Source organism: Solanum stenotomum, chromosome 5 (assembly GCF_019186545.1).
Source record: "Solanum stenotomum isolate F172 chromosome 5, ASM1918654v1, whole genome shotgun sequence".
Taxonomy (NCBI): domain Eukaryota; kingdom Viridiplantae; phylum Streptophyta; class Magnoliopsida; order Solanales; family Solanaceae; genus Solanum; species Solanum stenotomum.
Genome location: NC_064286.1, coordinates 16,586,700 through 16,658,788, shown reverse-complemented (window position 1 = coordinate 16,658,788; position 72,089 = coordinate 16,586,700). Strand labels below are relative to the sequence as shown.

The 72,089-nt window shown below is 34.3% G+C and overlaps 2 protein-coding genes and 1 pseudogene across 2 annotated transcripts; 1 reads left to right on the top strand and 2 right to left on the bottom strand.

Moving 5' to 3' along the window:
* Positions 1-21,707: 21,707 nt before the first annotated feature.
* On the bottom strand, positions 21,708-35,563 carry LOC125864919 (coatomer subunit delta-like). The gene is made up of 12 exons (XM_049545040.1): positions 35,498-35,563; positions 35,108-35,153; positions 34,891-34,930; positions 32,488-32,711; positions 26,377-26,619; positions 26,102-26,270; positions 25,247-25,551; positions 23,642-23,834; positions 23,383-23,536; positions 22,492-22,554; positions 22,305-22,401; positions 21,708-22,043 (listed from the first exon to the last, which is right to left on the bottom strand). The coding sequence occupies exons 2-12, from the start codon at positions 35,108-35,110 to the stop codon at positions 21,954-21,956; spliced, it is 1,581 nt and encodes a 526-aa protein (XP_049400997.1). The 5' UTR covers positions 35,111-35,153; positions 35,498-35,563; the 3' UTR covers positions 21,708-21,953.
* Positions 35,564-41,114: 5,551 nt separating this feature from the next.
* Positions 41,115-43,292, top strand: LOC125863722 (uncharacterized). The gene is made up of 3 exons (XM_049543745.1): positions 41,115-41,541; positions 41,887-42,956; positions 43,068-43,292. Exons 1-3 carry the CDS (start codon positions 41,115-41,117, stop codon positions 43,290-43,292), a joined length of 1,722 nt encoding a protein of 573 aa, XP_049399702.1.
* A 2,680-nt stretch (positions 43,293-45,972) lies between these two features.
* LOC125863720 (uncharacterized) lies at positions 45,973-47,345 on the bottom strand (annotated as a pseudogene).
* Positions 47,346-72,089: the final 24,744 nt, after the last annotated feature.

The window sequence follows — 72,089 nt, the reverse complement described above, 5'->3', positions numbered from 1 at the left end:
TTTATGTTTGAATTCAATTACGAAGTAGTGAATGTGGTTTAATTAGTTGTAGGAATAGAAATTATTGGAATTACTTAAATAAGTCAAAAGGGTGACAAAAATGTCAAATGGGGAAATTGATATCAGTTAGCAATCACGGCAACAACAAATAACAGGGGCGATTGATGAGTCCACGATTTGGACTCATTTAGGGCCTTATTTTAACAAAATTAGTGCCCTCAAATGCTTGTTTTGTGCCAATGAATGATGTAAATCCCTTAATTTTAGGTATTTGAATTTAGGAACGATGCATGGACACTATTGATCAAGAAGGGAACAAAGCAAGCTAAAAGAAAGAAGAAATGAAGACATGATAATCGCCAATGTCATTCGGCGAATCACCAAATTGCCAAGATACCGCCTAAATTTACAGAATGTTGGAGCTAAAATAGGGGTGATTTCGGCGAATAGCAACTCTATTCGGTGTGTCGCCGATCTATTCGGCGAAGGATAACATGGTCACCAAAAGTGCTGAAGAAGATTCAAGCAACTGCTGATGGGCGAGATAGAAAGAAAGAGGGTGAATCACGGAGTTACTCGGCGATCCCGACCTCGACCGCCTAAAGTTACAGTGGCCAGACCAAGAAGAAGTGGAAAATGAAGGCAAGATGAAGAACAATTGGTGAGTCGCCGACCTGTCGGCGATGCCCGACTTACTTCGCCGAGTGGTCTTAAAGCAGTGACACTTCAGACTTGTTTAAATTCATTTTGGCTAGAGAGAGGAAGACATTCAGAAATGAGAGGAAGAAATTACTTAGAGAGAAACCACTACCAAAGGCTTTCCCTAGTGATTTTAGCAAGATTTTCTTAGAGGGTTTGTAATAGAGAAGATTTTTAGTTGATTTCCTTATATAATTCTTATTGTGTACTTAACTATGGGAGTAAGGATGTATATTGATTTTTCTATTTTCGATATGAGTGGCTAAAATCCTTCTCTTGGGGTTTTGACCATGAAGCAAATTGTTGAGTTTTGCTAAGTGGGTATTGTTGAATTGCAAATAATGGGGTTAACTTGAAGTGGGTTTGAGTTGCTGCTGCGTTTTGAAGTTGTTCTGCATATTCAGTATAACAAGTTTAGTGTTGTGGGCTTGCTCGAGAGAGAGGCACGGAACCAAGGTAGCAAACTTAGCATCCTTAGTAGTGGGTTACCTAGATTTCAGCTCGAGAGAGTGAAACATGGAACATATCCTTTGTATCCAGCTCGAGAGAGTGGATTTGATGAGGACAAAGGGCTGGGCATCTTCCGATTAGTGTTGAAGTTCGAGAGAATTCTGCCTAGAAAAGGTAATTGTTCTAAAGAAAGTTATCTTATATATGGCCTGACCTACCCAAAACAAATTACCCTATTGTGAGCATCAACATTCACTCGCTAAAGTAAAATTCGACAATTGGCTAGTCAATTCCCCAAGTTCTACTTTTCTGTTTGTTTATTTCGTGTTGATTCGTGAAATTTGACATTTGAAACTTAAACTATAAAGGTGTAACAAGTGTTTCATTAAAGAGATTGTTGTCACAACTTCATCTTCGAATTTAAAGGAAAAACTACTCCCTTGGGACTCGACCCCAACTCACTTAGTTGGGTTATATTACTATTGAACGATCGCTGACACTTAGTATTGGATGAAGTGTCTTTGATAGCATTTATCAAAATGGCGACGTTGTTGGGGAGTAGCGTTACTTAGAATTCTTTGATTGAAGATTTTAGTAGGCATAGGCCGACTGAACTTAAAAGATAAAGCAAGCATAAATAATAGGCAAGTATGGTATAAGAAGAGATATTGCAAAATTAAAGTGAATAGAGACAAAGGAAAGAATAAAATAAGCAAGAAGTAGAGACGAGGGAACATACCTGGAGGTGCTATCCAAACAACCTATCCGCTACAAGGGTCCATTATTGAAGCCAACCAACTGAAGATACAACATTTGTAACCACCACTACACCTCACAATGACCAAGAGGCTAATCCAACCCGGCCAAAACTAGAAGGAACAATATAGAGGCAAGTCCAAACCATTTATATAGCTATCTATCAAATCGAAACAAGATACATAATTATATAATCAAACAATAACCTAATCGAACCACACAAGCCTGAAAGGTACACAACAACAAACATAACCCTGCCAATCCCCATTAAGATCGGTTGGTGCAAACAACAATAAATTATACTCGTGATAGGAAATGCATATGAATGTAAGTTATGTAATAGAAACCAATTGTTCCATACAACCAAATATGGATGTGATTTAAAAAAATTGATTGTTGATTGGGATGTCCATTATGGAAATGACATTCAGAAGATGTTTTGGAAGAACCCTCGAGTACTCTTTATTTTTTGTGCATAGGTACGTCTTAAAAAGTCCAATTCATTTTTATCCATCAAATGTGGCACTTTAGATAGAAAATAACGTTGATCTTTAAGGGAAGAATTTTGGGTCAAACTTCGCCCATTTCTATTCTCTTCTTTCTACTATGCCAGTATAGTCTTTATGGTATTTCTCTACTGTTTGATGTCTTCAGAATGTAAATATGTTGATAGTGAAAATATTAAAGGAGTGTTCAGCACTTAAAATGAAGGATGATATGGATCATCAGAGTATTAGTGAATATCTACAGTGATAGAAAGTTCCACCCACATTGATTAGTAGTTTTCATGATAAATACTCCTAAGCGTTAACTTGAATATGTTTTAAATTCATTAACCTTCATATCTATTACCTTTTTTGCTTTCTAAATATGGATTCTTTGTTATCTGTAGAAGATACTAATATTATTAAATATGATTTGAGTACAAGGAAGGTACTGCATCATTATAAATGAAAAATGAAAAAAATTAATGTGTTATGGTATCTAATTACTTGTTTCAGTAACGTAATGAAATCCTTGGAGTGATTAGTAAAGTTTTTGCCACGTGACAAGGAGGTTGGGGGTTTGAGTAGTGGAAACAACCTCTTACCGAATTGTAGGGTAAGACTGCATAAGACAATTTGTATGTCTTTCCTAAGCCATTCTAAAATTTCCTTCTACCTAACAACATGCCTCACACTTCACTTCTAATTTCATCCTTGAGTCTCATTCCTTACTAACAAACATTTCATAATTGTACCCAATGGGTGGTGTCATCAATCGAGCCTAGCAATTCTTGCTCATCACTTACTCATTCCACACATATGGACTTCAATAGGAATTGAAACTTATTGCTTTAAGCTCAGTTGCACGATTAAGAGTAGAATGAATAAGTAACTTCTTAAATGTATGTGTGGCCTATCAATGATATACATGGTCGTCAACAAACCCTAGTGTGTTTTCCTTATATAAGAAGTATGAATTCAGTAGAAGTGATATATCATTAAGGGGCTAGATTAAGTGAAAATCTTTACAATTTACTCAAAATATTGTTCTTTCCCTTCATAAATAGTGTGGTTCTAAGTTCCGGATTAGATAGTCAAACAATATATCAGCTATAGTGATCTATGATATATATATATCAATGTCCCACAACTATATTAGCTATAATAATTTTATTTACAATGACAGGAAAAAAAACGGGTATTGTACCACTGCTTTTACTGTCATTTACCTCCCTAAAGTGCTTCTTAAGGAGGAGTACTGAAGGTGTTCTATCTGGATGAGATATAACCAAAGAATATTCTAGGAAAATAATTTGTTTGGATAATACTTGGAATGCATTTGCTGCAAAATGGGGATTTATTACTAATATAAGCATGTGAGCTAAATGAGGATGAAAATATGATTTTGCTGATTTTGATTTACCTTTGTTTAACTTTTGACATTGTGTTTCCTCATTCTCCAATCTAATCATATGGTAATCTCGATTCTATGTGACAAAAGAAGATAAGTGAAGCACTTTGATAGCATCTAGATCCTTGTTCATCTCAAAAACCAGAAGACGATATGAGTTTTACTTAAGTTGGATCAACAGTTGGTGAGCTTTTGAATTTCTGCTCTTATGAACTTGCAAAAAGAATTATGAAATTTGCGGTGATATAGGTTTCCAAGAAGCAAATATTACCTGTTATCAATGTAAAAATGTTGACGTGTGGAGTAGTTCTCTATGTCCCTATTGTTTTTTTTGCATGAAAGGACAGTCAAGCGAGCTGAAAGCCACGATTCTCTGATTCGTACTTGCTTCATCACCTTGTGTCATATTTATATGTTCTTTGTAAACCTCAAACATTGCTCCAATCCCAAACCCTTTCATTTTCCGTTTACTTGTCAGTTCTAAGGGAGAAGTCGATCTTTACACACAAGAGGTTTCTCATCTTGAAGCAAATTGTTAGTTAGATTATCAACTTTTCTTCCCTTTTTTGGAATTTTAACTAGGGTGGAATAGTGGAATAAAACTAAAAGCGTAAATGGAAATGATATTACCCTTTAGGGAGAATAAGGATCTCTTCGAGTTGTCTAATATTTATGGCATTCTTCACTACGGAATCCTAATGGTATTGGATATTGGGCTCTAACTAAAGATACATTAATTCTTCCATTAGCATGTTATTTCATTTAATTGTATTAATTACTGCATGTATCTTTTATGCATACATGGTCCCTCTTCCTGTTTTAAAAAATCTGCTTTTAATTTATTTTTTTTAGATATTACGTGTTGGACTATTGTGAAGATGCACCAGTGGATTGGTATTGTGAAAAATGTGAAATTGGTAAGAGCGTAATTTCTTCATCACATGGACTAGAAAATGAGCATCCTGAGGGATCTAAGTTACATGCCACTGCAGATATTAGTTAGTGTATTTTGCAACCAAGGGAACATGGTAAGTTTCCAGGTGGGCATTGTCTTAATTGGGAAAAGGAGGTACAAACTGGTAAAACGAGATATCCACATGTTGAAGAAGCACTTGGTCTGTCATCAGGCATCAAGAAATATGGATATCCACTAATAAATATTGTCGCCCCAATTGTTGTGTCAACCAAATCCATGGAAATTGTGACTCAGTGGATTTTCTCAGGTCTAGAGCTCAAATTTCAAATTATTTTCCTGAGAAGAGCACATTGCAATAGTCTTTAGGATCGTAGGATACACCTAGTGCACCCATCTGGTCTAGCCATGGTGGCATTTATTGCAATGTTTCATATATCTTGTTGATTCTAAAGAATATTGTATTGTACTTTTCTGAGGAAAAGAATTTAAAATTTGAGTTCTAGGCTTGCTTAGATTTCCTTGAGTCATAGTCGCCATGAATTTGGTTGACACAACTCTTGAAGTGACAGTCTTTTTCAGTGGACATCCATATATCTTGCCGCCTGATAGAATGAGTGTTTTTTTCAACATGTAGGCCTCTTGTTTTTATGATTTGTACCTCTTTTTCCTAGTTAATACAATGCACACCTGAAAACTTCATACATTTCTTTGGTGGCATAATACTCTGACAAATCTTTGCAGATGCATGTAACTTAGATCCCTAAGAGTACTCATTTTCCAGTCAACTGATGAAGAAATTACCCTCTTGTCAATATCACATTTTTTTTAAATAACTATCTTTTTTGTGTATCTACATACCCCAGCACATAATGCCTGAAAGGAAGAGAAAAACATAATTTTTTTAAAATAGGAAAACGACTATGTGTGCATAAAAAATATAGCATGTAATAGTTTATTTCAGCTTTCCTAACTGTTTGTACATCCTTTCATGTTAAAAGAGAGAGATAGAGAACTTACTAATGCACGTCAATACTTTTACAGTGATAGCATACAATAGTTTATCCTAAAAAATCTGTAACATCACAAATTTCACAAAAAATAATCTGCAAATACGTATAGAAAGCACAAGAAATTTAGAAGTTAACGAACTCTTGATCCATGTTAAGTGAAAATCATATTGCCCTATGATTTTGGCAATGAACAAGGATCTATATGTTATCAAAGTGGTCATTCAACTTCTTTTGTTGCACTGAATTAAGATTATCATATGAACAAAATGAAGAATGAGGGGGCAAAATATCATTAGGTACACAACGCTAAATCATAATCAACAAAATTAGGTTCTCATCTTCTTGTAGCTAAAATTTTTATCTTTCATAATACCATACCTTAGTACTATGAAAGCCAGTGATACAATACCAACTTTCGACAAGCAATTCATTTTGCTTCTCTTTTTGTTAATTAGAAGACGGTTCATCTATATACCTAATCTATTTAAGTTTTTTGTTTTGTTCTTTAATCGTATACCATTAGACACAATTTATTGTGTCTTCTTTTGGACATGAAAAAATATTTTTTAGAACAAAAAAGACAACATGTTGTAACTAGAGCATATCCTTGATGGACGAAATAAATCTCTCGAGTTTATTTGTCCTTTTAAAGTTGCAAGATATAATATAATCTTTATCCTTGCATCAAAAAATAAAAACCCAACTATAGTGCAATATGAATTGGTGTTTAACTATTTTTCAACGTAAAATTTTAACGAATCAGTAAGTTGAATTTGGAGTAAAATGTTCTAATAAGAACTAAGTAAATTTTAATTCTTATCCGTTAATAGCATAATACATACACTGAGGTATTACTAGTAGAACAAGATATAAGAAAACATCCTTAGTAGCGAAATAGCAACACAATATCGCAATATGGGGAAAACATAGGGATAAAAATATTTTAGGACTTGGGAGAATGAAACTGCACTCGAAGTAATTAGAAAAAGGCACCCAATAAACAAAAATATATTCATTATTATTGCCTAATGGAGATAAAATTGAATTAGTTAATAATTGTGTGATAAATATAATTGATACATTGTTTGACGATCAAATCCGGAACTTTAGTACAATACTATTGATGAAGGGAAGAGATAATATTTTGAGTAACTTGTCAAGATTTCTCTTAATCTAGTCACTCAATGATATAGAAGATTTTATTTACTCTTCTGGTTGCATTCTTCCCGTTAGCAAATTGAAACATGTTCAAAGAATCTATTTTGAACACTCCTTTATTTATGTTAAAGTGTCGAAACCTCAAACACTCCTTTATTTAATTCATAATCATGATATGTGAACGAGCTTGGGTAACTCTATTCATTTTTAAGAAATATATTCAATAGATATCTCTTTAAGCATCTTATTTAGCAAAACAAACAAAAACTCTATCGATTTGAACAATAATTATTGATAAATTCAGGTAATGTCTATCTTTTTGTTGCTCATTTTATTATATTATGTGCTTAATAATATATTTATTGTATTAAAATATTACATAGCTTTTAATGTGTGTGTGTATATATATTATGTTGATTTTATTTTTTTTGAAGGAAACATTTTTTTATGATTATTTTATCTTGATCAAACATCAAATACTTCAAATAATTTTATGTGTTTGCACTTTATACTTTTTATGTCGTTTGAATAATAAAAACTATGGTAATAATTTATTAATTCTAACATTCCATATGAAATATTTGATATCATAAGATTAAATAACATGTTGATACATTCTATATATGTTTTATTCAAAATATTATTTGTATTAATTTTGTGTAAAAATATAATTAAAAAATTGACATAAATGTAAAAATAATCATAATTAATACAACCGCCATATTAGATTTACTCAATGTATGTATTGGATACATTAACTTTTAATTTTAATTGTTTCAGAAAACATACAAATGAAAATGAGGTTGTTGATTTGAACTTTATTCGCTAAAATATATTGTATATAATTATAGTTATATCGCAAATTTCAACTTAATTTAATGTTGTTATGTAATAATGTGAATAGTCTTAAATTTGCTAAATGACTTATAATTGTGATATTGTTTAAAGTAATATTATGATAAACATAATGTATTGCCTTCTATGTTTATGATAGTGATAGGTTTATCATTTTATAATTTTTGTTATGACAATTTTTTATTTTTCTTGTGCTAAGGTTGAAAATTTGTAAAATAATAATAATAAGAGATATGAATTAGTATAGTGAACAAAATTGTTAAAATCTCACCTTTCGAATTCGACAATATAAACACGAAAAAATATAAAGATTAGCACTTGAATTCAGGAAACTTAAGCGCAACAATTATATATATAAATTGTGCATCCGTGTTTCTAGGATAGTGAAGACATGAGGATAAACTTAAAAGGGAAGTGCTAAACTGTATTTTCAAGTAAATTAAACAAATTGTTTTGTTAGTGTATTTTCTTAAATGAATAATTTTAATTTAAAAGTTTACAAAAATTTAAAATTTTAATCTAAGTTAAAAGAAATTTATTTTTGTTGTTATTATTATTATTATTATTATTATTATTGTTGTTGTTGTTATTAGTTCATGTATTTTTATTAGTTAAGATAGAACATATAGATTATAGGTTGTATTTTATTAAAATATAATAATTATTTAAAATACAAATAATAAAAACAATCTGATAAAAAATAAAGAAAATAAAAATCTAAATAATAAGTTCTAACACTACCATTATCTATAATTCTCAAATAAAGATAGATGCGGAAAAATTTAATTCAGTTGTATACCTCACCTTTAACCATCAATTAAACACAATCGTATAAGTAGTTAAATATTTGTTTTACCAGTTGATCTTTTAAACTAAATCAAAAAATATAAATCACTTTTATATTTATAGACAGATGTTTTTCGACTTGTAATCAAATAATCTACATATTCGGCGCATAAAAAGATGATGATACGAAGAATGAAAACAATTCAACAAACAACATTACACATTTGAAGAACCATAGATTCATAATTCAATAATCAAACATGTAAATATAAATGATTGAATAAAAAAATAACAGAAAATAATAAAATTAAATAGCATTAGATTAACTTCACTAAAATTAAATTAAAAGAATAACATACAATCGCAAATAAAATTAAACATATTTTTTTTTATCATTCACTAATATTTTATCACCATCAAGTCTATTATTAAAAAGCTATAAGAAAGTGGGGTAACATGCTTAAACTACGATAATAAATTATATTACATATTTATCAATACTATTATATTAATTATTCCATAAAAATTACGATTTATAAATGCGTATATTTAACACTCTAATAAATGTGCAGATATGACTAATTAATAATTCAATATTAAAAAACATGTTAGTACAAGTGATTGAATTTTTTTAAAAAATAGAAAATGATAACATAAAAAGGTATTAGAATAACTTCACTAAATAAAAAATAACACAATCGTAAAAAAATATTAATCACACTAAAAATCATCAAAAATTACTAATTACTAATGTAAATTAAAAAAACATTGAAAACTCATTCGACCTAAAGAATTTAAGTACAGAACATGACAGAAACAAATCAAATTGAATGATATGAACTAAAAAAATCACAATAAAACATTATAATCTAACAATATTAACCGTTGAAGAGGATTTTCACTTTGATAAATATTATTATTCTTCTTCTTCTTGAATTTTAACTTTTTTATTTGTAAATATATTCAATTTTCTTCTGCTAGCCATCAAATAATCTACATATTCACTCCATAATAAGATGAAGATAAGAAGAATGTAAATAATTCAACAAACAACATTACACATTTGAAGAAAAGTAGATCAATTAATTTTTAATTGACTTTAGTTATGCATATATAGATAATAGAGATAATGGATAGAATAGTTTTAGGTAACCACTTTAAATTCAAATTCAAAAAGTAACTACTTTATCATTTTTTCTAAAATAGTACTATTACGTGGTTGGTTACTTAATTTGAAAAAAAAAAACACATTTAAAATCATTTTTATTTTTGAAAAACTAAAGTAAATCTTCATTTAACAGACGTGTTTTAATGTGTGGGTAGTTTTCCTATTTATTTATTTTAAAAAATGATTGTGCACAACTGTTTTTATTTCACTTTTTCTTTTCTACTATTTTAAGTTATAGAGAAATAATATTATTTTCTTAAAAATAATAATAATAATTATCCAAATTATTACTATATTTTTATATATTAGATTATTATTATTATTATTATTATTATTATTATTATTATTATTAAAAAATTGCCTTATATATTTAAATCTTATCTAAAAATAAAAAAATTTAAAATTTAAAATAAATAAACGGTTTTCGTGAAAATTGATTAGCAATTTAAATTCATTCTTATCCACATTATTATCATTATTATTATTATATTATAAATTATATTATTATTACTTTTATTATTATTATTATTATTTAAAAATTTACCTTTCATTTTTAAATTGTATTTTAAAATAGTTGGTTACACTTTTTTTTATTTCTTTTTGTTTATACATATTTAAAAGATTTTTAAATTTATTTTTTGAATTTTAAAAGTGTTGAATTTTGTAGTGCTGAGAAAGCACTCTACATAAGTACTACAATTGAAAATATTCAAATATGAAAAATCACGTTATGCAATTGAATCATTCAACTGTAAAAGAAACATAAAGTTAGTTGTTAATATAAAAAATAAGCTTCACAAAACACCTTCAATAATTAAATAAAGATATCCAACAAAGAAATGATCAACAAACTATTTTCTGATATGTTTCATGTCTATCTATTCATTCTTGATCTTGATTTGGCTCTCGGTAACTTCTCAATGTCGGCAACAAGTTCTTTTGAAATTATTGATCCACCAAAATCGAAGCTTTGTCGATCGCTCAACCCAAGGCTATTCTCTTCGACTAATCTCGAACTCTTTGGGGAGTAGATAGTTTTTTTTTAAAAAAATTAATATAATTTCAATTTGAAACAAAAAAAAAAACAAATAAAACTCCAAAATGAAATTGAAGAAAACTCAGGAACACAGTAAAAAAACTGTAAACAATGGATAAAAAGAAGAGAACTCTGGAAAAATATAACTAAAAATATAAACGCACACAATTAAGCTTTAAAATCTATCTATATCTAAAAGGAGAAGAAAAAACGCCTACGTGTCAGCACCACAAAAAAAACAGAATTTAAGAATTATTAAATTAATTTAAAATCTAAAAATAAAAAATAAAAATTGCAAACACTACAAAAATAATGAAAAATTCAACAAGCAGTTTTTACAGCTTTTTTTAAAAATTCAATAATTTAAAGTTACCTTAACTTTTTACTGTTTTTGAAATATTTTTTATTCTTTTGATTTTGAATAAAAAAAGTAGGAGATATAAAATAATATTATAATAATTAGTATCATCTTTCATAAAATATCAAGTCCGAAAATTATTTTAAAACAAAGCACTTCATTTATTTATTTTATTTGTTAACTTACAATTTTATTATGCAAACTTAGTTACTATTTTTAAATTTTAAACTGAATGTCAAACAAATTAAATAACAAATCTGACGTTAAAACAAATAAAAATAACTTTTTCAAAATAAATATTAAAACTCCTTTTAAGTATTTAAAATTAGAATTACTACCAAAATTATCAACAAAAAAGTTAGAATTACTACCAATTAAAAATCTATTTTTAAAATTAAAAATTTAAATTACGAAACACAAAAAGATAATATAAATAACTAATTAACAAAAAAAGTAGAAAATAAAAACTGTCTTTTGACAAAAAATATCTCCTATTTTTTAATTTCAAAACATAACTAACTAACCTTATCCCTATAAAATACACAATTTCATAACCCCACGACTTCCAAAAATAAACTACTACCCACAACTTTATCAACCCAGTTTTTCATAAAAATCTATTATTTTTAGAACTTATGTCATCATCCACTTCTATAGTTTAACATGTATTGTGCATGATCCTGTCCGTCTTTGTATTTCTTGCATTGTTTAGCCATCTCCTTGACCAAATCGTGATAAGGTGATGTGCACCAACATCGATGTTTTTAACTGGCAGGATGATAATTAATAGAGATGGATTATCATAATGACTCCTCAACTTTTTTTTCCTAACTTGAATAATGATGCCTCAACTTGAAATGTTGTCACGACCCAAAAATGGACGTGATGACACTCGTCTTAACCCACCAAGACAAGTCAGCCTAAAACTCAACCATTACAATAAAATGCGGAATTTTTTTATAATAAACTCAAATATATCCCCAAAATCTGGTTATCACGTGTACAAGCCTCTAAAGTATTACAATTGAATCAAAAGAAAAATGCAAGTCTCATATGACATTGTTTCTAGAGTAGAACAAGATCATAAACAGGAGTAAGAAGGATCGCTGAGAAGACAACAACTACCTCACAAATCTCCCAGAAGCCTTGGAAAAGAAGAGAATGACAAGTACCACAAAAATCCAGGCTCGTAACCTACAAAAATTTGTAGAAGCAAGGGGGTGAGTACCAAACCACACGGTACTCAGCAAGTAAACCTCTAAACACGAGCTAAGGGGATAGAATACAAGTACTCCTTACACCCCAACCGAACCTTCACAACTACAATCTATATAAAACCAGCCCAACCTAACATTTCACAATTTATAAAGTACATAGCTCAACACAACACTCTAACAATTTCATATCCTCAACAACAACAATAGTTTCATATCCTCAACAACAACACTCTAACAATTGCATATCTTCAACAATAAGCCCAATATTCATCAGTCACAAGTTTCATAGAAAGGCATTCGCAAGATCAGCAACACACAAGATCAAGTTCACCAATAATAAAGAAGTGCAATGCAATGAAATGCAATGTCAAGTATAGTGATGCATGTCTGACCTAATGATACACACCCGCTGTCTCTCAGTCCGGGACCCATGGGGGACATATCTGTCCATGCATCCATCGCGGCGCGCGATACGACCCTCGATAATAGTAACCATCGCGGCGCGCGATACGTCCCTCGAAATATAGTATCCGTCGCGGCGCGCGACACGTCCCTCGAAATATAGTATCCATCGCGGCGCGCGATACGTCCCTCGAAATGGTACATCCTCTTTATTTTCTTATTCTTTCTCAATGCACATAACACTTGTCACAACCATGTCTCAGAACAATGCAAATGACATGTTCACACAAATAATGAAGAGATGACCATTTTCATAACATTGCACAATTTACAACAACAGAATCAGGATACAACATCAACAATGATTCAACAAGCCTTTCAAACAATTCTCAACACATCACACAAACAATTGATCACATTGCCTTTTATTATCCCTTTCTCGTCATTAGAATTAATCAATGTGGACAAGTCAACCCATCACCAAGCCTCATTACCCTAAACACATATTACAAGGAAATACATGAATTCCATACACTTAACAAGGGTTTAGAAATCCACTTGCCTCAATCAATCGAGAATTCACTCCGGAACTTGAGCCTTCCCCTTTCGGTTGACTCCCAAATCAAAGCAATCTATTCAAATTTATAATCACAATAAGATTTCAAAACTAACAACACTCACATTACTGTAGGTCTAGCCTAGACTCAAAACTCACCCGAATTTATAATAAAGTTTCTAAATCTTGATTCCAACTAATATGTCAACTCTTTCAAGTTTATTTTTTCCAAATTTCCAAGCCTAGGGTTTAGTCTCAATATCTCCAATCTCATAAAAATAATAATAATATTCATGTAATAATATTCACCTAATGTTTAATTATCAATCCCAATATATATCCAAACTTAAATTATAATATGATAACCATAAGAAAATTTCCAGCCCAAATAAATTAAGCTAGCAGTAACCTTCGGTGATGAGTCAAAAGCCATAAACTCGCTAATATTGGATCAAAAAAGTTATCAAAGTCCAAAGCTTCAAATGATTTATTCATCATTGGATCATTAACATTATTAAGTAGTCATCATTACACAATTATTGAATTTAATATGTTTGTCACTACTGTTGATCAAATCTTTTCAAAATAAAATGACTAAATAACTTCCTCTCAAGAATATTATTATACTAATATGTATATCACGTATCTTAGAAATTTAGTATACATAACGAGAATGGATTTTAAGGTTTACCTGAAGCACAAATCATTTTCTTGCTACGCCGATGGTGTCTCTTTCGTACTATCTTTCTTTTCGTCTTTTAAATTGTGGACTAAAATGTTTAAACCCTACTAATTTATTTCCTTGTTTTAATATATTTGAGCCAAGTAATATATTAAATAAATTATGGATTAAGCTCATTAGTCCCCAAATAAAATTAATTATTTAAAATCACTCTTCTACTAAATCATCATAATTAACAAATAGCTCAAAAAATTTCAAATCAACTTCACAAATTGATCAAAAGTGACTCGGGGCAACTACCGAGATGGGTAAACGGTAATTTTGAATAAATTTCCAAAAATGACCTTTCGGGTCATTACAAATGTATTACATGATCATGTTGAAACGATGACTAAATCATTATATTATCTAATTCAGGTATATGAAAAAAGTTATATGTACTGAGATGCAACTATTCATGAGTTATTTCAATATTAGATTTTGTTATTAGTTGATGTGTTGATGGTATTACAAAATATGAATAATTTTTTATTTTATCTAATCTATTTAGTTAATAAAATTTGAATAAATTATAATCTATAGAGTATTGTTATTCAGTTATTCATTTAATAATAATAATTATACATATAGTTTTGCCCTCTTGGTGTGTTATTGCTTAAAATATCTTTGATCTATTGTCAATAAAGTCTTTTCTTTATTTTCTTGACTTAACCATATCCATTGCTTCAAAAGTTGATGGACTCATTCTGACTTTTGTTGTCTGTTCAGTGCGGAAGTGCAATATCTAATGAAGGTGGCAACTGCTTATATCTAGATGATTAATGGATGGAGAGCGGGTGTTTGCACAGCGGCAAAAGACAATTCTACCTATGTGTAGCACTTCATAGTTCGTACAATGTCTTTTTAAGATAGTTCTTTTATTTCAATTGTGTGACTAAATATTGCACTTCATAGTTCGTACAATGTCTCTTTAAGATAGTTCTTCCATTTCAATTTGTGTGAGAAAAATTAGGAAACAGGGATAATGAGATAACGTGGGGTAGTTAATGCAATTGCGATTCGAGTGGAGAGTTAATTTCCAGATTAAGAATTTTTCATATTATTTCATTTTTTTATATTTCGTCTTCTATTTTTGATTTTTTTTTAAAAAATCAACACAATAATAATAATATTTATAATTTCCATGTTATTTAAAAACACATCTTACATCAAATTCTAACCCTCAAATATTTAGGATGTCGATAAAGAAAAAATTTAGAAGATATTTACTTCTGAATTATCAAGAATAAAGTTGAGAAGTTATAACTACTTTGAAACTATTTGTAAATAATAATTTTTACTTGGAATATTTTTATATATAATTCATCAATTTTAAAAACTTCTTTAATTTATAGCCTATTTGGTATAAAATGTATTAAAATTAAATTAAAAATTTAATTTGAATTGCACTTGAAAGATAAAATATTTAAATTTTGATTAGTTATTTTTTTCTTTTAGAAAAGAAAGAGAACAAAAGATGAAGAAAAATAAGAAAAGAATTCAAAAGAAAATATGAAATTTGTTTTCAATGGTATGTTTTACATAGAAAACTACATCATTGAAAACACCGATTTCTTAAAAGTATGTGAATACTTTATAATTTATGGATATGTTAGTGTGAACATAAAAAGTAAATTATTTTATTGGATGCTAAACTGTCATTTTAATATTTAATTTTTACTCAATATGTCATATTGGTAGTTTACTGAAAGGAAAAGCGTATTAAAAAATGAAAAGCAAAGTAATGAGGATGATAAAAAGGATGAAGATATTGTACGTGTGCGCGAATTATTTCTAAAATCATTTATTTTTTAAAAAACTTTTTTTTTTAAATTTATTTTGTTGTGCATCCTTATTTTATGAAATTATATTTGATTAAAATATTTGTGCAATGCCCGAATACATATACTAGAATGTTCTGCATGTCCCCCGTTGTATTTTTAATAGATTTTTTATATAATTGAAGTAGAATTTTTTTTATTTGATTCTTATAGGAAATAAGATTTATTATCATTGTTATACAAGGCTCTAAGATGAAGTAACGTAAAAAAATGTACATTATATTCTATATATTACTATTTCATTGCTTATATTGTTTCTAACAAGGATTTAATGCCTTTTTTTTAGGTAGAAGGAAGAGGTAATGAAGTAACATTTAATTGTATATATTTATGCGCTCTATCTAAACTATCTATATATAAAAGGAGAAGAAAAAATGACACATGTCAACACCACAAATTTTCAGTATTTTAAATAATTAATAATCAATAATAAATCTATCTATATATAAAAGGAGATAAAAATGGCACATGTCAACACCACCAAATTTTCAGTATTTTAAATAATTAATAATCAATAATAATTAATTAAATAAATAAATATAGACATATGTCAATAATTAGAATTAGAACGACACATGTCATCACCACATAAAGTAGGATTTTTAAATAATTAAAATTTATTAATTACATGTAATAGGATTAAATAATAAAATCCAAATTTTTGTAATTATCTTAAATTCGAAATTAAAATATTAAATTTATTTATTAAAAGATTACTTAAAATTAACGTGATATAATCATTTTATAATTTTCAAAATTTATATAAGATAATAACTAAAAAATTTAACTATCTAAATCTGAAAAACAAAAAATAAACATTGCAGAACATGAGTGTGATTATTAATTTTCAAATTTAAAAAAAAAATAAAAATTGCTCCACGTTAGTCAGTGGATAATTTTAAGGAATAATTTCAAATTTTAAATTATTATAAAATAAAAATTACAAACTTAACTAATAATAATATTAATATTAATATTTTTTCAAAAATGTTCCAAATGATAGTCACACATAAAATTCTTTTTCCGGTATCAATTTTCAAAATAAAATTCCCCCAGAAAAATTCGAAAATATCAAAAATATACAAAAGCTATATTTTTTTTATTTTTTGATTTTTAATTTGAATTGATCATAATCCTTATCTGATTGATGATTTTTGAATTTCAAATTGATGACAACTTCTTATCAACGATTTATTAACTTCTCATAATGAATGACTTCTTACTGCATTACAATTATCCTATAAATAAACTACCCCACTTCTTCTAAACCAACCCCACCCACTTCTTCTCCTTTTGTTCTATTTTTTTCCCCCATTTATCAACAGGGAAAGAAATACTTTGGGATGCATACACTTACTTTGTTTTCGTTGTCTTCTTGAATTTATTTTTCATATTGAAAAAATCTATGATAGTTCAAATTATGAGTTTTTTGATATAATATAGTATCATGATTATCTATATGATTAGTTTTCTCTTATATATATATCAAAGTAAGACACATCCAAGGAGGGATCAATCCTCCATTAGTGAAGGAAATTTTCTATATATGTCAATATTCAATCAAAGAGTACAATTCTATATATGTCAATATCCAATCCAAGAATACAATAGTGGTACAATTATTGGTCTGATGAAACTAACAGTAATTTATGCTTCTTTGAAAGAATTCTTTTCGCGAAAAACTTACTTTTTATATTACAAATATTTTGAAATTCTAAAATGTTATGTTTCAGATGAGGTGTTATTAGCAATGAAGAAGATAAAACAAGAATATTGATGTCGGGGCCATAAATTCTATGTCAGGAAAGGAAAAAATTAAATATATACTAGGAGAAATATTTATATAAAATATTTTAGTAAGGAAATACTTAAATTAAAATCAGAAAAGGAACAAAAAAAATATTATTAACTAAGTAATAAATAAAATTAATTTAAAATCTGGAATTAAAAATTTAAAACAATTTAAATCTTAAAATCTGTTTAAAGGAGAAGAATACTTATGCACGATGGAGTTTTTTAAAACATAATTCATATTCAATTAACAAAGTTAATTTATAATCTGTAATTTAAAATATTTTAAATCTGAAAATCTTTTTAAATCTGAAAATATTTTCATTTTAAATAACAGAAAAAGAAGAAGATAACTTTACCCTTTTTTTAAAAAAAAAACAAATCTTCCCACGTTTTAAAAAATAAGACGAATCTCTTCTTCTTATACTCTTATATATTTTTGTATCTATTGTTTTTAATTTTTATCGACTTTTAATAATTATATTATACCATCAGATTTTTGCTCGATGTTGAGATAAAGAAAAAATAGAAGTAAGTGGCACATGAAAGTGAAAAACATCCTTTAAGTTTATGTATCATGGTGAAAAATTTAGAGAATTAGAAAAATAAATGTAAGTTTTGATTCATTTGATATTTGGTATATTAGAAAGATAAATTATAATGAATATTTTATTTAAGTTGAATATCCGAATAAAATAAGTATAATGCCTCTGATTATGATCCGTTAGCATCTCTGAAATAGTTGAAGTTGTTACATAAAATAATAGTATTGCATCGATTTGGCCAAGAATGACGTTCAAATTATTATTATTATTTTTAGTTTTCTGAGTGAAAGTTGGGAGGTTTAAATAAAAAGATTTTTCAATTAAATTTGTGTTTTTTAAGAGTATTATACTAATTATCATTAAAATAAAAAAATAAATATTAAATATTAATTAAAAATCTACATGCATATGCATCACAAAAAACCACGTGTCATTTTTAGGATAAAATTATTTGTTATTGTAATTTTAAGTTATTGGTATTATTAAGTGCATAATATGTTTTATTAGTTATTTTTAAGTATAAAATTATCACATTTTAAATTATCCGCGCAACGCACGGGCACGTATACTAGTGAGGAAAACAGTAGAGATATGGAGATATGTATGGGTCTTTTGGAGAAAAATATGGAAAAAATTTTAAAAATTCCTTTCCTTTTTTGGAAGGCATGTATCATCTTCAAATTCTTAAAAAAATAATAAAAAGATTTGAGGATTTCTTTCCTTTTTTTACTATAGCATATCTTAATTAGAAAAATAAATAATTTACTATAAAATTATCCTAATCTTTTGGAATTTGTAATTAAATTATTATATTAAAAAATACTTACTAAAATATGTACTTGTGACTTGTAGGGTCTTATATAAATGTGGCGTGATTTTTTCATTTTATAACCTCAATCACTATGTTATGTAGGTTGCTATTGTTAGTATTCTCTTTTGATGAAACACTGTACCTCCCATCATCAAGACCTAGTATATGTCAGTGCGCGTTTCGCCGATGTTTTATAATGTAATAAATACTTCAAATTTTAAATAACTAATAAAATTTATTATGAAGTTAAAATGATAATATGATCACTAAATTATTTAATTGAACACATTAGATTAATATTTTATGATTTTTCTTCTTTGCAACTGAAACAAATAAATTTGGTTTGGATCTACATTTTATTTTTATTTTTTTTAGTATAGATTTTGAAACTAATTAATCTATCTCAATTTGAAATTGTAAAATCAAATTCAAAAATCAAAATTATATACTACGGAAGCATCAAAGTACCAAATGTGAACTGTAGGACATATCTATTTTATTGTTTGAGATATATTTTGTTGATCTTTTTCACTTCTAGATAAAAATAGGTGTATTTAGTATGATATTTGTAGCAAACAAAAGTAGAATGTTCATAAATTTTATTCCTGGATTTATCATAATAATCATTTTTTAAAACATATGATAAATCGACGAAGAATGTCTTCTAATAGGAGAACTATAAATCTTATATTCTGGGATGAAATATATACCGAACTCTCATTACCACCAAACCATAAAAAAAACGTTGAACAACCTAAAAAAATGACAAATGTAACCATAACCAAAGAAATTTTGGAACCAAGACAAACATGAGTAACATTTACACCAACCGATGCTTCCATATTTGAAAAAAAAAATTAAAATAATAATAATAATAATAATAATAATAATAATAATAATAATAATAACAACAACAACAACAACAACAACAACAATAACAACAACAACATTAATAAAATAATTTAAATTAATCTTTCAGATTTAATTGTAGTATGAATTTTTTTTCTCTTAATATCGGACTAAAGCTAAATATTTGTTACAAATTCAAATACAGTCATCACAAAAACTTAACGTCAACACTAATAAAAAGAAAGATAGTGAAAAATACCCACAAAAACACTACCATTTTTTACATAAGTATTTCCTGCAATAAAATTATTTTTTTCCTTCTCACATTTTCAAATCTCTATTTCGTGCACCTTTGAGAGTATTTCTTTGCCAACTAAGAAAATTCTTCAACAGATCTACCAAATAAAAGAAGAATAGAAATACAAACAACATACACTATAAAGTATAAATAGATTGAATAAATAAATCAATCAATCAAGAAGAACTCTAAAATCTTAAGCATTTCTTAGATGATTAGTGGACTTGATCGCAATCTGAAATAGATGTTATTTTATTTTGGAAAAATGTTATTTTAAATTGATATATATATAACATAGAAAAATTAGGACTCTTTAAGTTGTAACCCACTATCTTTCCTTTTCTGTAAAAAAAATACACAATATTATTTTTTTATATTACCGTTTCACTTTTTTTTAAATATTTCTACATTTTCTAAAAGTAATACTTTGTAAAAGAAATACACAACATTATTTTTTACATTACAGTTTCATTTTTTTAAAAAAAAAAATTATTTTTTAGAAAAAGTAATACTTTAATTTATCTTACCGAGTTATATTCAATTTAATGTTTGTTAATTTAAGGTTAATAATTTTTTTAAAATATTTAAAATTTGTATATCACTTAAATACTAAACACATTATTTTAAAGCACTGCTTTAAAATAATAATAATAGAATTAATTAATTATATTTTATTAATTTATATAATGTTAATAGGTGAGAGAAAGAGAAAATTATGAGAGAATAAGTTCATAATTATCAATTACAATTTTCGGAAATTTCTTTTACCTTATCACATGCCACACTCCACCCCCACGTTTTCTTTCCATCCATACTGATTTTTCTTTCTCTTCTAACTTCTCCATTCTTCTTCTTCTCCATTGCTCTTCTTCTCCATTTAAACAAAAATTACCACATATATTGACAAGCCTGAAGCTGATCCTCTCAAAGTTGAATTTATCAATGATTTAGTTCAACAAGACCCAAGATCAAAGTGTATAGAAATTGAATCAATTAGTAAGTTTAATTTAGTATGTATAAACATTTTATTGTATGAAATATGTATGAAGTTTGATATCCCAACAAATTTATGGACTATTATACTTTTTATTGATGTTTAGAAAGTGTATAAAAATTGGTATCAATTGTAAAGTTTAGTTTAATATGTATATATATCTTGCGATATGAAATAGGTATGGAATTTGATATTTCAATAAATTTGTGAATCATTACATATTTTATTAGTGTTTAAAAAGTGTATAAAATTTGGTATAAATTATTATAGTATGTATAAATATTTTACCTATGAAATTTTACCTATAGTACTTTTTCAGTTTTTATGGTGTTTGCAATTTTTATTTTTATTTTAGAATTTAAATTAATTTTAATAATTCAAAATTCTATTTTTTGTGATGTTGACACGTATACATTTTTACCTCACCTATTATATATAGATAGATTAAAAACACAAAATTTTGTTGTATGCATTTTCACCTCGCCTATTATGTTATATATAGATAGATTAGAAACACAAGATTTTGTTAAACGCAGATCTAGATTAGACTTGATTGTATAATTTATACCTTTATGATTTGGAGGGCAGAGTAAATAGTCGTAATATCTTTGGTCCACCTTTATTATCTTTAAACTATGAAATGCACAAGAATTTAACGTCCTTACTATATCTCTCAGCCTGACCATGACCCAGAACTTTCCCAAGGACAAAAATAAGGGCATTACAAACCAAAATTCAAAGTATGCCCTTCCCCCACTAGAACACCAAAAAGGGAAAAGGGGCTCCTACAAACAATATGCTGCTAGAAACAAACATAATTTATCCATGCCACCATTACGGTTACACGACTTGGTAGTTCTCGGTAGCCAGCAACGTTCTTTGAGAGAACTTGGGTGGAGACCCACCTTTCAAAGGCAGAATGTTGGCAACCTGAAAATTACAATGAATCAACATTTCAATCAACTCTAGTCTCCAATTACTCTGACTAACATCAAACTAAACCACAGTAAACTCCCACAACATTGTTACTGAGTTCCACCCGCTACTACAACATCTCTTTGAGAAAATGAACAAGAATTATCACAGAACAGACATACGAAGGATCAGATGCAAACAAATCAAAATAGTTGAGGAGATGAAATCAGGATCATCAGATTATCTCCAGACACAAGTATGTAAAAACAGGCAAACCTTCAGGTCACTGAATGTTCTTGAGGCAGTAAAACAGGCAGAAATTGGGAAGAAGACATCAGGATCTGCTGCCGGAACAATAAATTCCAGAGATCCACTGCAATGTTTCCGTTTCCACATTAGAATGAGAAACAAGTACTTAAGATCGCATGTTTCAGAACAAAAGCAAGTTTCAACATAAGCTAACCTGCGATTAGAATTGTCAATGAGGACTATAGACCACTCCAGAACAGAATTTCTGGAATCATACCTGCAGTCAATGGTGAAAATATTGAATCTTAATGGAACATTTGATCATATAAACAGAACTCCGCAGATGCTCTCCCAATCACATTACAATACATGGATAGTCTTGGACATATTAACAAATCTTGGTTTGGGGTACAAATCAGAGTAGCAGTTTTCAGTGTCTGGTCGACAATTTTGACTATATGTGTTCATTCTTTCATTCACGTTTGGTTCTAAAAGTAATCATGCCACCTCCGATTCAGCTTTAGCTGCATGACTTCATAAAAGGAAAAATACATCTGCAATTCGTGCACCTACTACAATTAAATTCATTATTTCAAAACTCTTCACAACCAATGAGACTGAACAATTTGACACTAAACTAATATCCACACGAAAATTCCCTTTTTTATCATCAAGGACACTTTATACAAGGTGCAACAAGATGGATACAAATTACTGATTTCTTCATCTAGGAACGCACATGGAATTGGAGTTTAGCATTGAACAAGAACAACCAAATAGCATCCACCCCTTCCATTAAAGAACCAAAGAAAGTTTGCACTATCTCCAAAATTCTTATCCCAGAAACCTAGTGAAACAGCTTGACCAAAATTGGGGAAATCAGCAGGTGCCACATTAATTTAAACATGAAACCACATCCTTGCCTTGACCGTATTATACAACTGACTTAAAGGCACTAAACAATTGCTAGGCACTCCAGAGATATTGACAGCTTTGTATAAAACCATTTTCAGCCTTTAAAGCTCTACCACAATAAGTTCTGTGCAAGTATCGTTCAAAATATCCACAATATAAAAGGAGGGAAGCTTAAAGTTAAGAGTGCCACCTCCACTCTCCATCAATTTGCTGTATACGTGGGGCCTCCCTGAGAGCTGGGAGAGGTACAAAAATCACAACATTCTGTAGATCAGTTTGTGCTGGGGTTTCATACTCAATATTCACATAGGTTTCATTCCCAGAAACTGAAGGCCAGCAGTTAACTGAGAAAAAAATATGAAATTGATAATAAAGATTAAACATGACTGAAACTAAAGCATGAAAAAACAGAGATGCACACAGGAAAAACCAAAAATTACGAAGCTTACTAGTTAAAGGTAAAATTGACTCATCTGCACTTTGCATTCTCCATCTCAAGAGACTAACTCCGTCACCAGATTGATTAGCAGGAAAAGGCCTACTAGGCTCTTTGAGGCCTAGAATATTTTCATTAGAAAATAACTCCTTATTGATATTTGGGTGTGTGTTGAAGTGGATGGCTGGATTAACACTGGTTTCAATCTGAACATACAGAAAGAGATGACAAATACCATCAAGCAAAACAATCAAAGGTTATCCCTGCCTTCTAAGATCAGATAGGTCTGCAATCTAGGAGCTAGAGCCTCATGTTTAAAACATACTTCAAACTGATATGGGCGCTAGAACATACTTCTTTTCCCGAAAAAAAGAAGAAGGAAGGGGCAGTCAAAAAAACCTGTTGTCATACACATTTGACCTAGAAAATCATGACACAATCTGTCTAAAGATGACAATGGAAAGGAAACCAAAGAGAGAGTTATGCGAATGAAGATAAGTGAATGCCAAATACTTGGCTTGCAAAGGACTTTTATCATCAGCTTTAAAGAATAAGGCAGACAAGCGTGTGGGCAGGAATCATGAATTGCATCTATACGAATAAAAAGTACAATCCACCCAAAACCATGACTGCCTGTAACTGTACTATGAATTCATTTGATTCAAACTAGAAGCATAACAGATGACTTAAGTACCCTGCCTTTTATTTTAGTTCTCTTTACAAACTACAAAGAGAAAGAGTGGGGTACTCACCAGGGGACGAGGAAACAAACCAAAGGAACTCATGGAAAAAGTATTTTAATAAAGAAAGGGACACAATACATTAGGGAAAAAATAAGATGTTAATAATCTAATATCAACGCAATTCATATGATTGTAGAGTGTCAAAAATATATGTAACAAGTCATACCTTCTATGCACACAATAGAATCAAAGCAAAATGCATCTATAGTGATTTCATTATACCCTTCAATACAACTGTTATTTGACATACAATTCTTTTTTTCTCATAACCGCAGTGTCCGGGCCAGCTTTCGTGCACCTCGACCAATTCCATGAGGTACCTGCTACCTTTCACTAGTTACTGGGCCAGTAACTCTAAACACTAAAGCTTGGACAGATGGAAAGGAATCACCTAATATTTTTTGCCTCCACTAGGATTTGAATACGGGACCTCATGGTTCTCAATCCACTTCACTGAGCATGAGGCGGCAAGCCTCGAATATTGACACAAAATCTTTGAAAGAATACTTTCTAATAAACTTTATTACATTATACTTCCAGTACATCAGAAGAAGTTGTCATAACTATGTTACTAGATATTGTCATTGCCTGGTTCTTGCTTGCCAGGTACCAAATCCAGTATATCAGGAATTTTTTAGCTTTCTCTTTGTCTGGATCCAATGAAGACCAGTGTGACTATTGGTGTCTAGTGTGTGCCAATATCTATTGACCAACGGGTGCCATTGCTTTGAAGAGGAAGTGCAGTATTACCATTTCTTGATTTTTAAAATAGCTCTAAAGATGCAATAAAAGAAACTCAAAAAGATGCTTACACATGCTGAGAAAAGAGAACAAACAGAGAGAGAGAGAGAGAGAGAGAGAGAGAGAAAGAGAACCTGAACTTGGATAAGTCCATCTTCTTGGTTCAGAATTTGGAGAGATAAGGTACCCTGGACATTAAAGTTGCTGATACCTCCATCACGCTTTAATGTTACAATAATTTTCTCTTCAACAGTAAGGGTGACAGGATCAGTTGGTGGTGGAGCAGCTGGCTTGGACTGACCAATGCTTGGTCTGACATCTTCGACAATGACTTCACCCTCAGCTTTTAGGGATTCCAAAAATTGGTTGGTCCTTTGTGTTTTACCTAGCTGCATACCAAGACCTTTTGGGGGGCCTGTAGCAGATGCAACTGGACGACCTGATCAGATAAATGTGATGAGCTAATTATACCAAATTGGTTTTCGACCACGCCCTCAATGTTTTTCCAGAAATTATGTGTGTTTTCAACAAGTAAAAGAACATGCTTATTCAAAGAATGGAAAGGAAAAAGCTTAAGAACTATGAGGGAAATAACACAATGTAAATGCACAAACTTTTTGGGCCTACCAACTGATTCCAGGATTCAAATTAGGATTACGCTCATTAGCAGAGGAAAAATATGTCAGAGCCTTGTAACGACACTGAAGCACCCCTAAGCAAGGCGAACTGCTAAACATGTTTTGCGCCTCGCTTCAGGGCTTAGGCGCCACCTTTGACAACAGTAGTCCTCCCCAATATAATTCTAATAACTTTCCTCCCTATATAAAGAGATCTAATACTAATTAGAGTTGAAAGAGCTCCACATTCTTTTCTCAAAGAATATAAGAAGCCATGAGGAAAAATATGCAATACTTCGTAATGCGCCACCCTCGACAAGGTGTTTGAGCTAGAGACACATAGCATGTTTATAAGGTACAACAAATACAAACCCTTGGACTTGGTGGAAAATGAATCCACATCAGTGCTTGCTCCAAATCCAGAACCACTGCCTCCTAAACTAGATAAGTTTGTATCACTGCCAAAGCCGGTATCCATTCTTCCAGAACCCATGGATTGCAGAGACATGAAACCTCCTTTCTCACTTCTATTCCTCTCAATCTGCAAAGCAATGGCCACATGTTGAATCTTCTAATAGAACTCAAAGAAATCAAGACAAAGGAAGGTAAAAGGTTCAGGCAAAGGTAGCACTGGCATCCTGAACTACCTTGCTTTTATCAATCTCACTGGCTTTGCGCTTCATGACATCCTTAGTTTCATTAATCTTGCTTTGTAAGACTAACTTATGCAGTTTCTCTTCATGGCTCTCCATTTCACAATACTGCTTGACTTGTGCCACAGTAACATTTTCCTTGTGCCCGAGAGAAATTACTTCATCAAATGCGAAGATAAGCTCAAATGCTGTCCTGCAAACTCCTTCCTCGTCAAGAGAAAAAGAATATTCAGGCACCTAGTAATAGTCAAGGTATCAGCCCAAATGACCTTTCCATGTGATGAACACATCATCAAACAACGAGCTCAAAAAAGCTTTCGGAGATATACTTAACAGCTTGATGAAAATGAACTTAGATTATTTTTTTTGAGAAAGGTAACTTGTATTATAAACAAAAGAATACATAAGTAGTATTCTAGTAATACTTACATCCAAAAGTCGCAAAAAGCAAAGAACTCATATGGAGGTCATAAGAACTCTAAAATACTAGGAATATCCTCTGCATCTTGAGGATATTCATGTTTACACCAAAAAAAGAAAAGAACCAGGCAATTCAGCTTCAAATTTTGCATAGAGCAGCTCTTGTTTTTAAAACATCTCTGGTTCCTCTCCATCTATATAGACTTTGATACGAATGCTCCTTTACGTACTCACTCTAGAAGTAAATCCAAACAAGCATGTGGAGATAATCTATCTTAGTTTCTTTGTTTTAAATAGGATAAATATATAAGCAGTAGTTATCTATAGTAGTTATAAGCATAAGTTATTACCAGCCGAAGTTATCTACAACAATAACTGTTTCTATCTCTATCTATTAGGAGTTATCTTTATGTTCGTATAAATATGTGTGTTTAGGAGAATTCTGAGAGAAAAGTATTACTATTATCTTTGTATCTGGAGATTTGTCCACTCCATACAGACATAGTTATTGGTTGATGTAGTGTTTAAGATTCTTGCACTTTATTTAATAAGTTAAGTTTCATTCTCATCTTGTTTCATCTTAGTTTCTATCATTTTGGTATCAGAGCAACAAGATCTAAGAGGGTGGTATCTACACGATCTTCTAATGAACCACTACCACAACTAGTCACGAATCATTCTAGTGATCCCTCTAATGATCAAATTGTCTAGCAATTAACGTTTATAATATCATGTTTGGAAGCATTAGATGCAGTTGTGAAGGTTCAATCGAGTGGTACTCAACTTGATGCTAATCCTGGTACATCTGCTAAAGGAAAAGGTCAAGAACGTAATAGAGGTTCTTGTGACACCGGAAGGTCTTCTTGGGTCGAGGATGTTGATGTTGACATGGATATGCCTTGGTAGTTGAAGAAATCAACTCATAGGCCACACATAAAGATGGAATTTCCTCGCTTTGGAGGATATCCTTGTGACTGGATTTTGAAGGATGAAATTTTTTTTTTTTGGTACTATCAAACTCCTGATGATCTAAAGGTAGATGTTGCATCCATGTATTTGGAGGATGATGCGCTTGATCTCTTCATGCAGTGAGCATATATTATTGTATGGGAGGACCTTGTTATAGCTTTACAAGAGAACTATGGTCATGTTGAATTTCAAAATCCAGATGAACATTTATGTAGCATTCAACAATTTGGCACAATACAAGAGTATCCTAGGAATTTGCTAAACGATCTGCCCCAGTCAAGAATTGAACATTGTCTTTTGGGGGTGTTCCTTACTGGGCTTAAAGAGGAACTCAGATTAGATGTAAGAATTCATATGCCTAGAACTATTTATAATTCCATGAGCCTTGCAATGGAATTTGAGCAAAAAGTGGGTTCCAATAGTGGGCATAAAGGGTCTCAATGGCCAAATATGTCATGATCCAACACAACCCAAATTGGTTTTGCACGTGAAATTCCTTACCAATCAGTAGGCAACCAACTCGTATCACGAATCAATCCTAATTTTGCACAGATGTCTCTTCATCCTTCTCTGAATCATGCTTGGGAGATAGAGAAGCAGAATCGCATAGCCAAAGGACTCTGTTTTAGGTGTAATGAAAATTTTGCACCAGGTCATCGTTGCAAGACAACATCTCTCACTCTTGTGGAGACAAATGACACCATTGAAGGTGGTGAATCTGCGGAACAAATGCCAAGTGACATTATTGAAGGGGATGCAGGAACAACTGACCTTGCGAAAATTTCATTCCACACCTATCTAGGTAACATAACAGGCACAACGATGAAATTTTCAAGGGACATTACATGGACGCAAGGTGCTGCTTCTGGTTGATGGTGGGTAATCCCACAATTTTATCTCTGAAAAAATTGTTGAAGAATTACAGTTGCTTGTTCAAGTTATGCCCTATTTTGGAGTCCAGATCAGCAATGAAGATATCATACGTTGCAATTGTTGGTGCCAAAATCTTGTTGTAAAATTCCCTGGATTAACTATTGATCAAGATTTTTATCCTTTCTCTGTTGGAGGAGCAGATTTGGTGCTTGGAATTAAGTGGCCTGCTTCTTTAAATACAGTCCAAGCTAACTGGAATGAGATGTTTTTGATTTTTAATTTAAATGGGAAGTGATATAAGCTTCAATGGGTTCCAAAAGAATCAAATGTACCAGTTGCTTTCCAATATTTCTCCAAGGAGGCCGATATTTCAGGTAATTCTCTACCCATTGATTCTCAAAGCTTGCTTCATAAGTTTGAATCAATTTTTTGAAGAACCCAGTGCCCTACCACCTTTTCGTCAACACATCCACTCCATCCCTTTGATTCCCAACTCAAAACCATACAACATCCGTCCCTGCCGTTGTCAATACTTCCAAAAATTAGAAATTGACAAACAAGTTTCTGAATTATTCCAAAAGGGTTTTATAAGGTCAAGTACCAGTCCGTTTGCTAGCCCTGTCCTTCTTGTAAAAAAAAAGGACAATACATGACGTATGTCCATTGATTATAGAGGTCTCAACCAAATCACTATTCCAGATAAGTACCCAATTCCAAATATTGATGAGCTTCTTGCTGAATTGCATGGAACAACTATTTTTTCGAAGATTGATTTGTGTTCTGGTTACCACCAGATACATGTCAATCCTGCAAACATTCATAAAACTGCTTCCGTACACATTCTGGTTGTTATGAATTCACTGTTATGCCCTTTGGTCTCACTAATGCTCCTTTTACGTTCCAATATGCTATGAATGATTTGTTCAGACCATACCTGCGCAAATCCAATTCTTGTATATGATATCTTGGTATATAGTCAAACCTTCCTTTGGTCTCACTAATGTTCCTTCTACGTTCCAATGTGCTATGAATGATTTGTTCAGACCATACCTGCGCAAATTCAATTCTTGTATTCTTTGATGATATCTTGGTATATAGTCAAACCTTTGAGCAACATATCAGTCACTTGCAACTTGCTCTCCAACTTCTCAGAGATAATCGTTTCTATTCCAAAACTTCTAAATGCTTATCTGGGCAAATCCACATTTCTTTTTTGGGTCATGTGATTTCAAAAAATGGGGTTGGTGTTGACCAGGATAAAGTTCAAGCAGTCTTGGAGTGACCAGTATCAAATAATGTGAAGGAATTACGTGGATTTCTTGGGCTAACAGAACAGGTTATTATCGCAGATTTGTGAAGGGTATGGAATGACGGATCGACCTCACTGAACTTACCAAGAAAAATGTTTTTTAATGGTCGAACTCAGTTGAGAATGCTTTCCAACTTCTAAAGCAAGCTTTAACAACTGTTTCGGTACTACAACTTCCGAATTTCACTCAACCATTTATGGTGGAATGTGATGCTTCTTCAGAAGGAATAAGGGTTATTCTTCTTCGAGATGACCATCCTATCGTTTATTTTACTAAGGGACCTTCTTTTTCCAGTCGTTTGAAGTATACTTATGACCACAAATTGCTTGCTCTTGTTTTAGCTTTGCAGAAATGGAAACACTACCTCTTGGGCCATCATTTTTATGTCCGAACAGATCATTGCAGCCTCAAATATCTCCTTTCCCAGCATATTACCACTAATGAACAGCAAGGATTATTAATGGAATTGCTTCCCTTCGACTTCATTATTGTTTACAACGCTGGGACAGACAATTTTGGAGCTAATTCTCTCTCAAGGAGGTCAATAAATGCTGAATTTCTGGCTCTTGCTATTCTTGTGCCAATGAAATTTTCCAATTGGCAAAATGCTCTCAAGCCAGATACATATACTCGTAACATTATTCAAGCAATCTACCAAGATCCTTCCTTACAACCAGATTTTCACCTTGTAGATCAGACAATTTATTTCAACAAAAGGTTGGTTGTTCCGGATCAATCTTCTCTTCAACAAAAGATTCTCTCAGAGTTTCACAACACACCTTCTGCCCAACATGAATGATATTTAAAAACCTTGAAGCATCTTTCCTCCAACTTTTTCTGGCCAAGGATGAAGCATGATGTTAAGATCTTTGTTTAGATTTGTTTGGTTTGTCAACAAGCCAAATACCAGGCTCTAGCACTTGCTAGACTTCTACAACCCTTGCCTATACCTGGTAGAATATGGGAAGATGTCTCACTTGACTTCATTGTAGGACTTCCCAAATCTGGTGGTTTTGATACAATTTTGGTTGTCGTAGATCGTCTCAGCAAGTATTCTCATTTCATCTCACTTTCTCACCCCATATACTGCCAAGATTGTTGCTAATGTTTTTCGCAGAGAAGTTGTGCGTCTTTACAGGTTACGGCATTCCTCGGTCAATCTTATCCGATCGGATGTTATCTTTCTCAGTTCTCTCTAGCAGGAGCTTTTTCGACTTAGCCAAACAAGGCTAAGAATGGGTACATCTTACATCCACAATGTGAGGCACAAACAGAAGTGGTTAACAGATGTTTGGAATCGTATTTACGATGCTTTGCTATGTAGCAGCCTCATAGATGGAGTGAGTATTTACCATGGGAGATTTTTTCTTTTAACACGAGCTTCCACTCATCCACAGAGACTACCTCATTCAAGGTTGTGTATGGTAGAGACCCTCCATCCATTTCTCCTTTTGTTCATGGAGAAACAGGCTTTGTTGAACTTGAAGAACAACTTTTGAATCATGAGGTCATGCTGAAAATTCTCAAGGATAACCTTTTAATGGCTCAAACTCGAATGAATCAGCAAGCTAATTCTCATTCTCATCATCGAGATGTTACCTTTCAAGTTGGAGATTCTATCTTTCTACATGTTTAGCCTTACCGTCAACATTCTTTGGCTCAACACAGGTGCAAAAAATTGACACCTCAATTTTTTGGACCATATAAAAGTGTGCTATGTGTTGGACCTGTAGCATATGAACTAAAGCTACCTGCTTCCCCCAAAGTCCATCCAAGTTTTCATGTATCTTTGCGCTTTCCTGCGCATGGTCAACAGGCTGTTATACCACCAACCCCTCTTCCTCTTATTGAATATTGGGAACTCGCCATATCTCCTGCCAAGATTCTTGCACATTGATGGGTCAAAGATGCTGGTGCTTCTTTTTTGGAACTGCTAGTTCAATGGGTTGAATGCCCCCTGAAGAAGCTAGTTGGGAGAATTATGATCTCATTGAAGATTTTCCTTCTCTTTGCCTTGAGAACAAGGCGACTTTTCAGGGGGATGCACTGATATGAATTCTCCTTTACGGACTTACTCCAGAAGAAAATCTAGACAAGCATGTGGAGATAATCTATCTTAGTTTCTTTGTTTTAAATAGGATAAATATATAAGTAGTAGTTATAAGCAGAAGTTATTACCAACAACAATTATCTATAGCACTAACTGTTTCTATCTCAATCTCTATCTATTAGGAGTTATCTTTATGTTAGTATAAATATGTGTATTTAGGAGAATTCAGAGAAAAAAGTATTATTATTATCTTTGTATTTGGAAATTTGTCCACTCCATAGGAGATAGTTATTGGTTAATGTAGTGTTTAAGATTCTTGCACTTTATTTAACAAGTAAAGTTTCATTCTCATCTTGTTTATCTTACTTTCTATCACATTTCTTATGAAAAGAATCAAAACTCAATGAACAGAGCTGGGGCAGAATAATCTAGTGCTGAAAAGAAATGAATCGTCAATTTGTATCAGAAAAACATAAAGGATACAAGTTTAGACAGCAGCCTCAGTGTCTCCAAATCTTCGAGAATGTTGCTCTGTTTGTTTGTCACTAGCAGCAAGTATAGAGATTCTATCGGCTGATAAACATAACGCACGTTTTCAGTCTCCACATAGGTATGTTGTTTTCCCGTTCCAACCAATTTGGGGAAGGCTGCAAGATACCCTTCAATTCTTATACGAGACATGTCAACAAACTGCCTCGAGATAAGTGCTGCAGAAGAGGTGATACGGTCAATAGTGATGTGTGGGAAATGCATCCCATACCAGAGAAGTAGAATATTGAGTGTCCCAGATGCAAGAACTAGTCAAATTAGACATACAACTATCAAATAAAAGAAGCTGCTTCTCTTCTTTTATAATTTCTATGTAAGAGCAGAAAATCTCAGAACTATTTACCAGAATTATCAATGGACAGTCGACCTACTACAGGAGGGAATTATCAGAGGAAGCAGAAACTTTTTTTTGTCAAATGTTAACAATACAAACCATTGCAACCTAAAATAAGTACAGAATTAATACCCTATAGATTAGATAATGGAAACATCATAGGTATGCATGAAAAACTAAATAGTGGCAGTAGACACCATAATGGTTCCAATATATTTTTCCCTCCAATTTTTTAATCATTATATGATTAGCCTTATTACATAATAAATAAAAAAAAGCAAATAATTGTTTGTCTGTCCAAAAGTTTCTCATTTTATAGGGGGATTACGGACATGTACCATTTTCCTTTTCTCTCTTTTGAGTATGTGTTCAATTTTTTATTCTTTTCTTCTTCATAAACTTTTATTCCATTTGTACAACTTTGAATAGTGGTAGTGCTTTATACTCTCTCCCATCTATATATTACTAATAGAGTGAATAGCTGTATGGACAACCATATTTTGGAGCCTGACATTTTCTTTCAAAAATAATCGTATAACTTTCTCACATATATACTAAGACTTCATTTTACTCTCTTCCCTAACTACTACTTTCCTCCATCACCCACCGATTTATGCTTTTATCCAGAGTCTCATAGTCTTATTTGCTCTTATCTCTCTAGTATTGCTCCCATGTTTCTCCCAACCCCAAAATATTTCTATTTGGCAAACATGTTCAATCTTTTAGATTTTGCTTAAAGAATTTCCCAGAGAAATTAGTTCACCCTGAATATAAAACAATAAAAAGTTATTTCCACATTAAGCAAACACCTAGAATGTGCCACAGTTTCTAGCGCTTTATTGTTTTCTCCTTGGTATCCCTAGGGCATTAACTTTGTTCTCATTCAGACCAAAACAAATGTCCTTATGGATAAGTTACATAACCAGATGTATCCATACAGTATTAGCACACAAACCATCTCTTCTTTTGATGAAAAAAAAGGATTTACAAATTTATTTACAAAGATAAATACATCTATTTGAGGATATACTGTCAGTTATTAAACATGACAAGAACTGAGTAAAGATCTCCAAATGTTCACAAGTCAAACCAGCAAAAAACACTTCAATGTTTATCTTTTTTAGGATGGTGTTTGGGGCAACTCGCACACACCTCGACTGTTTCTACCTCCCACATCATAGGTACCGGGTAATTCTGCCTAACAAAGCTTAGGCAGATAGGAAGAAATCACCAAGTGCCTTTTTGCCTTCCCTGGGATTTAAACTTGAGACCAAAACACACTATATATATAGCAAAACTGCTTTCAATCAGTGATGAATAACCAGTAGATTTCCCTAGCCTTTGCAAAATACATTACAACAACAACAACACCATACCCGGTGAAATCCCACAAGTAGGGCCAGGGAAGAGCAATTGTGCACGTCGCCTTACCTTTACCGTTGCAAATTACATTGAACTATATTATTCATGTTGCTCCACGCATTGTGTTCATATCAAGTTGGCATCTTCAATGTAAATCATGCGTCATAAAAAAAAAAAAGTCCAATTTACGCATGAATCAGAGGTTATCTACTCTTATACCTCCAGCTAAACCTATGGAATTTTCTTTTTCTCCATTCATTGCAATTTTCCATTTCTCTCAACCATAATATAAACCAACTTGTACTATCACGTGCATTCCTAAATCTTAATTGTAATAGTTGAGCTCGAGTTTCACATTTCTCAACGATAATATCTGAACAAACATACTTAGTTAAGTGCTTTTCTGGCCATTTTATAATGTTCAATCTGTAAACTTCAAAACGGGAATTACTCACATCGCTTTGCAAATAAGAATGCAGAGAAGTAGATCTCATTAGTTTTGTCAAAAGAACAAATCAATTATCAGGTGGATGACAAATTAGTTTAGAATAGCACAACAAAAGCTATTAGACTGACTTCACATTATTTTGAGGAAACCAGAGATTCCAAAAACAAAAAAACAGAGATAGTACAGATAATACCTTTGCCTGATTTAGAAATAATGGATGCAGCTAGAACAACCTGCAGGACATACCAAAAGGCCAGTTTGCAGTTATTATGACAAGATTCTTTTCAAAATTAAAAAATCCATTTTTCTTAGAAAATGCCTCATTTTATCTAAAGGAGATTGTAAAATATTCAGCAAAAATTATGGGGGAAATAGTTGTCAGACGACATAATAAGGCAGTGAAATATTACCATTTTCGCAGCTTAGAAAATCTTAATCAATGGATGGGTATCACCTGGAATTTAAACATTTCGTCAAGTAAGAAGCAATTAAACTTGTGAAACAACTATGCATAAGAATAACAATAAAGAATACAAAATAAACAATTAGAAATCAGAATATTTTGATGCAACTACGGTATCCCTCCTCCAGAAAGTATTATGCTTTGCAAATAGGGGGATATTACTGTAAACTAAATGAATTCAGAGGTAGAAGAAGAGATCAACAGCGTATTACTCTTGCAAACTGTATGAATCTTAGCATAGAGTTACAATGAAGGAAGCAGATCGGATAGTACCCTAGGATAGGATCAACAACAATCAGCAATTTCGAAAGGGGTTGAGAGAGATCGATAGTTAACTACTAGTGGATCAAATTACGTAACAACCGGATCAGTGTGCAAATGCGGGACTGAACAACCAACTGATTTAATTGTCCTGTTTCTGTTTATACAGTCAAACCATAAAAAATTTGAATAACATTTTCAGATGTGTTTTTTTATCACATTGATATGTAAAAAGTTGTAATTTATAGTATAGTTTTTGAATATTTAAATTTTTTGTTAAAATATTAAATTAATGTAATCTAATTTAACTTTAAAAATTAGTCAAATTGACTTTTGAAAAGCCCAATATGACAATTAAAAGTGGATAGATGTAGTATTTGTAATCATTTAAAATTTATTAAATATAATTTTATAAAATGATTCGGATTATATTAAATTCATGAATATATTAGTCCAAATAAATTATGGATTAATATAATTGGACTAATTATTCAAGTCCAATAAATATGAATTTAGTTAAAGTCAAAATTAATTGAGTTGGGCTACCATAGATGAGCCTAATTTGCTAAGTCCAATGTCATCTTATCCTAGAGGCCCATTCTTTTGTGTCACGTGACAAATGACGTGGCATGCCAAGTCAAACAACAAGCCAATAGAATCATGACATGTGTCAAAGATGACAAGCCCGCTCCATAAAGCCCATAGGCCACGTCACTTAAATCTGATTGGCAGAAGGGAATCATGTTCCAATTGCAACTCCTCTATTTTAAAACTATAAATAGGGGTCCTCATAATTCAGAAAAGAGGACAGAAAATTCTAAGCAAGAAGCTAGAGAAAATCTGTGGTACAAACACCATAAAATTCTCTATAAAGCTACAAGTTTAAGAATTCAAGCATTCAAGTTCAAGAACGATCAAGATCAAAACCATCATATTTAAGAACAAGCTCAAGAGCCCTTGAATTTATATTTGAAAAGGGGAATTCAGAGAATCATAGAGATTGTAACACTCGCACTTGAAATAATAAATACGATTGTTGCGATATTTTTTCGTTCTTGATTATTGTTTCGACGCGAATTTTATTGTCTACAAATTCTAGCACGCCCAGTGGGAAAATCTCTACCTCTCATCTCAACTTTTCAAGCATCAAAGAATATCGAGATGACTTCCATGAAGAACAACTCTTGATCAACTGCCTCTAAGGCCACTAGCTCCAAGTTCTCTACTGAAGTTGAAGGCATTCTTGGTGTTACCTTTGGAAGTTTCGGAGTTGTTACGAGAAGCAAGGCTGCTACGCTAGGACAACAAACACCTCAAGTGTCGTCAACATCAACTCTTGTGTTTTAGGTCTTTGACTCCAAAAGGAGCAAGTTCCTCCACAAATGCTTTAGAAGGAGGAAGTAGTGTTGCTGAAAAGATCAAGAAGACATTGGCTCTACTTGAGCAATCTAGTTCCAAGAACTCTACTACAAGGGAGAATTATGATTCAACTAATGAATCATCTCCACATGCATCGCGTAACGTGAGTCCGTTGAAGATTAACATACGTGATAATCCATGCTACTCTCCTACATCTCCGATGATCATGCAAACGATGGTGACTGTTGCTTCCTCTCCTAAGGAACAACTCGCAAATCTGACGAAGTTAGTTGAAGGATTGACAAAGCATGTACAACACCAAGAGTCTCGAATTGAGAAGCTGATGGATAGGATGGAAGGACTTTTAGATGGAGAAGCGAGTCATGCGTCTGGAAAGGCTGTTGAAGTTCAAGAGATCGGAGATCTTGTGAAGAAAGCACCGATTGTTAATGAGATGTCAGTTTCTTTTGAAGGAATGATCCCACTTGATCGCTTGAAAGAGTTTATTGAAGGCACTATCAAAGATAAGTATGAAGTCTCCACCAAGTCTTCTCATATGTATGATAAGCCATACACTGCTAGAATTGATAACTTCAAAATGCCTGCTGGTTATCAACCTCCCAAATTTCAACAATTTGAGGGTAAAGGAAATCCAAAACAACATGTTGCACACTTTGTGGAGACATGTAATAATGCTGATACCTATGGAGACCATCTCGTCAAATAATTTGTCCGCTCTCTAAAAGGAAATGCCTTTGATTGGTACACGGATCTCGAACCTAATTATATTGATAGTTGGAAACAACTAGAGAACAAATTTCTTAATCGCTTCTATATCACAAGGCGTAGGTGAGCATGGTAGAACTCACGAATACTCACCAAAGGAAGGATGCACCGGTTATAGATTTCATAAATCGATGGAGGAACGCGAGCCTAAATTGCAAGGATGGGCTTAGTGAAGCTTCTACAATCAAAATGTGCATCCAAGGAATGCATTGGGAGTTTCTTTACATCTTACAAGGAATAAAACCAAAATCCTTCGAAGATCTAGCTACTCACGCTCATGATATGGAGTTGAGCATGTCCTCTGCTTGGAAAAATATGACGTTTGTCCATGATCCTCACAAAGGAAGGGACAGCAGGAACCCAAGAAATGGAGCAAATTTGTGCCCAGAAATGACAACAAAGAATCCATGAATGTTAATGTGTCGCCTGTGAAGTTCACCACGAATGAGGGCATGAAGAAAAATGTGAGAACGACTTTCCAAGCACATTCAAATCAAAAGTCGACACTAAGGGAGATGCAAGGGAAAAATATCCCTTCTTGGATTTTGACATTTCTGAGATTTTTGATGAGTTGCTTGAGTTAAAGCTCATTGACTTGCCAGAGATGAAGTGACCTGATAAGCGGGAAAAGCTGATTACCCAAATTATTGCAAGTATCGTAGACTTGTGAGTCATCCTCTTGAAAAATGTTTTGTCTTCAAGGATAGAGTGATGCGATTGGTTAACGAAAAGAAAATTGTCATTGATGATGACAAGGCTGGTTCTAACCAAATCTCTATCACATTTGGCTCGCTCGATCCGATCCAAATATATATATCTGAAAAGCATGAAGAAGAGTTATTGGAGCAAGACAAATCTCAAGATGATATAGATGGTGATGAAGGCTGGATTCTTGTGACTAGGCGAAGACGCAACAAGTCAAGCTTACGAAAAGGATCATCTGAGCAACCGATTAAAGGAAAAATGGTGAAGAAATTGGAGAAGCAGAAATCAATCCAACGCCCAAAGAGGGCAAAGGTAGAAGTGCATCACTACCAAAAACCCCGACGTCCTGTGACTCTAGAGGAATTCTTACCAAGTTCGTTCGACATAAAGTCTACTCAAGACAGTGTCGAGGCATCATGTTTCAATGCTGATAAAGCAGAAACAACGAAGGTGCCTCCTACTGATAAAGAAGGAACAACGAGTGAATCCTCACCAAAAGTGTCTCCTAGTGACGATGAAAAGGAAACAAGGGAAATCTCATCAATGGTGTCTCCCTCACCTTCTGAAAAACCTATTGAACCTTCTTCCTAAGAAGTACATACACGTGATACAAAAATCACATTTACAAATAATGATCTTCTATTTGGTGAAACACTACACAATCGTCCTTTGTATATGGTGGGTCACGTGCTAGAGAAGAAGAAAAATATAATCTTAATAGATGAAGGATCTGGAGTTAACATTCTGCCTATCCACACATTGAAGGAACTCGATATCACGACCAGAGAACTTAGTAAAAGTCGTTTGTTGATACAAAGATTTAATCAAGGGGGCAGAGGTCCATAGGCTTTATTAAATTAGAGATCCACATAAAAGATTTGCCATCAAGAGCATGGATGCATGTGATCAACGCAAAGACGTTATACAATATATTACTTGGCAGGCCTTGGGTACATGAGAATAGAATTGTCTCATCTTCTTACTATCAATGTTTGAAGTATCTTGAAGGCAAGATTGAAAGGAAGATAGTTACAGATGATAATCCTTTCACCGAAGTTGTGACACACTTTACCGATGCGAAATTCTATTTGAAAAGTTATATTGTTAAAGGGGCCAAATCTAATGATGTCAAACCGATCATATCCGATAAGATCATAATCAAAAGAATCGATGCGGCTGTCGAAAAGGTAAAATTTGATGCTAAAGAACTCTGTCCCATTCTTAATGAAGGGAAGATCATGTCTTCGAAGAAAAAGCTGACTTCTAGACTTTGCTATGTTCCAAAAGTGAAGAAAGAATAAGATCAATCATCTAACCTTCAAGAAAATGTATTGAGAAGGCTAACTCTTCCTATCAGACTGATTGATGCAATAAACATGTCTTCAAAGCTGCCAGAAAAGTCAATCGCTCAAAATCAAGTACGAGATGTGGTGCTCCTTACAAAACGCACAAGAGAAGGTTTTGATACCAATGCTTACAAGTTATTTGTGAAGGCTGGATACAACTCTAATGAGCCATCAATGTTAGGGAAACTTCCATCAGAAGATACAACTAGGCAAGCACGTGAAGGCCTGGGCTATAGCCAACCATCGGCAATTCACATTTCCTTAAAAAGGGTAAGCAATAACCATTAAACTTTTGAAGATGATGTCACTACTCCCAACAAAAAGCCTTCCGTCTTTGATCGACTTGGAGAATCGACTGCAAGAACTTCTGTGTTTGAGAAGTTAGGTCCATTGAAGAAAAATAAGAATCTGAGAAGTTATTTAAAAGTTACAATGCCTGCTTCACATTTGATTCGAAAGGATTTCAAAAGTTTGATTCCTTCTAGAATGAGGCGACGAGTGGAGCTTGTGGTTTTGTGTAAAGAGGAACTCAAGGCAAAGACTCACATTGTGGTTTACACCAAGAAGCGCGAGGAAGATGAAGAAAGTGTAGGCTCCTCATATCATGTTACAATCTAGAATGAGAACGATTCTTTGCCTCAAATGAATATTGATGAAGAGTTAGAAGATGTTGTCTGGTGTTGTTATATATCTGTCACTGACAATGATCCTCTAGAAGAGAAAGATGTTGGAGATGCTCCACCAGAACTTGAAGAAGGACTAAAGACCACAATAGATCCTTTGAAGAAAGTTAACCTTGGCACTGATGAAGACCCAAGGCCAACTTACTTGAGTACCTTTCTAGAAGTTGATGAAGAAATCGCTTATATGAATATACTCAAAGAATATAGGAATGTCTTCGCTTGGATTTATAAAGAAATCCCTCAATTGAATCCTAAAGTAGCGGTACATCAGTTGGCAGTCAAAAATGGTTCTCGTCTTGTTAAGCAAGCTCAAAGACGCTTTAGGCCAGACTTGGTTCCATTGATAGAAAATGAAGTTAACAAACTCATTGAGGCAGGCTTTATTCGTGAGGTCAAATATCCTACATGGGTTTAAAATATTGTTCTTGTGAGGAAGAAAAATGGTCAAATTCGAGTATGTGTTGACTTTAGAGATCTCAATAATGCATGCCCTAAAGATGAGTTTCCTCTTCCCATTCCGGAGTTGATGATTGATGCCACCACTGGTTAAGAGGCGATGTCATTCATGGACGGTTCCTTTGGCTATAATCGAATCTGCATGGCACCAAAGGATGAATAAGTCACTGCATTTTGTACACCTAAGGGTATTTATTGCTATAAAGTGATGACGTTTGGTTTAAAGAATGTTGGTGCCACCTATCAAAGGTCTATGCAAAATATATTTGATGACTTGCTCCATAAAAATGTTGAATGCTATGTTGATGACTTAGTGATAAAGTCAAGAAAGAGGGGTGATCATTTGAAAGACTTAAGAATGGTGTTTGAATTGCTCCAAAGATATAAACTAAGGATGAATCCATTGAAATGTGCCTTCAGAGTTACTTCTGGCAAGTTCCTTGGCTTTATTGTGAGACATCGAGGAATTGAAATTGATCAAGCCAAAGTTGATGCAATATCGAAGATGCCTGATCCTCAAAATATTCATGAGTTAAAAAGTTTCCAAGGAAAGCTAGCCTACTTGAGGAGGTTCATCTCAAATCTAGCGGGAAGATGCCAACCATTCGGTCATCTCATGAAGAAAGGTGCTCCTTTTAATTGGGACCAAACATGTAGCGATGCCTTTAAAAGTATCAAATCGTATCTAGCGAAACCTCCAATTTTGGCAGCCCTTATACCTGGAAAGCCATTGATACTCTACATTGCGACACAGGAAACCCTATTAGCTCAAGAGAATAGTGAAGGTAAAGAAAACTCTCTTTATTACTTAAGTAGAACGATGACATTAAATGAGCTAAATTATTCGCCAATTGAAAAGTTATGCTTGGCACTTTTCTTCTCAATTCAAAAGATGAAGCACTATTTTCAAGCTCATGTTGTCTGCCTTATTTCTAGAGCAAATCCCATCAAGTTTATTATGTCAAAACCTGTCCTTAGTGACCGACTAGCAAGATGGTACCTCTAATTCCAACAGTTTGAGATTGTGTACATCCCTCAAAAAGCTGTGAAGGGACAAACATTAGCGGATTTCTTGGCAGACCATCCGATACCTGATGATTGAGAGTTAACTGATGAGCTTCCTGATGAAGATGCGATGTCTATTGAAATTCAACCTCCTTGGAAAATGTACTTTGATGGGGCTGCACATTGTGGTGAAGCTGGCGCTGGTGTAGTGTTCATCACTTCACAAGAAGAGATTCTACCATTCTCCTTTACTTTTAAGCAATGTTGCTCCAATAATGTCGCTGAATACCAAGCGTTGATACTTGGACTTGAGATGGCTGTCCACATGAAACAATTAAACTTACAAGTCTTTGGTGACTCTCAGTTGGTGATCAACCAACTCTTGGGAAGTTATGAGGTGAAGAAGCCCGAATTGCATCCTTATGATGATTATGCTCAAAAGTTGATAGTATGGCTTAGAGATGTAACCCTCCAACATGTGTGTAGAACGGAAAATAAGAAAGCTGATGCATTGGCTTCCCTAGCTTCAACGCTAACCCTTCTTGATCAAACGCAAGTGACTATTTGTAAAAAATGGATAGTACCACTGTCAAATGAGAAAGAATATACAGAAAATGAGCTTGAGCATCTCTTCACCGTTTCTGAAGCCACAAAGGATGATTGGAGAAAACCCATTATTGACTACATGTGTTATGGGATACTTCCAGAAAATCCAAGGAGAAGGACTGACATTCGTTGTCGTGCACCTCACTTCCTTTACTACAAGGACACATTATATAGAAGATCATTTGAGGGTGTACTATTACGATGTTTGGGAGAGGAAGAAGCAATTCAAGCTCTGCAAGAACCACACTCAGGAGTATGTGGATCACATCAATCTGGACCGAAACTCCACTTTCACATAAAGAGGATGGGGTATTATTGGCCAACCATGGTGAATGATTGCTTAGATTATGCTCGGAGGTGCGATGCTTGTCAATTTCATGCAAATTTCATACATCAGTCGCCCGAAGTATTGCACCCAACTATCGTATCTTGGCCATTTGATGCTTCGGGATTGGATGTTGTGGGACCACTACCAAAATATTCTGGTGGACACTTGTACATCTTGGCTGCGACAGATTACTTCTTAAAATGGGTTGAAGCTGTCGCTCTTAAAGAAGTGAAGAAAGAGAATGTTGCAAATTTTATCCGAGTGAATATCATCTATTTCTTTGGCATCCCTCGCTATATAATAACAGACAATGGCAAGCCATTTGATAACAAGTTAATGAACAAGATTTGTGATCTCTTTGGCTTCAAGTAGCGAAAATCTTCTATGTATCATGCTGCCGCCAATGGTCTTGCTGAAGCATTCAATAAGACTCTATGCAACCTGCTCAAGAAAGTTGTCTCCAAGTCCAAACGGGATTGGCATGAAAGAATGGAAGAAGCTTTGTGGGCATATAGGACAACAAACCGCACACCAACTCAAGCAACACCATATTCACTTGCTTTTGAAGTTGAAGCAGTCCTGCCACTCGAGCATTAAATATCTTCCTTAAGGCTTGCTATTCAAGAAGGGCTTACTGAAGAATAAAACGCTTGACTACGTCTTGCTGAGTTAGAAGCACTTGATGAAAAGAGGCTAGAAGCCTAACAAAACCTTGAATGTTATCAAGCTTGTCTATCCGTGCTTTCAATAAGAAGGTTCGCTTGAGGTGCTTCCAAGTTGGAGACCAAGTTCTCGCGGTAAGAAGACTCATCATTACTTCGCACAAGTTTGGGGTAAATTTACCTCAAAGTGGGATGGACCATATGTTGTACAAGAAGCATATTCACATGGTGCTTACAAGCTTGTTGATGCTGATGACGTAAGGGTCGGTCCTATTAATGCAAAATTCCTAAAGAGGTACTACCCTTGAAGTAAGATGATGCTCCTTAAGGTACGAGCCTAAAATGCATGTCACTCCAGGCCCGTAAAAGTATAAACTATGTACGGCACAACAATAAAAAAAATCACTCACTCCCCAGAACTACGTTGTGACTTGATCCTTGATGAGTCCATACTTTGGACTCATTTAGGGCTTTATTTTGATAGAATTAGTGTCCTCAAATGCATATTTTTTCTACTTGGCAAAAAGGAACAAAACTGTTGAAAAGACGAAGAAAAGAATGCCTGAGGATCGCCTAATGCATTAGGTGAGTCGCCGAATGGCCTTAGCCTCGCCCAAAGTTCCAATGTGCTGAGCCCTGAAGGAAAAAATCAAGTTGGCGATGAAAGGGGTAGTCGGCGTGTCACCAAACAGTTCCGCGAAGCAGTACTATATCACCCAATGATGCAGAATGCGAAGACGCTGAAGGCAAAAGCTGAAAGGCGATGAAGCAGACCAATGGGCGGATCGCCGAGTGCATTGGCGATCCTGACTAACTGCGCCGAGTGATCCTTCGCAGAGTAAATTTTTGAAAACTATAAATACTCATTTAATTCTGTAGCTTAGAATCAAGTTGTAAGGAATTATTACTGAGACTTAGAATATTTTTAGTTTTTAGTTCTTAGAGTTTTTGAGAGACACTGTTCTTGAGCTTGAAGGTTTTGAAGGTTTTCAACTCTAAGAAATTGGAAGTGGATATCCAAGAATCTTCATCCTAGACGTGTTTACAGACATTTTCTATCATACCTACATGATGGAAACACTTGTTGGTATTGATTTCTATCTCTTTTTCATGTCTAGCTAAAACCCCAATTCTTGGGGTGTGATTTTGTGAATATGATTTAAATTTCCTGTTGGGTATTGCTTATTGTTAGTCTATTTGCTGTTTAAATGTGATTTCGTTTAATAGTTGTGTTTGAACTTAATGGGATTGTAGTTGCCAATACGATTTCATCTTAGTGTTTTTGGCCTGCTCGAGAGAGAGGATTTAAAACTAAGACTACTAAATCATAGCCGGTGGTTATTGGGTCGTCGTGGGTTCAGCTTGAGAGAGTGAATCCTAGACCTTTTCCCACACATTCAGCTCGAGAGAGTGAATGGGCTAAGGCGGAGGCTGTGCTTAAAAGCGGCAACTCGATGTTCGAGAGAAATCGAGTTGATTCGGGATAAGTTGCCGAGAGAGAATTTAGCCCCACAAAAGTCTAGCCTAGTTACAAATGTTTAGCAATTGACTATCAATAGCATTTATCCGATTGTGTAATTTATGCCATATTCCTTTCACATTCCTAGAATCCCGTCTCCCTATATTCACATCTTTGTATATTCGCTGTTTTAGTTGTTAATCGACTACAAACCCCCCTTGATAATTGACATTCGTGTCAACCCCTTAATTTATTATGTTTTTACTCAATAATGTTTTTAGCTATGGTTAACTCTAGCATATTCGCGCTTGACTCTTAATTCTCAAAAACCGCTCCCTTGGGACTCGACCCCAACCTATTCGGTTGGGTTATATTACTATTGTACGTTCGTAGACACTTGAATTGGAAGTTGTGTCTTGATTATGCAAACATCAATCCTCTTCACTGAGGTACGTAGGCGCTCAAAATATATCCTAAGTTCAGTTGCATGAGTATAAAGAAACCACATGTTCCCACTTGATCTCACATAAAAGTTAAAGCAATAACTATTTTGTTTAATCTTTTATTTTATCAAACTTTAGACTTGTACGAAGTATTGATAGGTCATTGGAAAGGGGGGGGGGGGGAACCCTTATAAAAAAACATGAGCTTTTTTTTTGATAATAGGCTTGAAGTTTTTAAATTCAGACAAGTATGCGAGTTGAAGTCTTCAAATCCTTCAAGTGTACAAGTTGAAGTCTTCAAATCCTACAAAATGGTAAGATAAGTCCTACAAGTTTGCATGTTAGACTCTTATATCAATCAAGTTGCAAGTATTTCTTCGAATTCTATGAATTTACAAGTTAAGGTCCTAAAACTTGTTACGAGTTGAAGCATTGAAATCCACAAAATTCATAAGTCAAGTTTGAATGTGCAAACTTATAAATGTGGAATTTGCACTATATTCATTCTTATTGGCATGCAAAATATGGAATGAGTTTGAATTACTAAAAGCTTGCAATCAAGAATTAAAGAGCAAATTCAAATTGGAGAATGCAATAAAAATGCATGATATGAAAAAAAAAAAAAGGGGAAAGAACTTCATTACTATAAAATTTTCTAAAACATCAATCAAATGCTATAGAAAAAAAGAAGAAGGGAAAGACAAAGAAAAAGCCTAATCTAAGCGTAACTTGTAGTTGGTCAAATCTTGACGACTAGCCTCCAAGCACTCACTTTTCTGTTCCAAACTAATTGAATCTTCAGGCGTTAATAAACTCATATATTCGCACGAGGATATCTCATCTTCTGTAGCTAAAATCTTGGCTTGAATCTCCTCAACATTCTTCTTAGCAGCTTCTAAAACAACTTCAAGTCCTTCTCGCTCTCCTTGTAAAGTTGCTAGCTTCCGCTTAACCTTCTTTAGCGACTTCTTGTTAGAAGAAACATATTTTGCCTTCTCACCCTCTTCTACTTTGAACAATTCAAGACGCTCTTTGGCATTGGAAAGCAACTTCATCTTCTTATCTTCATGCGCCTTGTCAAAAAAATTAGAGTGTTCTTGATCATAAGAAGTAGCATGATCGAAAAAAGAATCTACCAAGCTCTTCAATGGTGAAAGATCTAATAAATTCATCTCACTCATCTCCTTGAAAATCTCATAAATATCATCTTTGTAAGATGAAATATTGTCTAGAGAAGTTCTGGAAAATTTTCCACATATCTCTTCCCAAAGACCCAAGATGTACTTTCTTTTGTGGTTGAACACAACACCTTTTCCTTCAAAGACTGACATAGCTCCATTAATCTTTGGAAGAGCTCGAGAAAGCTTATTTGAATTATGAGTCAACCCTTTTAAAGTTTGGCCACAAGAAGTAGATGATGTCTTTTGTTCTTGCTCAGTATTTGAAATTAATTTTGCCTTAGGTCTTGATATTGCAGTAGACTCATCGCTAACTTGTGACCTTTCACGTGGCGATCCTAGTGGATGTCCGACAACATTGACCTAGAAGTGAAAAGGGTGGGTTAGCAAAGCCATTTTATTCAAGAAAAAAAGGAAGAAAAAGGAAAGAAAACCTTGTCACTCTTAATTGTCAATGATCTTGAAGGACTATCGACACTTTGAACTTCTACGACTCTTAAATCAACAACTTCAGCCCAGATGGTTCAACCCTTTGCCTCTTCCAACATCGATCATTGCTAGTTTTGCTTGTTTCTTGAAAGGCCCGTTTACTAGAGAAGATAAATTGGGGACATTTCTCTTTATCAGTAAAAGTATGAACTACTTCTTTCTTAGATGCCTTAGAGGAGTTAAAGCTTCTTACTTTGATGTTGGGGAGCAAGTGGTGTCTTGACTTTTGAAAGTGTCTTCTCGATATCTTGACTTTTGTCTTCTAAAAGGGTAACAAATTCGGACCCAACTTTCTCCACCATAACATCCAAATTATCCTCAAGAAACATTCCATAGGATCTCTCCCACCAAGATGAATATTGGGTAGTATAAAGCTTCTTTGCGAAAGTTACCGTAGGAGGAAATGTCGCTTTAGACATAGTTGCACGTGATGTGTAAATGCGCCAATATCTAAGGCCTTCATCGAGCGACTCAACATGAATATCATTTTTTAAATAGCCAGGAATATCTTGATGGAAACCAAATTGGCGACTAAATCTGTGCGGACTATATGGCTCAATGACAAAGGAATCTCCCCTCCTCAATGGGAGATAATTAAAACGAAGGCTCATAAAATAAGCTAGCTCCAACTCTGGTGCTTTGCAATGATTTATATAATAAGTTGGGTGAGGCCTACTAAGTATGGTCGCATTCTATACAATACTTTCCCCCTATGAACATGCTTTCTTGCCTCATCTTTGTCAAAAAACTTTAGAGCACCTTCCCCAGAATATACCATCATTCGTGGTAGAGAAGGTCCACTAGTAAGCGGATAGTGTGTCTTGAGATAATAAGCAAGCCAACCATAAACATAGTGGATGGGAAAACAAACTGTTAGATGGTCTAACTATGAAGAATTTTAAATTTTATTTAAACCATGATATATGCTTGCTAAGACCGGAACCGTGAGGATAACCCTTTTACCACTCGCCATTAAGCTTGCCATCTTGAAAGTTTCAGGCCGAATGAAATTCCCTTCTTCAAACGGAAATACAAAAGCACACAACCAACATGACAAAAAGGTCGTCAGATAAGTCTCATATATTTGGTGTTTCGCTCCAAGCTTAGAAAATACCATTTCTTGAGTACTTGACCATGTGTTTATCTCAGTAGGTATCTGATTTCACGTATCAGGACACTTCTTCCAATACTAAGTTCCAACGATCGTTAGTTAGTAATATAACCCAACTAAGTGAGTTGGGGTCGAATCCCACAGGGAGTGGTACATGCTTAAGATTCAAGAAACAAGTACAACTATGTTCAAGTCAATCATATGTAAAAACATTTACGAATAAAAGCATGGTTTCAAATTAAGGGTGACACAAGTGTCGAATATGGGGGGTATTGATTGTAATTATCAACTACAACAACAACAAATAACACGAATAAACAAGTAAAGAGACGGGTTCTTGAGATGTGATTGGATTATGGGCTAAGGTAGACAAATTGGTAATTGCAATTGATAGTAAATAGTTATAAATCAGTGAATAAGCTAGACTTTAGTGGGGATAAACTTTCTCTCGAACAGTTTACCGCGAATCAAATTGGTTTTTCTTGAACACCAATGAGCAACAATTAATAACAACCATTCACTTTCTCGAGCCGAATGTGTGGAAAAGGGTTTAGGATTCACTCTCTCGAGCTGAACCCATGAAAACCCAATACCCACAGACCATCAAATCAGTAGTCTTGGTTTTAAAACCTCTCTCTCGTGCAAGCCAAAAACACGAAGTTAGAATTGCATTTGCAACTACAACCCTTTAAATTAAACCACAATTACTGATCAAAATCACTTTTAAACAACATTTAAACTATCAATTAGCAATACCCAATAGCTAAATCAACCCATAATTACATAATCACACCCCAAGAATTGGGGTTTTAGCTAGACATCATAAAAAGATATAAATCGTTACCAAATTGTGTTTCCATCAACTGAGTACGATTAATTTCATCTTTACAAAGGTCAAGGTTGAAGAATTTCAAATTCCCACTTCCAATTTCTCAAAAATGGAAATCTTCAAAGCTAAGGAAAATATTGTCTCTAAACATAGAGTTCTTAAACTTCCAAACTGATAATTATTAGTGTATAATGAAGATTAGATACTAAACTCAGAATTTAAAAATGTATTTTTAGTTGCCAAAAAATATGCTGCGAATGACCATTCGGTGCAATAAGTCGGGTTCGACGATCCACTCGGCGATCCGCCCTTTGGTCAATTCCATCGCCTTTTTGCTTTGGCCTTCAGCATCTTCAAGTTCTGTAACTTTGGGCGATATAACACTGCATCGCGGAACTATTCGGCGACTCACCGACTGCTCCTTTCTATCGCCGACTTGATTTTCTCATTCGTGGCTTGACACACTGGAACTTTAGGCGAGATCACGACCATTCGACAACTCGCCCAATGTGTTAGGCGATCATCATGCCTTCTTTTTCTTCATTATTTCAGCTGCCTTGTTCCTTTTTGCTCATTAGTGTCCATGTTTTGTTCCTCAATCCAAATACCTGAAAATCAATGATTTACATTAGTTATTGGCACAAAATATGCATTTGAGGACACTCAATCTATTAAAACAAAGCCCTAAATGAGTCCACAGTATGGACTCATCAACACCCCCAACTTAAAATTTTGCTTGTCCTCAAGTAAAATTCAAGCTCAGTAGTTCAAAAAAGATGCCTCAAATTGTGCTACACAAGACTCAATCATGAATGCACACAAAAAGACTCAACTTACTCATGCAAGGATCAATTGTGCACTCAAAGATTCAAGTTGTGACTCACCATTATCAAAGACTCTCAAGTTCACAATACTTGCTTCAAATGCAAGTTAAAGCTTAATAAAGGTACTCAAATTCCCTCACACAAAGAGTGATTCCATATTTACACACAATGGTTCAACAATTTAAAGCTCCGGAATCAAATGCAGCACTCACACTCACAAAGATGAACACAATGCATGATTTCACTTATAGGTTTGCCCTTATTTTCCAATCAACACTTGTTTCATCTCACTCAAGATCAAAAAGGTATTTTCAAGGTTTGTAATGGGGCTAAGTGTAAATGTATGGTCATTTAGGCTCAGTGGCTGCTATCCTCATGAGATGTGGCGTGAACAACACTTTATTCCCAACTTAGGCTTTTGGCCTAAATTGACTATTCACATAAACCACAAATCATGAGGATTAAGGTTAATGGATCAAGAAAGGTCACAATTTCATCAAGTTTCTTCCAAGAAAAGGGTAAGGTTCAAAAAGTGTTCAAGCGAAGTTCACACACTCACAAGGTGGGCCACAAAAAGAGGTATAATGTCAAATTGTTTCACACTCTTCAAAGTTACCTAAGATCATCTCAAGAGCTTGCATCACTTAGTTAACAAGACCAACGAGGAAAATTCTAGGTGTCATCACACATGGTTCATGGTAAGCTCATCACACAAGACATTGACACCAATGTCAAACAAGACTCCACACTTTTGCTAGTGTGCAATGCTCATCACAAGAGACTCAATTTGATACTTGGCAAGTCACAACGAGATGCAAAGAGTTAACATATTGCCTATGCAACTTCATTTGGCCTCATCGTAGCCGCACATTTATTTTTGTTCGATTATGAGCACTATTCAAGTCATCGGTATTGATCAGGACCGATACTCCAATTTGCAAGAGAAAAACCACATTCAAACACGATCAAGAGGTGGCACAAAACTTTTCAAAAGGGTCCAAAAATCATTTGCAATTAAAAACAAGGAGCCACAAGCTCAATCATCCACTAAATTCAGTATTTACACAATTTATAGCTCAAAATTCAAAATATATAGACAAAAACAGTCACACAAGGTGGGCCTCACCCCACCACAAATATAAAACATTTGTCCTCAAATGAAAGCAAAATAATATCCACAAGTCAAAAAGTAAGACAAAGAGGGAGGTAAAAAAGAATCTTGTCTACTCAGTCACTCCATCTGTCTGGGCATCAGTGCCCGGTGTAGTGCTTTCAACTGGGGCATCAGTTCCCGGTGTAGTGCTTTGAACTGGGGAATCAGTGCCCGGTGCAACATTAGCAGTACCAGATCCACTAGGAGCTGCCATGGACATCTTAGTCAGCGATGTCTAGATCACTGACTGTACAATAGTCTTCTCTAGATCTGGTAGGTCTCCATAAATGCTATCCTCTTTTATCTCTATCTGCTCCTCGTCGGTCTTTGCATCCGACTCATTAACTGTTGTATCATCTCTATTTACATCTCCGGTGGTAGTCGGAGGAATCTCTGAACTCTCAGGAGCGTCCACATCATCATTAGCCTCCAGTAATGAAGTGAAGTCATTAGACTTTAGATAGTCTACGTCCTTCCTCAAATCTGCTACTTCGGCTTTCAAAGCCGTCATCTCGGAGGTCTCCCCCTTCTTGTTCTCACAAGCCTTAACTCTCGTGGTAAGAGTGTCAATAGAAGTTTGGAGGGGGGTCAGTGTAACAATAATGGCACTCTCGATCATCCATGGGATGGATCTCTCAAGTCTGGTCGCCCTCACATAAGCTGAATGAGCCAGGTGCCCCATCTTCAGCAACATAGCCTGAGTGATCTTGGTGGGCTGGGCAGAAGTAGATGCACCTGGAGCCGGTAAAGAAGAAGAAGTCAGAGCAGATGTACCTGAAGTCCCGTGGCCAGAGTAGGCAAAGATGCCTCTGCAGGTATCGTATCAATGTCCACCTCTAGGGATGTATCCACCGGAGCTGCTCTCCTCTTGTCGGCCTCCTCTCGTGTGTACTCGGCCTCAATACGCCGGATATCAGTGGAGAAAAAAAAGGTAACCTCAATATCTCTCGCATCATCCTGAGGTACTCTAGCACGCTAGCACAACTCTGTGTTTAGGATCGAGAATGGCAATGAGGTCTAACTTTTCTTGTCCCTCATGGCCATCTCTTGCTCTATGAGGAGTCCCAAGTCAATGCTCTTCCAGGATATGATAGCTCCAAGGCAGTCTGCCTTAGGGTGGCGTAGAATGGAATTGTTCTGGGATGGCATTATGGTTCTGCTAATGAAGCCAAACCAGAATCGAGCAACAATGCTCAAATCCTTTTTCTCTATGGGGACCTGTCTCGATCCACCTCGGGGTGGTATCAGAAATCAATGGAGCCAACCAGCCCTTCAAGTCATCCAAGGATTGAGTAACTGGCAAACCCTCATATGCCTCCATAGCTCCAAGACCCCTGTCAAGTACAATATTGATGTACTCGCTATTGCATCCAACTTCTTTACCCCAGACCACAACCAACTTAACCGGTTTGAACTCGCTGGCCTTCTTCTTTCTCTTTGGAACCAAGTCACCATACGATGTGTAGAACTCCCAGACCCATAAAGGAGAATAGGGGTCCCCGGGGCCTGGTGAACTGCTCGAACCGATAGAAGTGGAGGGTGTCCCTCACATAGGAGTATCTGCCCTCAAGGCCCTCTTTAGAAAGCAACTTCTCCTCCAAAATAGTTCGCAACCCATCTGCTTTTAATCTATGAAGGAGTCGGGGAGGAGGAACCCCAGGTGGCACTGGAGCCACAGGAGGTGCCGGAGCTGGTACTGTATCAGTTCCAGAAGGAGTGGCAATAGCTGGGACCCTAGATGGGTCAGGACGAGCTCTAGCACGAAGATCTGTCTGCTGGGACTGCAGGGGCTGGTCATCCTCAGGCTCAGATAAAGCAGCCCGGGAGTCAGTATCCACTCTCTCAACTACGGGCCTCTTGCCTCTGCTCTGACCTCCAGTTGGAGGCTTTGTCTTTTCTTTTTGGAAGGATTTGATCCTCCTTCTTTGATTGTGATACCCCGTGCTCTTTTTTAGGGTGGCATGTCGATGTTTGTCCTTAACATGTCTGCAAAACATCAGGAGAAGTGCTAGACACAATTCAAACAAAAGCATAGAAAAGTAGTTGCAGATAGACTTGCCGAGTCGGTCGGTGAGTTGCCAAATCTCTTTGGCGAGCCAGATCGGGATCGCCGAAAGGATTGGCTAAAAAATATCAAAAAAATTTGGCATATGGGCGATGGTAAGTCCTTTTGGTGAATCACCGATAGCATTCGGTGAGCAAGGATTAGCCCACTGAAAATTACAGTGTAATTAAGGGTCAGGGGCGCAGACAAAAGGAGATTAATGAGGACTTTTGGTGAGTCGCTGAGTGCATTCGGCGACCTTAGGCTTCTCGCCGAAAGTTACAGAACCAAACTTCACATATAACATGAAATTAAAGGTGAGATGGGGAACTTCAGTGAACCGTCGAGTGGTTCGGTGAGCTCGACCCAGCTCGCCAAATGACCCAACGTGCCTACTTTCAACCCAACTTCTCAAATTCAACCCCGAAACCCCAAAAAACAAAATCAAAACATGCACCTATCAAATTAAACTAAGACCCATTACTCCCATGCCCCCGGGATACTCAGACTTCTCCTGGTTTGGCCAAATTTGGCCATTTAACAACTTTTGCCGTTAAGAATGACGTCAACCGCTCTATCATTAGGCAAAATATGACATTTGGCACAAATACGGGCTACTTAGACTTCACCCGACTAGACCCAATAACATGCAAGCACAACCCCACAAATTTTTACCAATTTGAAGCCACAAAATCACGGGAATTCAATAATAAAGGCATTACGGGCAAAATTTTTGAATTAACACAGGCATGCACATATATGATTACGATCAAAGAGGCCCAACACGCAGCACTAAGACAAAATCAATTGCATAAGAGTACAAATTACTAAGAATAAATTCGGGGTTCGGAAAACCAACCTTAGATGCTGAATAATCAAGATTGAAATGCTAGGTGGAAAAGTAATCCATGCCGACACACAATCAACTATTCAAATACGATGAGAATGCAAGAAACATAGGAAATACTTTGTGGGTGAGAGTTTTGGAAGATTAAAAGTGAGGGAAAGTGAATGAGTTTGAAAGTTTAAATATTTGTCCTTTAAAAACTATTCAGTTCTCGCCCATTCGACGACATTAATTTTGCTCCTCAAGCCACTCGGCGACACGCCAAGTGGGAACTTTAAATGTGAGGGTCCAAACGACGGACTAAGTCGTGATCACTGACCTAGTCAGCGATTCGCCAATTAGCTCCTGGGCTCGCCGAATTTTATAGACTCCAACTTAAAAGTATCTTGAGTCCAATGGCGGTCAAAGTCGGGCTCGCCAACCTCTTCGACGAGTCGCTGACCAGACTTTTAGCTCGCCAAGCAGCGCCTTAGCTAATGTCGTGACACGACGCAAGTCCACACTCAAACCTCATTCTTGGGGTTGGCCATAGTATGACTAGGCAACCCCCTTGTTGTCTCGGGTTTAGATGAGATGAGATATGACCCATTTGGGTCTCCAACTACTTGATCGAAACGGAATGAGAGGTAACAGTCTAGATAAGGGTCGACACATCTTTTTTCATTTCTTTCAAAATCTTGTCTGACCCCTCAACTTTATTGAGGATATAAGAAAACATATCCTCCGACCGTACACCTTCTGAATCCTTTGGCTTTTGGCGCTCGTGGGGAGGCACATATCTATCCTTCTCCCCATCCTTCCAATTGGGATTTCGATCCCTCCATTCTCGATCACGATCCTTCCAACCTTCGTCCCTATTCCAACCTTTGTTACGACCCTGCCTCGGGTAGTTTGAACGATAACCACCACCTTGGTTGGCTAGGAAATTCACCTCTTCGTTGTACAACGCCTCAAACTCTGCCTCATTAGGATTAGCACACCCGACACCCACGACATTGACACTTCGAGCACCAGCTCCCATGACATTTTTGGACAAAATGTCAAGTTGTGTCATGATCTTGGCCATGTTTTGGTCCCTCTCGTGGTCTTTCTCCATCTACTCTTTGGTCAATTTGAATGTGATAGGAGACCTGATCTTCGCGGGTGTACCAAGCCCGATTGATTGTGGTCATGTGATGAGTCTACAATTTGGACTCATTTAGGGCTTCATTTAAATAGAATTAGTGTCCTCAAGGAAAAGATCAAATCGGTGATGAAAATGAACAGTTGGCGGGTCATCGAACAGTTTCGCGAGGCAGTACTATATCGCCCAAAGATCCAGAACGCGAAGATGTTGAAGGCAAGAGCTGAAAGGCGATGAAGTAGACCAAAGGGCGGATCGCCGAGTGCATCAGCGATCCCGACTAACTGCGTCGAGTGATCCTTTGCAACACATTTTTTGACAACTATAAATACTTGTTTGAATTTTTATCTTAGTAGGCAATTTCAGATACAACATTTTATTTTTCTAAGTTTCAAGTAGAGAGACCTTGTTCTTACCTTTTGAAGATTTGAAAACTTCCAATTCCAAGAAATTAGAAGTGGGTGTTGAAGATTCTTCATCCTAGACTTGTGTAAAGTGAATATAAATCATACCCAGTTGATGTTACTTCGATTTGGTATCATTTCTTCCTTTTTTCTATGTCTAGCTAAAACCCCAATTCTTGGGGTGTGATTTTGTGAATATGGGTTAAGTTTCCTGTTTGGTAATGCTTATTGTTAGTCTATTTGCTGTTAAATGTGATTTCGTTTAGTAGTTGTGTTTGAACTTAATAGGATTGTAGTTGCAAATACGATTTCATCTTAGTGTTTTTGGCTTGCTCGAGAGAGAGGTTTTAAAACTAAGACTACTAAATCGATAGCCGGTGGTTATTGGGTCGTCATGGGTTCAACTCGAAAGAGTGAATCCTAGGCCTTTCCCACATATTCAGCTCGAGAGTGTGAATGGGCTAAGGCGGTGGCTGTGCTTAAAAGCGACAACTCGGTGTTCGAGGGAAACCGAGTTGATTCGGAATAAGTTACTTGAGAGAGAATTTACCCCCACTAAAATCTAGCCTAGTTACAAATGTTCAGCAATTGATTATCAATAGCATTTACCCGATCATGCAGTTTAACCCATATTCCTATCACATCCCAAGAACCCCGTCTCCCTATATTCACATCTTTTTGTTTTCACTGTTTTAATTGTTAAACGACAACAAACCCCCCTTGATAATTGACATTCATGTCAACCCCTTAATTTATTATGTTTTTTCCCGATAATGTTTTAGAACTTTAGCATATTTGCACTTAACTCTTAATTCTCAGAAACCACTCCCTTAGGACTCGATCCCAACCCATTCGGTTGGGTTATATTACTATTGTACGTTCGTATACACTTGAGTCAGAATTTGTGTCTTGATTACGCAAACATCAAAATGGCGCCGCTGCCGGGGAGTGGTGTTACTTGAGAATTTTGAGTCGAGTTGAATTTCGCTTTTGTTAGTCGTAGTTTACTTAATTTTTAGTTTTGTTTTTCTTTGCGTTGCCATTATAAGCAGACACTTGAAGCATGGCCGATAGAATTTGTGGCAAATTGGCTGAGACGAACCAATGAGTCTAGATGGACTTCATGTTAGCTGCACTGGTAACTCAGCTAGATGATTTGGCCACCAAAATATGAGAGATAGAAGTCCAATGCAAAAGAAAAGGGAGGTATATACCCCCTTATGAGCAAAAAAAGTCTAAAGACAGTGAGAACAGTCGTATCGAGGATACACTACTAATCATTCTCCAAAAGATCACAGAGCAAGATAGAGTGCTAGAGGAGATGAAAGAGAATATTAAAGTGTTGAATCAAATGATAGGCTCTCACTCAAGATCTATCAAACTGATCGAAACACTCATCAGTCATTCGTTGCCTCATCTCCACCCAAATGAGCAATTGGGGTTACCTAGTGACACTAGGGCTAACCCCAACAATGGAGTATGAGTAAGGTCATGCGTCGTGCCACGACGTTAACTAAGGCGCTTCTTGGGAGGGAACCCAAGGTTTTATCGCTTTAAATTGTTATTCTAGAAATAATGATGTGTTGATTGTGCGGGTTAAAGTAAAAGAAGAGTTTGAAAAGTGCAAAATTGGTGAACAAATAATCTAGTTGGCGAATCACCAAATTGGTTGGCATGCTCGACTTGGTTCACCGTTTGGCTCAAAGTAATTTTAACTTGGAGCTTGTAAAACTCGGCGAGCCCATGAGCAACTTGGCGAGTCGCCAACCTGGTCGACGATTGCTACAAAGTCCACCGATTGGATCCCCACGTAAATTAGAGGTCCTGTAAAACTCGGTGGGATAAATGATTCCTCGCCGAACACGAATAATATCATCGAGTTGGCGAAAACTGGACGGTCTTAAAGAGAGCCAAGAAGTTAAATTTCAAATCCTTTCACTTTGCCTCACTTTTTTATTTGCCCAAACTCACACCCGCACTCTAGTTTATATATTTTTTGCATTTTTAGAGTATTATTAGTGTTGATTTGTGCTTAGAGTTGGATTTCATTGCCGCCTAGATTTCAAAGTAATTTAATCGGCATCAAAGGTTGGTCTTCCGAACCCCGAACTTATTGTCAGTAATTTGTTCACTTATGCAAATGATATTATCGTATTGTCGTGTGCTTGGCCTCTCTGATACGATTAGATTGTTCAAATGCCTATTTTAATTCGAGAATCTTACCCATTTTGTCTTGATTTTTTTAAAAATCCCGTATGCTTTAAAATGATTAAATTTTGTGTGGTTGTGCTTGCATGTTGTTTAGTTTGGCAAAACCGGGAGAAGTCTGAGTATCCCGGGGTGATGAGTGTTATGGGTCTGAGCTTAATTGAACTAGTGCATGCTTTGATTTTGATTTTCGGGGGTTGCGGGGTTGAATTTGAGAAACTGGATTGAAGGTAGGCATGTTGGGTCATTTAGCGAGCTGGGTCGAGCTCGCCAAACCACTCGGCGGTTCACCTAATGTCACCATCTCACCTTTAATTTCATGCTAAATAAGTAGTTTAAGTATGTAACTTTCAGCAAGAAGCCTGAGGTCGCCAAAACCACTCGGCGACTCATCGAAGGTGGTTTCGATCGCCCTTTGTCTGCACCTTCTGAACCTTTTATGCACTGTAACTTTTGACGAACTATCCCTTGCTCGCTGAATGGGATCAGCGATTAGCCAAAAGGTTTTTCCCTTCGCCGACTTGCCAAAATATTTTAGCCAACTCTTTCGGTGAGCCCAATTCATCTCGCTAAGGCGATTTGGTGACTCGCCGAGTAACTCGGTGAGTCCTTCTACAACTACTTCTCTATGAAATTGATTAAGTATATCTAATTTTTCCCACTATGATTGCAGACATGGTTAGGTCTAAAGTTGCTGGGAAAAACATGTCACGCCAAGGGAAAGCAAAGGGGATTACACTGATTGAGAATGCAGCTGCATCCAGGAGCAAAGCCACAAAACTGTCCAAAACAAGTGGGAAAGGCAAAGGTAAAGGCAAGGCATCTGAGTTATCGGAAGAAAGCTCAGACAACGATGGCATTTATGCTATTTACCTCACCCCATCTGAAGGTGAGGATGAGCATCAAAAGCCTCAAACTACAGAGTATGAGGATAATGATCTTGTCATAGTACATAGGGTGGAGTTACAATTTAAAAAGATGAATGATCCATCTAGGATCAGGAATCCGCAGCCTACCACCCCTACTCCTCCAGTCCCAAAACATGCAATGGTACTGGCACCTCCAGTACAGGGTCCTCTGCCCAAGTCAATAAGTAGATTAAAGACTGAGGGGCTGAGGATGATCCTTGAGGAAGAGAGTCTGTCCGTACATAAGGTTATCAACATGTACCTGGAGATAATGGATTGCTTGAAACACCACAAGTTCCAAATCTTCACCAAACCCCGTGGTTCTTATATTCCAAGTTGGGTTAGAGAATTAAACAGTGCATACGGTGCATTAATACCCCAAAGAAAAAAGCAAGCAACAACTTTCAACTTTGTCAGTTAGAGGCTTCATAGATATACAGTAAAGTTTGAGAAGTTTGTTTCATCTCTTTTGTTAAATGTTTTAAACACTTGAGATGTCTATTTATGACAAGTTGAATATACTATTTTATTCAGAGTTAAAGATTTTTTAATTGAGTTCAATGAGTTTTATTTTGTTTTAAGCTTTGTATGATTTAGTTAATCTTCCGCTTGAAGTCAGTCAGGATGAGGGTTCGCTTGAGGACCAGCAATGGTTCTTGAGTGTCGGTCACGTCAAGTGTGTAGGCTCGGGTCGTGACAACTACTTATTTGGGGGTTTTTAAAAGACCCAGACGCTCGTGCGCCTACATAGAAAATGCCTCAGGCAAGCAGCCAAGCGCGCAGGAAGGCAGTAGATGTTGCCTCGCCGCGCGCTCACGCGAAAAGTGCCTCGGCCGCGCGGTCGGTGCGTGGCAAGATAGTGTCCAGTAAAATAAGCATAACTTTTTACTCCAAAATCCAATTGATGCAAACTTAGTGGCGTTGGAATAAGACTCATAGACCTTAAATTTGATAGGTTATGGGTTGCGTTACTATGCATATTCTAAGAGATGTTATCGTTTGAAGTTGAAGCTTGCATAAATTAATGTGAAAAACTTAGATGGTAGAAAGACTTTGTACTTGACTTAGTGTTACAGGTCCCGTATGACCCTAAATCCCATCCGATACCTTTCATACACTTGGTAAAGAACCTAAAATCACATGATCAAGTAGTACATCACCCAGTTCCATCTCATATACTTAAGACAAAAGATTCAAATTCGAAGAGAAAATTTTTGAGTTGTTACAATATCTCCCCCTTGGGATTATTCGTCCTCGAATAATGGTTAAACTGAGTATGGAGAGGAAAAAAAGTTACTCTTACTATCTTTTGACTTCTGAACTTGCTTACTAACATAGGCAGAACTGATTCATACTAACAGTTTTGAATCGTCTATGGCACATAAGTCACGAACGATATGAGTGTGAACATAGTCAAGCTCTAAGTGAAACTATATGACATGGAACATGTATCTGGGCATGAAGTAATAATAGATAAGACCACTATACCATAAGCAGTATGACTGCTAGCTTTCCCGCATTGCAACACCTCTGGACCATGCCCTCATTTCTGAATACTATACCTGATTAGCTGCAATTCATAACTCCTATAAGGGTATATGAATACTCTTACAAGATCTAAGTATAATTGCATGCTCGCTCTTACCGTGCCATGTTCAAGCCTAACTCTAAATCATAAGGTGCTACCCATAAGATGATCATACTAACCTAAATCATGTTACCATGATCTATAAATGTCGACACTTTCATTGCAACAGTACTACTTCTTCTTACCACCTCATTCAACATACCTCAAGTTCAAATGAGGAATTCATTAGTCACATAATGCAATCATCCACTTACATTCAACACCATATTCAAGCTTATTACTATACCCACTTCATGGGATTCTAGGTAATCAACTCCTCTCAAACTTTTCCACCTTCCTATTATCTCTACCTACTGAAATTCCATGCATTACTACCAGGAAACCGACTAATTACTCTCATCTAACTATTAGTCATCATAAAACCTCATATTTGTCTTCATCCACATTTATGACTTTACATGGAATAAGATTACCACCACTACATCAATAAGAAACATCAAACCTCTCTTCTCTATCATCACACAACAACTAACAACAACATCACTCTCAAAACTAAAAAGATCACTAAAAGAGCTATAGGGCGAAATATCATAAGCATGATCCATTTGGGAAATATTATATAAGAATATGCATGACGTAATATTTTGTTGCTATCCATTGAGAGTAAGTCATGAATTCGCGAGACTGAGCATACCATGAGATATGGGTACTTATATGAATATGTTCATATCATGAGGCTAATATCCATAACTTTATGGAGTAAGATTGAGATCAATGAGCTAAAGGCTTTGCCCCTTATTCTGGGAAGTGAGCATAGATGTGAATCTGTCTGAAGTGTATGAGCATACATCATGGACACAATTCTAGTGTTAGAAACATCATCATGATGTTGTAATGACTGAACTTTGAGGAATATGCTAGAGTATGAATGGAATGATATAACACTATAACTCTTTTGAACACATCACTATCTGATTCTTAAGAGTTGACTTGGTTTCTCATCTTATAATCTCTCCCTTAAGTATGAAGTTAGTACTTTAAAGCTATGGATCTATTCCATTTTCTAAACTAGTCTATATTTGATTTACTCTAATACTTGGGAAAATGCTTATCTCATTTCTACAAAACTCTCCATCTGCAATACTAAGATTCCATTCTAGGACTTCTTTCTAAATTGCTTCTCTTAACGTCTTTCTGCTCATATACAAGTCTTTCTATAATTGTTACCCATATTGACTTATAAAACCAATTAATCTAATAGTCTCACTTCTCCTTCATAGTGCACTAATAGTGTCACGACCCAAAGGTACGCCCTAGATGCAATATGGGGCATAGAACCCCGAAGGACTCCATACAATCCACTTAGCTCTCATAACATAAGAAATAGAATAATAAGAGAAAATCAATCGTCCAAGTCCAAAGCATTTTATAAACGAAAAGCAGAAGTCTAATACATTTGTCTCATCATAGCCATCTAATAAAATATAATGAAATTGGGCCTAGCCCATACATCATGTTCAAAAGAGAAAATACATGAAAGAAAGTGAAACAATAAAACTCTTTACTCGAAGCATGAGGACTCACCAAAGCTCGAAAGTATATCAAGTCAACCTCTAGCCACGAAACTAATGACCCTGACTATCACACCCTAAATTTAGGGAATGTAGGCAAGAGTATGCGTTAGTACAAAACAATGTACCAAGTATGATAGCCCTGCATAAAACATTTAAATCATGCTAAAAAGTGACATATCATTTCATGACATGCAATTAACCAAGCTAAAACATGATATAAAATAGTTAGGAAACATAAGTCATAAAGCATGGTCAATGCAGGCTAACTTCATCTTTAAAACCTTTGAACTCATATGCGATACTTCTTGAAGTAACCTTAGTTCATTATTACTTGTGAAGAATCAGCCTTAACGGACATAGAGACCATGTGAGCAATAACATGATTCCCCGATGTCTCCCACACCGAAAAGGGTTGTCCTACTTGCCAAGGTAGAACCATGAACTTCTAGCTTAAGTGGATCCACTAACTAATCAACCTATGAGGGCACATAGTTAAGGAATAAGGAGATTGCTACTAGAAACCCGACCTCTACTAACGGGGGAGCTTCCATCTCATGATATTGCTTCTAGAAAATCGACCTCTACTATGGGAGAGCTTCCATCCCATCATCAATATCCACTCGATGCTAAGCATAAATCCCACAGAATAGTCATTTCTTACTTGACTTCATTATTCATGGAAAGATGCCCTTGGACAACCAAACCAAGCTAGCTCATTAGGCTAGCTTTTACTTTTTGATTCAATTTTGTAAGAAAGCCTGTCCACCTAAGAATCCTTTCTATGTGAGAAAACCTTACACATCATGCTAGTATGTGTTTATGAGAATATCCTTTCACAACACAACGTCATCATTGTTACTTTACTCTCAAAGTACCCTTAAAACATTAGCATAGATTTCATAAGAAAATGCATAAGTCCATAATTTACCTCTTGAGGTTCAAAACCCACTTTCAATAATCAACACTTAGAAAACATGGGTTAGATATGGTTTTCATCATAAACACATGTAAATCTTGTAATACATGTTCAATTTCATAAGACTCTTCCTTGAAGATCAAAACCCCACATCATATGATTCATAACTTGAAAACATGGGGATTACATGAGTTCATGGGGAAATCATCATAAAATCATCATATTTCATCAATTCATGCATAAGAGATTATAATTAATGCTCAATTGGGGAATTCTACCTTTTCAAATAAAGGGATTGTGGAACTCCTTGAATGGAAGGAATCCATGGATGAAAACTATCATACCTTGAATCCAAAAGCTAGCCTTTAATGGAGGAATTGAGACCTTGGCTTGAAACCCTAGGTTGAATCTTTTTCTTTTTCAAGTTTCTAGAGAGAAATATTTGGAAGAGTGAAGTGAATGGGTTAATTTGGGGGTTGAAAAAGGTTATAGAGGGGTCTTAGTGAAGGGTAAAACGACGTAGTATAGTAACTAATTAATTAGGAAAAGGTCCAACTGCCCCTAACAATAACTGTCTACTATCACCAACCCACCAACCACAGTCCCCAGTCGACGAACCATGGTCTGACCTACGGTCCGTCCTGGTGGACCGTCATTGGTGGTTAGAAACCAGGATCTTAGGTCTTCGAACCATGGGCCCCCAACCACGTATCGTGGTCTGACCAACTGTCAGTTGGTCAGGCCGTGGTTTTTGGACCTTAGACCACTGGTAGGCAGCCCAACCACAGACCACACCTACGGTCCGTGGTCCCTTCCACAGGCCGTGGGTGGCCGGCGTGGGTTGCACCTGTAATTTCTTGGAATTGGTTTCCTTTGCCTTCTTTTTTTCGGATACGGGGTGTTACATATACCGTCCTTCCAAGTTCATGTCTACCTAATTGGAGGAAACTTGAACTTTATTTAAGAGACTCATCATTGACTATATATGATCTCTCCAACCAAACTCTTAAGAGTAATAAATAATGTTTACATGAACCTACTCCATATGGATGACTCTTATATACTATCTAGGCACACAAAGAAAATCATAAATTTAATTAAAACCTCGTCTAACTACATACGATATCGGGTACACTTCTTAATGCAATTGATAATCTAATGACTTAGCCACACTTTATTTCTCTAATCTTAGGGTCATAATTCCACACTTGTACCACTCATATTTATCGAAAAGTAACAACTTAATTCCTCATCTACTATATGTCAAATCTACCAGATTAAATCTCAAAACTAATATCATCGCCCTTATGTTGCCAACCATTTTCTTTATCATGACACTCGTCTCAATTTCAAGCTTTGTGTCTAGTACTAAGAATGGACAACAACCATTTCTCATACATTACACTAACCTAGAACTAGTAGATAAAAAAATAAAACACTAGACTCCTAAAACCTCATGACAAAATAGTTGATTCTTGCCTTATAGTCTATGTAATTACAACCTATCAACATATTCTCTTCCACAACCTACATACTATTTACCAACTCATTATACAAGATTTCCTAATAGGTTCTATATCCCTCTTAATATGATGGGCTCTAGCTCCCTTCAACAATCATAAGCCTAACTCGGATCTATCATCTCATAAATACTCTTCTCTTCTATTCAACACTTATATTTGATCTTCACAAACATAATGAAGCATCAACATAAACTCACTTCTTGTTAACGTATATTCCAGTTCATCCTCACCATCAACTACTCCTCTAACTTCTATCATAAAATCAACAAAAAATTACTACTGCTTAGCCCACACATAAGGGGAAAAAATCCTCATTAATGACTTACTATGTACATGGGTACAACTTACATACTCTACACAATACTTATCCCCATCTATTAAGTTACTACACTTCCAAATGCATTATTCTAACTCTGGGCAGTTCTACTACTATTGGATTATACTATCGCAAATCACACTATCTTTCGGGTAACAATACTATTCAAGCGCTTTAAAACATATTTTCTTCTTAAAAAATATCACCTAAAACAAGGTATTGAGGAGAGAATTTAAGAGCACGTCTCTCTTTGGCTCAAACGCATGATTCATATGCATAATAGTGCATTCGTTCAAATAAATACACTTAATGCACAGTAATAGGCTTCTCTCAAGCCCCTCTAAAATCACTTGACCTTCTGAAGACTTTATTTGAGAGTAACTCTTCGATTAGGATCTGGACATTACTATTTCAACCACCTAGTGTATAAGGGTATAAGTCCTAGTCGAACGGATTTGAGAAACACACGAGTCTGAATAAGATTATTAGCAGACAACTCTATCGCCCGATCTAAAGTATGAAAGAAGGGAAACATTTTCTTAAATGTCTCTAGTCCCTTATTTATATAAGTGGGGTGCTCACAATGATAAATAAGATTCTATTGACACGCCTTCATAGACACCCTAAGATACTTGAACTCTGTGCTCTAATACCAAGTTTGTCACGACCCGAGCCTACACCCTGGACGTGGCCGACACTTGAGAACCATTGCAAGCCCCCAAGCAAACCCTCATCCTGATAACAGGTGAAAGACTAACTCAAGCATACACAAGCATCAAAACTAAATAATTACTTTAAAATGACTAATTAAATCTTAAAATTTATCTAAATGTATTGAGTATTAAACATAAAATTTAAATAAAATATCTGAAACTGAATATTGCAAGATTGACCATGATTTTCTATCTATGAAGCTTTTATTGTATAAAGATAGGTGTCAGGACAAGACCCACAACACCTCAAAGCGTTACTACTAACAAATAATAAAATTAGGGGTCGTTTGGTAGAAAAATAAATAATGCATTGATTAGTAATACAGGGATTAGTGTTTGATTCATTGCTTCCCAACTCATCCTGTGTTTGGATTAAAACTCTAAAAAAGCTTCTTTCCAATTATACCCTTGAATTATTATGAGATTTTCTATTTATATAATCGGGACAAGATAGATAATTGCCGAACAATATTATTTTTCTATGGCCTTCTAACTAGCAAGGAGAAGAACAATTTTGTTGTCATGTTTGCTATTTTCTCACTTGAATTATTAGAGGGTAAATAATTGTCACCTTAATAAATTAATCACTTTAAAAGATTAATTTTCAATTTTGAATATATAGACCATCTACTTTAAACCCGAAAAGATCGTAAACAATAGTAAAATCGAATAAATTATCTACATTTATACAAAAAAAATTGCAAGTTGTAGTTTTAATATGTATGCAATTTATAAATTATTCAAAATACAAATAATTAGAAACCACATATAAATAATAAATAATATATTCAATTACGACCACAAACCTCATGTGGTGATATATTTGCATTTTCAATTAGTAAAACAACTCACATTTAAAGTATTATATTGATATGTATTACATTTATTTATCAACAAACAACTCTCTCTAAATAATAAAAAATTTAATTATAAATTTACTAGTATAAATATAAAAGATAAAATCAAGAAAATAAATAAAATGATTTTAGGAATATTTTTGTCTTTAAATAGATAATCCCGTGGTATTAAATCCAATGTATTACTAAGACCACCAAATGGAAGGTATTAGTAATACATCCTATAATACTATATAGGGTGTATAACTAATCCATGAATTAGTTATACTTAGGCCCGAAAATTCTACCAAATATAGTAATAATTAATACCATACATAATACATGGACTATTTCTCCTAATACTTCGTACCAAACGACCCCTTAGAGTCTTCCAAAAGCAAGGTAAAGGCCTCACCAAAAGCTGATAAAAGGATGATGTGATCTCGCTGGATCTCTCGTTGATGATCCTACGTACCGGAATTCGCACCATGAAACGATGCAAGTCGAATGACATCAGTACATTGAATGTACGATTATGTAATAGCGATGAATAACACAAACAACTGAACTGAAAGGCTGGAAATAACTCAACTGAAATATAGTATGGATAATTATGAAAATCATTTAAGCTCTTACTATAGGAATGCAATAATAGTAAATACTGCACTGAAATGCATATATAAAAATATACTTTACTTTACATTATTGGGGTGTTTCTCTAACCAACAACCATCACTATGAGCCTTGTGATGATAAAACGTCTTACCCACGTTGCCAGAGCCGCCCTATACCTTCCCAGAGTATAGAACGAAACTAAAATGATTGATCAACTAAAAATCCTTCTTGAGGCAGGTGAGGTGTCGTCCGTTTTGCGGCACGATCCTATCTACGCTAGCTACGTAGTTTATCAGGGTTGTAAGTTGTCTGAACTCTCCCCATATTGGTGCTCAATACTACTCCCAAAATATATATATGTATGCTTATGTAATTAACAACTCAATGGGTTGAGATAATTACTCAAAAGGGCCTCTCTAATAGGCAACTGAACTGTACCCAATCTTTCTGAAAAATCTTTATACTTTTTTGAAAGTAGTACTCTCTTTTTAATGTGAAAAAAAAAAAATCTTCTTTAAAGGGTAAACTAAACTTCTCTTTATCTGATAGAAATGCTTTTTAAAATTGTATATTCTCTTAAAGAATAGTAGTTCTTTTCTCAAAGTGAAAAGAATACTTTTGGAACCATTTATGTTCCTTTAAACTCTTCTCAAAAGATAACTTAAAATTACTGTTGAACTCACTCTAAAAATTCAAAACCAATGCATGAAAATAAATGCACAAAATATTTCAATAAAAATATCATAAACTAGGGTTCATGTTAAATATAAGAATGAACAATAACTCAAGTATATCAATGCACATAATATTTTAATATCATAATATAAGAATTTAGAATTCAGAAAAAGAACATAAAATCATATCAATAATTTCATTAAACTCAGGGTAGAACCCTAGATTAATCTTACTACTAACTAAATTGAGATGTAGGGCGTGAGGACGAACTAGTCCAACACTATGAATGACCTTACTGTTGGGATATATACTATTAACCATATGTTAAGATATAATACTTATTGTAGAATACATAATTATTCAGTTTTAATAGATCATATATTCGTTTATGGTGTTTGTTTACTTATATAATAGATAATTTAGTGTGTAGAGTTTTAGCTTATACATAGAGGATTAAATCATTGTTTCTTATAAGTATATAGTTTTTTGTTCACAATCTAGGATGGAAATTGGACATGCCATCGGTACTATTGTAGCACAAGATTATATGTAATTTGTCTTGATAATGGGAATGGTATAGTTCCAACTTCTTGTGCTAGTACATTTTGTATGTATTGAACGGGACCAAGTAGAGATAGTTGGTTTAGACTGGTTGAAAAAAGCATATTCTCTAAACTGTTAAATGTACTTATATTCTCAATCCTAATATAACTATTATGATCTGTATTTATTAATTATCGTTTTGATTTATTAAAAGGTGAGATTCTGATATGGGTCAATACGCCTGGTAGATTGGATGATAATAATATATATTGGTGAAGTAATAAGTTAGTTGATGGAATCCATGTCTCGTTATAGAGATTGATTGATATGCCTTTTTGAGAAACTTGTAAATTTTCATAGTATCAAACCTTGCAAGTGGATTTATGAATCCGACACATGAAATAAGTTAAGTAGTGCTCTAAAAGAAATTAATCATTGAATTAAGTTCGTCAGTAATTTAATATATTGATTAGTATCTGTAATCTTAACACGAGGAATTACAAAAGTGTTTAATTGGAATTTCAAAATATAAATAGAGGAGTGCAATTACGAATTTTTAGTGGAATAATTTGTACTTTATTATGGAAAGAATAAATTAAAATTAATTATTTGGAATTATTTCCATAATAGGAATCCTCAGTAATTAATTTTGTGGTCCCTACAGTTCCCATATTTAACTAGAACTTAAAATCCTATTTGTAGGAGAAAAAAGGAAGAATAACGTTGGTTTTGGTTTTTTCAAGAAAACGTGGGTTTTCTTCTCCTCTTTGGATTGGGAAGAATTCTCTACAAGTAGGGATTCTCCTAACCTAGAAAGAGATTGAAGGTTTCTATTCATAATTGCCCACCCAAGTATTGAGAGAGTTCGGATGTGAACTTGGGATCACTGTAGAAGACCATAACTGATGTCGATCTTGTAGATTCGCTTGAAGGAATGTCTAGGGTATTTGGTATCTGCTCAGGCTTCAAGAGGTATTTATCGAATTAAATTTCAGCAAGTTTATGTGTTCTAACATGATTATGTGTTCTAGCATAAACGATATTGGTTATCTATTATTCATGTAAGCACTAAAGATTCTGATATGCTTTTGTTATGCATATAATTTTCCAAAAATTAGCATCAAGAGCTTTGCTTGCATCTAAATAAATATCATAATGTGAAATGTGTTTGTATATACGTGATTATATACATGAGCATGTTATCTGTCAAAAGGTTGTTTTAATGTACGAAGTATGTTAAATCAATAATGGTGATCATATACTTAGTATTACGGTAAAAAAAATGTAAGTTTAATCCAGACATAGGATAAGCTTGATATTTTTTTGTTTGTCGTGGTCAAAGTTCAAACAACTTCTAATTGATTAACAACAAAATTATGGGGTCGTGACCTTATCGCCAAGGCGGCAGATGTTAGAATTAAGTGGGTTAATTTTAACCATATTTCTTATGAAAATCTATCCCTTGTAGTTTGCTCTTTGATTATTTTAATTTGCTTAAAAACAATAAAATTAGAGCAAAGAAAGGGTGGCTGCCTGATAACAGGCGGTACCAAGAAGGTTATCGTTGGCCGTCTTTATTTTGTTTGACCGTTTTACCTATGTATATTTAATATAATTTTGATTATATTATATATGTATTAATTTTTTCTTATGTGTATGTGATGTTATAATTAAGATTTTGCGGTTAATAAATAATAATCACTAAAGGTGGAGTATTTATTCGGAATAAGGAAAAGAATTCTTAAAATTATATACATGTGAGGTTATATTAATATATGAATTGAGAATTATGATTAATAAATAGAATTTATGAAAGTGGTCTATTTATTTGAGTCATTAGAATATCCTCAATGTATCATGTATAAATTGTTCTAAGTGAATATTAGTGGTGAATTTCTTACTTGGATGGAGATTTACTTTTAGATACTAGTAATACTTAATTAATTCATGAGAAGAGATATTAAAAATTTTCACCTGTCTAAAAAGGAGGAAATGTAATATCTTGATTCTCAAGTGTATTAATTGAAAGAACTATTTGTTGTAAGAAGGTCAATTGTGTGTCTTAGTCAATGGAAAGACACATAGTATGTTTTGTGCTAATGCGATAATTATTAAAAGAGAATAAAAATTTGAATCCAGTTATTTAAATCTTTAACTATGCCTAAAACGATATCTTTTTTCAAATTTTGTCAAATCTTAGGCGGTCAATTTTTTTTTTATCTCTGGTTGACTTAAAATTTGATAAATCCATCGAAAATCGTTTAGATGAATTTTAGGTAGTTTGTAAGATTAAAATTTGATTTGTATATGATAAGGTCATTCTTCTTGTCAGTTATATTCATTTTGAATTCACATGGTGATTTAACGTAAATTGATATATGGTAAAAATGTAGGCCATGTTGTTTTAATTCCTAAAGATGCTTAAATCACTTGAATTTGAATTTGGTCATAGCTTTGAAAATAAAGATCTTTATGGACTCCAATTGACCTGAAATTTGGTAAGTTCATTGATAACTGCCTAGTAAGAAGTACTCATTGCTATGTGGTTATGATTTTTTGAGGTCGTTAAAATGATTTTAAAAGTTGTTCTAGGAATTAAAATGTTATTTAGTATGAATGACATTCTTTATATCAGTTTATTTATGTTATATGTGATACATGGTTACACATGATGAGTTAATATGAAGTGATATATGATAAGGATGTAGATCTGGTTATTTGTTCTTCAATCGTTTGAATCTGAATTTGATCATAGCTCTGGAGATAAATATTATTTGTGAACTCTAATTAATCTAAAATTCAGTAGGTTCATAAAAAACGATCAAATTTTAAAACACTCATTGTCATGAAGTGAATTTTTTAGATATTTATTTGTATCTTGAAAATTAATTTTAATAAAAATTACTCGACTATGATATAGTGGTGATTGACGTTGTTCTCTATGGTCTTTATGACTAAATTTTAGTGAAGTATTAAGCTCATGTGTTGGCTTTAGACCTTCCTCCATATCGGATGAAATTAATACAAATTATTAAAATTTAATCTCTAGTTTTGATAATCTGTATAGACTCTCCTTATATGACTAATATTTGATTGGATCAATGAATCTAGGAATAATGATATTCACTTGACTTAACTTAACATATTCTATCCATCCGAGTTAGCTTTTTTTCTAATTGAAGTGAAGATCTGACACCACATATTTATGTTGCATGAGTAGTCAGTTTTTTATCAAAATTTATTGTTCAAGATGCATTGATATCTATGAGGTGTGTTTTGAATTTTAATATTCAATCTATACATAAACATGCTATTTTTTTTGAAAAATAGTATTCAGATAAAGTAAATAGTTTTTAGAATTTTGTTCTTTGTTCTTGATTTGTGTATCTATTTCACAAAGGATGATATGTGTCATGTGAAAAGAATTTTCGAACGGTAAAATTTTAAACTCTATTTTGACCATATAACGTTTTCAACCAAATTGATCATAGTTTTGAAATTTGAAAAAAAAAGGACTCTGATTGATCTAAAATTTGGTAGATTCATAAGAACGACCCAGTAAAAAATTTTCTTGGATAGTTATATGAGTTTTTCGTCATATTTGGTTTTAGGGGTCCCTCCCATGACTACCAAGATTAAATAGTAGTGAAGTATTAGTTTTATGTTCTTGCTTAGACCTTCCTCCCTACCGGATGGAATTAATACAAGTTACTATGTATTTAATCGTCTAGTTTTGATAATCGGTATTAACTCTCTTAAACTGAGTAATATATGATTGGATCAATGTAACTACATGATTTTCACTTGACATAAACTAACAGTATATTTTTCATCTGAGTTAGGTCTGTATAAGTTTATGGAGTGAATAATCGGTCATTGTACATGTGTATTGCATGAGTAATTTTCCATTCCCATCGATTGGCTATTCGAGCTGTATGGGTTTGATGAATATTTTATTTTTTGTGGTATATTGATGCATGGTTTTTTTTAGTATTATCTCTCATGAATTGAATTGTATTAATCTGTCTCATAAGGGAAAATATCTTTTAAATTGAATGAAACTTATCTGTACATTAGATGGACATGACGGTTCATTGAAAGTGAAGTCACTATCAATATGCGAGTCTTATTTAGAAGGAAAAATGACTAAGAGACATTTACTCTTAAAAAGAAGAAAGAGGTAGTGATAAGTTATAATTAATCTATTCTGATTTGCGTGTGAAATGAGCATTTGGGCAAGAGGTGAATTTGAGTATTCTGAGTTTTCAAGAAGGTTACTCATGATATGAATATTTTTTTTTGATGTTTTGTAAGTCTAAATGTCTTGATAAGCTCAAAATATTTAAGACAAACGAAATTAACATTGTGAAAAAATATATAAAGTCACTGCAATCTTATTGTAGTGACGTAAAA

Bases quoted from the DNA above. Each gene is read 5' to 3' on its own strand.
- LOC125863722 (XM_049543745.1), top strand. From the start codon at position 41,115: ATGGTGTTTGAATTGCTCCAAAGATATAAACTAAGGATGAATCCATTG. The intron at 41,542-41,886 runs GTAAAGAAAACT...TTCCTGATGAAG, and splicing joins AGCTCAAGAGAATAGTGAAG to ATGCGATGTCTATTGAAATT. The intron at 42,957-43,067 runs GTGAATATCATC...GGCTTCAAGTAG, and splicing joins ATGTTGCAAATTTTATCCGA to CGAAAATCTTCTATGTATCA.
- LOC125864919 (XM_049545040.1), bottom strand. The intron at 23,835-25,246 runs GTTCTCTTTCTC...CTGTATGTTCAG, and splicing joins ATGGACTTATCCAAGTTCAG to ATTGAAACCAGTGTTAATCC. The intron at 22,402-22,491 runs GTTAGCTTATGT...GAAACATTGCAG, and splicing joins ATTGACAATTCTAATCGCAG to TGGATCTCTGGAATTTATTG.